The sequence below is a fragment of the Rattus rattus genome, chromosome 1 (genome assembly GCF_011064425.1).
Source record: "Rattus rattus isolate New Zealand chromosome 1, Rrattus_CSIRO_v1, whole genome shotgun sequence".
Classification (NCBI taxonomy): Eukaryota; Metazoa; Chordata; class Mammalia; order Rodentia; family Muridae; genus Rattus; species Rattus rattus.
The window spans coordinates 241,879,759-241,951,847 of NC_046154.1; positions in this window are offsets into that span (position 1 = coordinate 241,879,759).

The window sequence follows — 72,089 nt, forward strand, 5'->3', positions numbered from 1 at the left end:
ATGTGTACAAAGAATCTTGGGATTTAATAGGTTTGCATATGAATTCTCAAATGACCCTTAGTTCTAGCTATTCATATTCTCTCTCTCTCTCTCTCTCTCTCTCTCTCTCTCTCTCTCTCTCTCTCTCTCTCTCTCTCTCTCCCCCCACACACACCTCCTCTCCTCCTTTCCTCCTCTGCCTGCTGCTGGAGGATCAAAAGGTAAAGCTCTTAGATACTTCTCCAGCACCATGACTGTCTGTATCCCACCATGATGATAATGAACAAATCCTCTGAAACTACAAGTAACCCCTAATTAAGTACTTTCTTATATAAGAGCTGCATGGGTCATGGTGTCTCTTCACAACAGTGGAACATTAACACTCTATACCTAACATCTATGGGTATATGAATTGAATCCTCCTTATTGAAGACTTAAAAGTTAACACTGACATATTAGTGAGTACATATTATTTTTGTCTTTTGAAGTCTGGGTTACTTCACTTGGAATGATGTTTTTCTAGCTCCATTCATTTACTTGCCAATACTCCACCATATAAATGTACCACATTTTCTTTATCCAGTCCTCTGTTGACTATTGTCTAGGGTGTTTCCAATGTCTGGCTCTGGATAGAGTGGCAGTGAACATGGTTGATCAAATGTCTCAGTAGAAGAATGTAGCTTCCCTTGGATATATGCTCAAGAGTGGTATAGCTAGATCTTGAAGTAGATCAACTCCCAGCCTCTCCAGGAACTGCCACAATGATTATCATAGTGGCTATCCAAGTTTTCATTCCCACCAACAATGAATGTTTCCCTTATTCCACATCCTTGCCAGCATGAGCTGTCATGTGTTTTATTGATCTTGGCCATTATGAAAGATATTAGAAGAAATCTCAAAGTATTTTTGATTTACATTTCTAAGAATGTTGAACAGTTCTTTAAGTGTTTCTTAGTCATTTGAGTTTCCTCTTTTGAGAATTCTCTATTTAGATCTGTACTCCATTTAAAAATTTTCACAATGTACAGGGTTTTTTTTAGTAAGTTACATATTTTATGTATTAGCACATTATGGGGATGTGTAGTTACCAAAAATCATTTTTCATTCTGAAGGCTGCCAATTTGTCTAATGGTGATTTATTTTGTCATACAGAAGTTTTCAGTTTCATGAGGTCCTATGAATTGTTCTTTATGTCTATACTATGTTCTTTGTTCAGAAAGTCTTTTCATATACCAATAAATCTATCAGAGTCAGTGAATGTGGCCTTGTGTGTTGAGACCTTTGATATATTTGGAATTGAGCTTTGGACACAGTGACAAGTATGAATCTATTTGCATTCTTCTACATGTAGTCATCCAGTTTGACCAGTCTCATTTTTTGAAAATGCCATTTTTTATCCCGTGTGCATTTCTTGCTTCTATATAAAAAACTCAGGTGTCTATATATGTGAACTTAAGTCCACTTGGGCAGATGATAACCAAGAAAGAGGTATGATAGGGGAAATAAGCCGCGTCTTTCTTTCTTCAACAGAATGTGCTGACCATTTTTACTATATTTACTGATCCATGACCTTTCAATTTTCTAATATCTTCTTCAATTTTATTCGTCAAAATCCTAAAGTATTTACAGTGCAAGTCTATTCCCTGCTTAATTAAAGTTACCCCAAGACATTGTTGAAAGTTTTAGTGAACTCATATATATATATATATATATATATATATATATATGTGTGTGTGTGTGTGTGTGTGTGTGTGTGTGTGTTCTGCAAATAAAGATACTTTGACTTCTTTCCTTCCTATTTGTATACCCTTGATCTCTAGTTCTCTCATTGCTCTAGCTAACAGTTCAAGAACTATATTGAATGGGTATAGAGAATGTGGGTAACCTCAACTTGTACCTAATTTTAGTGGAATTGCTTTGAGTTTCTCGCCACTTAATTTGGTTTTGGATATAGAACTGGAGTAAACTGCCTTTATTATATTGAGGACAGAACCTTGCACCCGTAATCTCTAGAGGGCTTTTGTCATTAAAAGATGTTAAGAGTTTGTCAAAGGTCTTTTTGATATCTAATGAGGTGATCATGTGGTTTTGTCTTTCAGTTTGTGCATATGTTAGATTAAGTTTATTGATTTTATGTACATTGACCCATCCTTGAATCTCCTTGGATTCAGTTTGCAAGTATTTTACTGAGAAGTATTTTATTTATAGTTTTGCATCTATGATCATAAAGGAAATTGTTCTGCAATTTTTTCCTTGTTGAGTCTTTATGTGGCATATATATATATATATATATATATATATATATATATATATGGGAAAATTTGGCAGCATAAAAATAATTGAACAAAGTTCCTTCTGTTTCTATTTTCTGTAATAATTTGTGAAGTATTGGCATTAATTCCTTCATATAAATAATCTGGAAGGCTTCTCCACTGAAACCATCTGTCCCTGGACTGTTTTTTTTTGGGGGGGGGACTTATTTACTGCTTCTGTTTCACTAGGGATTATAGGTTTGTTTAAATTACTTATCTGATCTTGATTTAACTTTGGTAGGCAGAATATAATAAAGAAAATTATGCATTTCTTTTAGATTTTTCCAATGTGGTGAAGGACATGTTTTTAAATAAAGTATGTCTTATAATTCTCTGGATTACCTTCATATCTGTTATTATGTCCCCCTTTTGATTTCTAATTTTGATAATTTGAATCTTCTCTTTGAGCCTTTTAGATAATTTGGCAATGGGTTGGCCAATTTTACCACTTTTTTTTAAATCTTTCTTTTCATTGAGTCTTTGTATTTCCTTTCTCTGGTTATTTCTATTCTATTGTTTTTAGCAGAGTTTGATTATTTCTTGTTTCCTCTCCTTTTGGGTATGATTTCTTTTGTTTTGTTCTTGATTTAACAGGTATTTTAAGATACTAATATATCTCATATACATTATATATTACATTATATATGATACATTTGACCTATAAAATATATGCATTTAGTGCTATGAAGTTGCCTTTTAGACTATCTTCATTGTTTTTTAAAAGTTTGGGCATTTTGTTACCATTTTAATTCAATTCTAAAAGTTTTTTAAGTTGTGTCATGACTCATATTTCATTCAATAGTGAGTTGTTGACTTTCCATGAGTTTTTAAGATTTCTTTATCTCTATTAATATAGAGATTTAATTTGTGGTGATTAGATAGGATTCAGGATGTTATTTTAATTTTTCTGTATCTGTTGAGAACTGCTTTGTATCCATGTATGTGGTCACTTTTGGAAAAAGTCCTATAAGGTGCCAAGAAGAAGGTATATTCTTCTGTGAAGTGGTAAAATGTTTTCTAAATATGTTAGGTCCATTTGGTTTATAGTATCAGTTAGCTCCAGCATTTTTCTGTTTAGTTTTTATTTGGATTGTCTATTGACAAGAGTGGAATGTTGAAGTCACTAAAGAGCGTTTGAGAGAGTCAATGTGTGATTTAAGTATTTCTCTTATGAACTTGGGTGCCATTGTGTTTTGTGCATAGATGTTACAGTTTGCAATGTTCTCTTGGGTATGGTGGGATTCCTTTGATAAGTGTGTTTTATCCTTTCCAATCTCTTCTGATTAGTTTGGTTTGAAGTTTATTTTATCAAATATTAAAATGGATATATGGGTTTACTTCTTATGTCCATTTTCTTGGAATATCGTTTTCCATCTTTGTAGCTTGAATTGATGTCCATCCTTGATATTAAGATGTTTCTCTTGGATAGAGTAGAAGACTGAATCCTGTTTTCAATTCCAATTATTAGTCTGTGTATTTTATTAAGGAACTGAGACCATTTATATTGAATTTTTTTCACTGAGCAACATTTGCTGACTCCCAAATTTGCTGTGTTGGTATAGATATATTGCCCTTCATTTGATTTACTGGCTAGGGATAAGGCTAGGGAGTTGGAATTAAGGACAGGATAGACAGTGGAAATAGCCTATCTGACTCCCAAGCAGGGATGACCAGTAGATTTCCTGGTGGAGAAGGCTCTTAGCTGTTGGCACCTGATACAAAGGGATGGGTAAAGAAGAAAGATTGCTTCCTGGAAGGGTTTGCGGAGTCCCCAGAAAATGGAGACAAAGAAGAAAGTCAGAATCCTCAGGTGGCATCCTATAGGACTGACAATGAGACTGGGGAACTGGAAATAGAGACCAGGAAGGAAAGTGAAGATCACCTGATTCCCAGGTGATTCCTAGGCCAGTGTGCTGGGTTGGTTTCCCTGGTTGACTTTTTAAAGATTACATATAAACAAACCCATGTAGAATTTTCCTTTATGTCTTTGACTTATTTTTACCAATATGATGTTCCCCAGTTCATGTTTATACATATCTATTATTATACAAAGATAACGGTAGACCACATATTATATAGTTTAATAAAACCCTGTTTGTATTTACTCACTTATTTCTTGTTGGGTTTATTCAATATCTTAGATATCAGAACACTGCAAAAATGAATATGAGAATTGCATATTTTTTGGCATATGGTCATTTCCTGTGGATAAGTTGGAAGTAGAACATTGTGTGTGTGTGTGTGTGTGTTGTGTTGTGTGTTATGTGTGTGTGTTGTGTGTGTGTTGTGTGTGTGTGTGTGTCATGTGTGTATTGTGTGTGGTGTGTGTGTGTGTGTGTGTGTGTGTGTGTGTGCTTGCACATGCTTGCATGATGCTCTATTAACAACCACTATAGCTCTACATCTAGCAATGGGATTCTGTAAGATTTCTCATCTATATCGGGATGCAAACTGGTGTTGGAATTGTTGAGTTTAGACAACCATACTATCGAGCTTTCATAGGTATAACTTACCTGTCATAGACAGAAGACACTATCTCAGGACAAACTTCCTTGGTCCAATGGCTCCACAATCTCTCTGCCTTTGGCCTCCATAAGATTCCCTGAGCCTTGGGTATAGGGCTTGTGTTGTGAATATGCCAACCGGGGCTGGGCTCTTTATAGTCCATTTTTCTATGACTTTTAAGCTGGAAAGATATATGGAGTCCCTAGGGAACAGAGACCATTACAGAAGGACAGGCCCCTTGAGGTGGTCTGCTACACAGTTTTCTGTAATGGTCTCTGTTGTGAAAGAAACTTCTCTTGTGAGGAGTGAGAACTACACTTGCTCTGTCTATAAACTGGAAATTTTGCTGTTGATGCTTTTAAGTTCCTTATCCACTCTAGATCAATATTCTCTTCTCAACAGTTTGCACTTTCCCCTTATTTGGTAGAGGTTGTCTCTTTCCCATTGATTCTTTCATTTCTGGGCCAATACTTTCTCAGTCCATAGGACTTCATTTCTCTGGTTTTGATTTGTTTTCTGTCCATGCCTCTGTCCTCCCCTGCCACTGTTCTCCTGTGATCTCTTCTACTGTTTCAAAGTTCAGATCTTAAACTTCTCATTTTAAACACACACACACACACACACACACACACACATACACACACACACACACACACACACACACGTAAGCATGCATGCATGTACACCAAATAGATCCTGAGAGTTCTATAAGACACTTAAGAAATGAGATTGAAATGATTACCCGATGTTCTGTGAGATGGTAGAAAGTCTTTTCTGTGATCACCTGCCCACACTGGTCTGTTTGAAAACAGATCTTATCTGCTATCCACAGCACTCAAACCTTCTGGGTTAGGAACCAGGTTGAGCTCTCCTAGAGCTCCTGTGAGGTCACAGAAATAGTTCCAGTCCCTACATCTACCATCTAATATATACTTACTAAAAGAGTTTGTTAAAATATTCGCAAGCCCCTATGTTTACACACACCCACACCATGGAGCCCTCTCTTCATTGAAATGCTCCCCTAAACACACCTGGGAAAAGTCATCTCTGTACCTGGATGTCATCCCCAAACAGGGTTTTCTCTGATATCATTCCTCTTGCTGTCCTACACAGAAAAGAGAGGTGGTATTCCCCAGTGAACCCTTGCATTACCTGTCTTTTCCCCCATAATCTCTTCCATAATTTCTGAGGAATCCAGAAGACACATCATCCAGAGACACATCAGTTACTCAGTTACTTCAGTGTCTTTCTTCCTCTAGAACTGTGACTCTTCCTGCTCCTGGGGTTTGTTGGCAGATATCAATCCATGAAGGCAAAGGGAGCACAAATGAGAGAAGGGAGGGCATTTGGGGGCCAGAAGCCCTGTGAATAAATACAGTGAATGGCTACACCATGACCAGCTAAAGGAGGGCAGATCAACTTCACTCAGGATGGTTCAAGGCTTATATAGCTCTGGGAACATGGAGTGTGGGTAGAAGTATTCAAGATGGGTAAAGGTCATTAGTGGAAGGCTAAAAGTACCAAAATGCCTCATTAACACAGGGAAGCACTTCAGGAGAAGTCTCAGTGTTAGCTGAATGAACAGGTTCTTACTGGGAGAAGAAAGTTGAACCTGTAATCTTATATGATATTAGGCAGGTTCAACTCCCCAGACAAGGTCAGAGAAGGAGAAGCTCAGCCAATGAAAGGAGTCCTCCATATGATAAGGCTATCAGGTCAATAGTAGACTTCAACCTTAATTAACAAGGCATCCCTTCCTTCCCTTCAGTCATAGACAACCAAGGGCTCCAGATAGGAAAGAGAATGTTTCTCCAAGTAGCAAAGACTAAGGAAGAGAAACGCCTTACTTAACATACTAAAATAACCCAGTACAAAGAAAGATGGTTCCCATAGGACCATCACACTATTGTTTCTAGCCATAAGGCCATAGAGCTATTGCTTCTAGCCACAAAACCATAGGGCTATTGTTTCTACCCATAGGACCATAGGGCTATTGTTTCTACCTGCAATGTATTCATCATGTTACTACTTCCTACACTGGCATTACTGTTACAGTGTTGAGACAAAGACACTGCTACTGCTTTAGGCTTGAACCAGAACTTGGCTTTCCATTAGTTCCATGTGGTCCCCAGGATGGACACTGGGGCACTGTGAAGGTCTCAGGAAGTTTGGAATAAGGAATAAGAGGAATAAAAAACACATGCAGTGGTACCTAAAGTGAGTTGTTAATGAGAGCCTGCAGCTGCGCTTAAATCCAACACAAAGAGAAACACAGTTAAGCAGTGAGGTTCAGCTGCTTCTAGTTCTCTAGACAGAGTTGTTCCTGGATTCTTTGCAAGACTTGGCAATCAACATTCTCCCATTCCACTGTCTTAGCTCTTTAAGCCAGGTAATAAACAATAGAGGAAGAACCTCAACAAGACAGACTGGATTGTGAACACTGCAGCCTGGTTTGGGCCTTAACTCCAGAGCCATCCTTACTGCATCTGCCACGGAACAATTATGTGGCTTTGGGTGGCTTTCCTTGCCTCTTCTTCCCTCAGTTGAGAGTTCTAGAAATGTCTTTCTCTTTGCCTTTCATGTTCAGGAAATAGAATGGTGCTGAAATTTCCTGATCCCCTTGTCCCATCCTTTCACCACACTGGAACTACAGTGGGCTACTTGGATGGTAATAATGACAACATAAAAATTTGCATCATCTATTTTCGCTTTCTACCTTACCTGGATGAATAAGAAGCCATTATCCAGAGTGGTTATGCCAGCTTGCAATACCACCACAATGGAGGAGTTTTCATCTTTCCCCACATCCTCACCAGCATCTGCTGTCACCAACGTTTTTGATCTTAGCCATTCTGACTGGTGTGAGGTAGAATCTCAGGGTTGTTTTGATTTGCATTTCCCTGATGAGTAAGGATGTTGATTGCAAGCTGGTACAATCACTCTGGAAATCAGTCTGGGGGTTCCTCAGAAAACTGGACATAGTACTACCTGAGGACCCAACTATACTACTCCTGGGCATATACACAAAAGATGCTCCAACACAGAACAATGACCCATGCTCCACTACGTTCACAGCAGCCTTATTTATAATACCCAGAAGCAAGACAGAACCAATATTTATGTAGAGTACTACTCACCTATTAAAAGCAATGAATCCATTTTATAGGCAAAGGGATAGAACTAGAAAATATCATCCACAAGTGAACACACCTGGTATACAATCACTGATAAGTGGATATTAGCCCAAAAGCTCAGAATACCCAAAATACAATTCACAGACTACATGAAACTCAAGGAAAAGGAAGGCCAAATTGTGAATACTTCAGTCTTTCTTAGAAGGAGAAACAAAATACTTATGGGAGTAACAAGGTGACTAAATGTGGAGCAAAGACTGAAGAAAAGCCCATCCAGAGACTGCCGCACATGGTGATCCATCCCATATACGGTCGCCAAATCTAGACAATATTGCAGATGCCAAGAAGTACATGCTGACAGGAGCCTGATATAGCTGTCTTCTTAGAGGCTTTGCCAGACCCTGACACAAACAGAGGCAGATGTTCACAGCCAAACACTGGACTGAGCATGAGGACTCCAATCAAGTAGTTAGAGAAAGGACTGAAGGAGCTGAAAGGGTTTGCAACCCAATAGGAAAAAACAACAATATCAACCAACCAGACCCCCCAGAGCTCCTAGGGACTAAACCACCAACCAAAGAGCAAACCCATGGCTCCAGCCACATATGTAGCAGAAGATGGATTTGTCAGGCATCAATGAGAGGAGAGGCCCTTGGTCCTGTGAAAGCTAGATGCTCCAGTATAGGGGAATGCCAGGGTGGGGAGGTGGGAGGGAGAGGGTAGGTGGGCAGTCATCCTCATAGAAGCAGAGGAGGAGGGATGGGATAGGGAGTTTCTGGAGGAGAAACTAGGAAAGAGGCTATCATTTGAAATGTAAATGAAAAAATATCCAATAAAAGAAAAGAAAAATCCATTATCCTGTACACATCAGTTCTGTAGACCTGAATATCCCTTGAGGGTGCTTTTCCTGGGTCTAAGTTGTGTGTAAGAGCACTAGAAAGCTTAGCACATCCACACACCTAAACCCTGCACACCACTTCCATTTTCAATGATATCTTAGCTGATCTTTTGACTTACATCTGCCTTGTTGCTTTCTATGCTCATTATCCCCCACACTCCAATAATAATGGGCATTCCCTTCTGTACTCCTGACGACGAATGTTGAGGTCATAAAGATGTAAAGTGTCTGGAACATATTACATGCTCACTAACTGTTTTCTATAGCAATTGTTAATGGATGTTTCAGTTCTACAAATCACATAAGTACCTCTTCTTAAGTTTCCTAACCTTTATCATGCCATTAACAACTGAGAATATTTAAAAAAATGTATGGATTTCATTTGGTTCAAGGTTGGCACTTGGTATACAATATACCACTTCATCTAGCATGACTTAGTTAAGGATAAATGAATTTTGATTCTGTCCCTTGGTATAACATGAAATAACAGAGTTTTATAAATACTCAGCAGCAAATGGGTTTCCCAAATTTCTTGAAGCAAGTGTCTTGACTAAGATAATTAATATATTGTGTGCTCTTCTCCAAGGCCTTAGCAAATGTCCACTCTCCCACGTACACTTTGCAAATGACATTCTGTTCCATAGAACCATGTCCTAGCTCTTAGAGCCTATTCTTTATTATCATATCATATTTAATGATGATTGTGTGTATGTGTTTAGAAAATACAAACTCAAGTTCTCAAGTTGGCCCTATAACTGACAGGCCTCGTGATCAAAACCTCTAATTCTCTTCTAGGATAAAAGTATAAACCTTGTAACAGAACAACAACAAAAAGGCAGTCTTAAGTATGTATAATCAACTCTTGATACAAAGCCAGGATTTCTTCCTACCTACACCATCCCTCTTGGGTCAAGGTTCTTTTTTTGGGGGGGGATATTTTTATTTATATTTTATTGGATGTTTTTATTTATATTTCAAATGTTGTCCCTTTTCTTCCACCCAACCACCCACCCCTTCCCGCCTCCGTGCCCTGATATTCCCCTACATTGGAGGGGGAGGAGGAGGTCCAGGCTTGGTAGGACCAAGAGCTTCTCCTCCCTTGGTACCCAACAAGGCCATCTTCTGCTACAGATTTCTGCATATATCTGTTCCTTCTTCTTGGCACCAGGCTTTGCACTTGACAAAGTCACCTCTGCATGTGTGTTAAAGTCTACTGTGCTCAGCTGATTAAGAAGGTACTGGAGAGATAAGACCACTACTTCTGCTCCAAGGGACCTGCCTAGAGTCCTTAGGACACAAGAACCCTGGAGTAGTCTGGGACAGGAAACTTCCAGTTTCCACCTGCGACCTGAGCTAAACTTGTCCCACAGTTCTCTATATTCAGATCCCCTGGGGAGAGAGTAGGACTCTCAGAAGTGCTGACAATCCTGAGAGCACAGGGGAGACCACCACTTTGCTCACAATCCTGGTACAAGAGGAACCTGCCTGGAGCCCTCTGAACACAGGAACCGAGGAACAGATTGGAACAGGATACTTCCAGTTTCCATCTGTGCCCGGAGCTGATCCTGTGACACTGTTCCCTGTACTCAGATTCCATTGGAAGAAAGCCAGTCTCCAGAAGTGCTGACACACAAGCCACTGTCAGAGACAGCAAGACCAGCTAACACCAGAGACAACAAGATGGCAAGAGGCAAGCCCAGGAAGCTAAGCAACAGAAACCAAGACTACTCCCAAGACTACTTGGCATCAAAGTCTCCCACCAAAGCAAATATTCCAACACACCAGAAAAAGAAAGATTTGGATTTAAAATCACATCTCATGATGATGATAGTGGACATTAAGAAGGACATAAACAACTCCAGTAAAGAAATACAGGACAACACAGATAAACAGGTAGAAGCCCTTGAAGAAGTAACACAAAGATTCCTTAAAGAATTACAGGAAAACACAACCAAAGAGATGAAGGAATTGAATACAATCATCCAGGATTAAAAACTGAAAATAGAAACAATAAAGAAATCAAACCTGTAGATAGAAAACCTAGAAAAGAGATCAGGAGTCATAGATGCAAGCATCACCAAAAGAATTTAGAGATAAAAGAGAGAATCTCAGAGGCAGAAAGCTACCATTGAAAACATTGACACAACCATCAAAGATAATGTAAAACACTAAGAGTTTTTTTAAGAAAAAGTAGGTACCGATGTGGAAAAAGGTAATTTACTTCACAAATCTGTCTGCTGGCCTCCATACCTGTGCTCTGACACAAGGCAGAAGCCACATACAAACATCATAAACATATACACTGATATATATTCACATGCCCACACACAATATTGATGTATAAATTTAACAAAACATATATAGTGCTTCAAAGAGTGAATCTAAGTTAATGAGAAGTTTATAGCTGCCTTTCTCATGGTTACATACGTTCAAAAGTACACAACTCTCAAAACATGGTGTCACATCTATCCCTGTTTTGAATAAACAATGTGTTCTGCTGGAGTCAACTTATAGAAGGTCGGATTATTAAATGCTTCACTGTGTGTATCTCAAAGCAACAGAATAGTATGGCCATCATTATCATCATCACTATCATCATTATCATCACTATCATCACTATCATCATTATCATCACTATCATCATCACTATCATCACTATCATCACCACCATCATCTTCATCATCATCTTCATCATGATCTCCCTCTCAGCTTCAAGCACTAGTAGGCAAGGAGACTTGGTGGATTCAGAGGAGTAAAACTCAAATTTTAAAAGAGGAATAGTAGAGAAAAAGAGTTTAGAGCCTAGAGAATTAAGACACGCAAGAATGTGAAAGTGGTTTAAGAGAGGTGGAAGAGGAGAAAGGGGCAGAGAGATGTGGAGTGCGACAGTATTAGAGACCTAAACTGGGCTGGAAGGCCATGGTTCCTGTGTATCCCAGGCCAGCAAGAAGACACGACAGTGGTTCCAATCCCCCGGAACACACCAGCCCATGGTTCTCAGAAATCTGGGGAAGGGAAAAATCACATGGACTTAAGATCTTAAATCTTAAAGAGAAGGATGGCCCCAGAAAGTGATAGGCATCTATCTCTGAAAGTGTCTACGTCTGGAAGGTAGACATCTGGGCTCAATACTGAATTGGTTTCATTCTTATTAAGTTACAATCATGTAGGAAGTGTGGGGATCACCACACAGAAACATTTAAGAATGAAGAGATCAAGTCCTAGATATACTGCATGATTCGACTTGTCTACTAGTTCACCAACCGGTGTGTATATTTGATAAGGTAGAGTAATGAAGTTCATTTTGTTTATTATTTATATTACATTAGCATTGCCCTAAGAACAGCTCCATTTTCAAGTGTCAGAAAACCTAATCCGACTGAATAAGCCCTTAATGCCAGCATCATTTCCTGTCTCCTCTGCAGCTGAGGAACCAAGGGTACGACAGGGACTAATATACAGACTGCCTCTTATTTCTTTTTCTCTCCCAACTCTACCTGTTCCCATGCAATGTTCCAGCTTTCAGAAATAATGGAAGATCTTCATTTTAGAGCTTCCCTTTCACTCTTAAATGCCCTGTGAAGGCAAACTTACCAATGCTGGCATTCTAGTTAGAGAACTTGGTAGGGTTCTGAGCATCCTTGCCTCACATCACGGAAGATGCTCCATGTTTTTCATGCATAAATCCAGCTTCTTATAGTCCCTTATGACTGGCTTGTGGGGCATTGTGCCTCCCTCCTCTCTTTGAGAGAGGAAGCAATTGACAAGCCTTTTATTTCTCAGAAGTGCCTTCAAAGCTGTCCTTCAAAGGTTCTCCTTTTTCTGCCAGCCTGGGTTGCCCGACAAGATGAAGCTTACTGTTTGAAAGCACCTATCATCCATGGTTATCAGGACCAATTTTCTTTGCCTCTCTGTCTCTTGGTTTCTTTGTTGATAAATAAAACAGACATGGTGATAATAGTCTCTGCCTCGGGGAGTATTGTATAGAATGGGTGAGTAAATAAAGATGTGAAATACTCCAACAGAGGTTTCTCATACGTAATTATAAATGTTCACTATTTTTCATTATTGCCCACAGCTGTAGGTCCTTAGCCAGCACCGAAAAGCAGCAGGAAACAATGCAGTTAATAGCATGTATCACCCAGATGTCTCCTAGTTCAATCATTGCATCTTCTAATGAGTAAACACTGACAGAGAAATCAGTACCAGGAGCCAAACCCGAGCCTCCCCCCATGTGTTTGCTCCTCAGCGTCCGCAACACTCATTACCTGAATTATATATTTCGAAAGAAGATTGCATTTAGTTTAGCATGTGATTACAGGGTGTCTAATCCTGCTTTCTGTAATGGCTTGCTGAATATGAGTTTTCTTGTTTCCTAAAAACTAAGACTCAGAGTGGAGAACAAGAAAGCCCTAATTATCCCCATATTCTAAAGAGTACTGGAAACAATTAGGCCTGGCCTCTCCAAGGGCTTACTAGGAGGTATATGTAACTGACCTATAATAGCCTTAGACATCCCAGTTTCTATCTCATGTTATAAAAAGGGAAGATGAACAAAGAAAAAGAAAAGAGTAAATCTCCTTTTATTTGAGACAAATATAAACGTAAGTGTGTTTAATATATTACATGGGGTAGACTTATGCTAAAAAGTGTTATTTAAATGAATTCCCCCCCTGCCTAGTTTCTGTGTATTTTTCTTTGCTAACTGTGGAATCCCTATTTCTGATAGAGAGGCTTTTTTAAAAAATAGTGGACTCTGTCCCTTCTGATTTAGCTAACTGAAGCCGAGTGTCACATACCCAATACGCCTCACATATTCCTCAGAGGTTGACGTTTCAGGTTCATGGCAAAAAGATCAACAATACTAATACAGAAATGACTAGGATTGTTTCCCCACTGCTAATGTATGGTCAGTGACAAAATGGAGCCTCTGCTTCCTCCCCCCAGAGAGGATCAAGCAGGGTGAAGAGGAAGCTAAGTGCTTGAATCATTTCAAGACAGGCAAATTCTGATCTCCTACCTTGAATTCACACACACCTACATTCCCCACATGACTGTGATGAAGGAATGAGAGTGTGAATCACAAGCCACAGTCTTGCTTTGTTCAGCTCACTCAACGCAAAAGTCTAACCTTTCAGATTGAAATTTTAATATGGAACCATTTCAAATACCCAAAAAAGAGCACAAATTCTTCCTCCAGGAAGAATGGACTATGTGGACTTCATTCTAGACTTTTCTGAATGTAACCAACCTCTCTGGATATGTCGGGGAGGGGTGGAGGAGAGGGATGATTCTGAAAGACGGAGGGAAAAGCAGACAAGCCATGACACTGGAATGTAACCACAGCACCATGATGTGTTTCCTATTTTTGTTTGTTTGGTAACTAGTAGCTTTTATTTTTCTTTCTTTCATATTATATTTCAAATAGTATGCAGTAAAAAAACACCCAAGAAAATGATCCAAATGATCCAAATAATCAAATGATGCAAAAAAAAAAATAATCCCACTAACAAAGATTAAGTAGGGAACAAAATTCATACTTGTCAGGCAAAAATGAGGCATACCTAAACCCCTTTTTTTTTGTTTTTTTTTTTTAATTTTTTATATGGGTGTTCCCCTCCCAATCCTCCCTCCCATTACCGCCCTCCCCCAACAATCACGTTCACTGGGGTTCAGTCTTGCAGGACCCAGGGCTTCCCCCTTCCACTGGTGCCCTTACTAGGCTATTCATTGCTACCTATGAGGTCAGAGCCCAGGGTCAGTCCATGTATAGTCTTTGGGTAGTGGCTTAGTCCCTGGAAGCTCTGGTTGGTTGGCATTGTTGTTCATATGGGGTCTCAAGCCCCTTCAAGCTCTTCCGGTCCTTTCTTTGATTCCTTCAACGGGGATCCCGTTCTCAGTTCAGTCTAAACCCCTTTGTTAAGCCATAGTCAGAAATGGCTTAGTGGAGAGCCAGCGTTCACCACAGTGCAGCAACAAAGAGGCTCGGTTCTTTTCTTCTCTGCTCACGTCTGATTTTCAGGGACAATATAAGAAAGCTGGCCTTCTACTACCGCCATGTAAAGGCAAGACAACCCCACTACACCCTACTGTGGTAGTATCAGGGAAGATCCTGAGAACGACATTGTTCATGACTAAGCTCTGTACTCGCAGAGTCGGGTGAAGACAAATAGAAACAGAAATAAAGCTGGACCCAGAATTCCATCATCTGCCCTGCATTAGCAAAGAGCTTTCCTCCTCAGGGCCAGCAGAAAGAATAGAAACAGGTGACCTCACGAGGAAGGAGGGTGGGAAGACCCTCTAGAATGTACCAGAGACCTGGGAAGCGAGAATCGCTCAGGACTCAAAGGAATGGGGGACCCTAGATGAAAGGCTCTACAGTGGGGAGAGTAAACTTATTGAATCCACCTCCAGCAGAAAGACAGGATATCAAGTGAGGGATGGGGTTGCTATCCCACAGCCAAAGCTCTGACCCACAATTCTTCCTGTCTGAACAAAATGCAGGGATAGAAATGGAGAAGAGCCTGAGGAAAAGAAGGTCCAGTGACAGGCCCAAGGTGGGTTCTAGCTCAAGGAGAGGCCCCAAGTCCTGACACCATTACTGAAGCTATGGGGCATTCACAAAAAGGGACCTACCATGACTGCTCTCCAAAAGACCTAACAAGCAGTTGAGTCAAATGCAGATATGTGCACCCAACCAATGAACAGAAGCTGCTGACCCCTGTGGTTGAATTAGGGAAAAGCTGGGGGAAACTAAGGAGGAGGGCAACCCTGTAAGAGGACCAGCAGTCTCAATTAACCTGGACCCCTGAGATCTCTCAGACACTGGATCACCAACCAGGTAGCATATACCAGCTGAGATGAGGCCTCCAACACATATACAGCAGAGGACTCCCAGGTCTGGGTTCAGTCTTCTTCCCCTACCCCATACCAGATCATGTTCCCCTCTCCCTCCACTCCCATCCCTCCCCTCTTTCTCCATCCCTCCCCCATTATGGTTGCTTTCTTCTCTCTCCCAAGTGGAACTGAAGCATCCTCAGTTGGACCCTTCAGCTTTTTGATATTTTTGAGTTCTGTGGACTATGTCTTGGGTATTCTGTACTTTTTGGGGGGAGGCTAATATCCACTTATTAGGAGAATATGCCATGCATGTCCTTTTGGGTCTGAGTTACATATTATGCATCTTTATCTTCAGTTTTTAACAAATTGAGAAATAGGCATCAACTGCATTAACTATGAGGAATTTGGACACCTTGGGCATCTAAAATGGCATCCTGGAGGAGAAATGCCAGCTCTTTTCACACTCCAACTGATAAATTCACCAGGCACCCCCTCACCATGGATTCTCTATGCCCAGATCAAGAAATAGACTTGGGATAGTGGATTTTGAACTGAGTAGATGTTTTTCTGCAGAGATAATCACCACAAATATTCTCTGTGAAAGTCATTTTCCACTTTATTTCCTGCGCCTTGCTTGGCCAAAAAACAAATCCCACCAAAGAACCCTCTGTAGTGGCATCTGTGTGCAATCTGCTGCTGAGTCCTTTTTCGTGTCAGCAGCCCACTCAGAATTCATGGGCTCCTCACAGAGTCACAGGGGAATTCTGCAAGAGCTGGCATCTCAGGCACATTCCTTTCCAGATCAACTGCAAACTCAACCCTTTTTTAAGCAAGCAACTTGCCAAGCTCTTTAATTTTTTTTCTAGCAGGACCTGAACTTAAGTCTCAGCTCTGAGGATTAGTGTAGTCATAGGCAAGCTTCCTCAGTTCACTGAACACCATTTTTTTTATATATCAGAAGAACATAAGATTGCCTCAGAGGATGTGCAAATTTCAAAGACAGAGCATTGTAAAACAGCAAACAGCAGTGGGTGCTCAACAAATGTCTTCAAGAGAATGAACCAAGGCTCTCAATTCCACATAATGAACCATCTCGAAGTTCAAATACAGCAATCACCACCCCTGTGTGTCCACAGCTTTGTATATCAGGATTTCCCATAGACTTAGAGAGTGTTCACTTTTTTCTCTGTCTCAATGGAGCCTGGGCTGGAGGGACTCAAATGTGTAGGTGGCTAAAGAGATTCTGATGGGTCTTGAGTCTAGGTCCTCAATTGTCTCCTTCAGCTTGGCTTTTTGATTCTTTTCTTCATTGTTTTTGGAAGATCTTATCTTTATTATTTGCTTACAGGTCTGGAGCCATGAGTAGGATGAGTGGGATATCTCAGAGAAGCCAGGATACCTGTCTTTCTTCATCCTGGTTTCTGGACTACTTCACAGTATGTTCTCCATAGTTGGACTTCTGATATTATGCTTCTTGTTCAGTGGAGTAGATGTTTCCACAAGGCCTGGCTGTAAGTGGCCAGGCTTCTTTTCTTTTGGCCTCAGAATCCCAGAAATCTCCCTTGGCCATTCAAGTTACTCAGATCAGCAATATAGTAGTAAAGAAAGTTGATATCATTCATCTTTCCATACCATCTTTCCAGTATCAGTATGCCTAACTATCTTTTAGCCTTTGAACTAAGTTCTTAAGTTAATTGCAAATTTTACATGACATGTTACTCTAAGGTTTTTGCTATGTAATATTATATTTGTTCCAGATTATGTTTGGTTTGATTTGGTTCAGTTAAGTCCAGTTTGGATTGAGATAGCTTCTCCCTCTATAGTTTAGACTGACCTGAAACTCATGAAGTTGCCCAGATTCAACAGAAGAAGAAGAAAAAGAAGAAGAAGAAGAAGAAGAAGAAGAAGAAGAAGAAGAAGAAGAAGAAGAAGAAGAAGAAGAAGAAGAAGAAGAAGAAGAAGAAGAAGAAGAAGGAGAAGAAGAAAGGAAAGAAATCTTGTCTCAGCCATCCAAGTACTAAGATTATAAACATGAACCACTGTACATAATTCTGGCCCTTCCTTTACCATTGGCATAAAAAGCATAATCATAAAGCTCAATTTGTAGGGATAATCTTTTGTGTACCATGTGAAAACATCACCTGTCAATAAGAAATAGATGGCCTATTAGCAAAAGGCAAAAAGTAGAAAGTGGGAATTCTAGTAGAGATAGGATCCTGGAAAGGAATCAGGGACGGGAAGATTTACTGGGCTTGGAGGAAGCTGGACATATGAAACTGAGGAGAGGTAACCAGCCATGTAGCAGACATAGAGTAGTATAAAGAGGTTAATTGAATTACAAGCTAATGAGGTAGTCAGGGAACAAGCCTAGCTTAAAGCCTAAAGCCACAATTAATAAATAATAAGTCCCAAGTCATTATTTGGTATCTGTGGTGCAGGTAGGAAAGCATATCAACTGGCAATAAAAAGAAGTACAGCAGAAACACTGATTCAGCAAAGGCAGTTTGCTCCCCAGGAAAGCTAAGACCCTAGATAAGTGTAAAGGCGACAAAGAGGTTATGTCTCCCAACACAGCCCAAACAGCCAACTACCATCAGAGCTGGGATAAGGGCACCAATAGCCTAATCCCCACAGGTTCCTAATCTCCACCATCTGTGCCTCTTCCTTCACTCCTGGACCCTTGAATACCACAGTAAAACCTGGCGTCCTTCATGAACAGGTCTCTTCAGGAAACACTTGCCTAGATTTATTATGTTTCTTCCAACCTCATTTTATTTTTCCAGTCATTAATTAGTTAAATGATAATTACTGAGTCCCAATTGTAACAAAAACTCAGTTTTAGGCACTGAGGTGACAATCAATGATATATGAAATCTTTGCCCTTGTGAAATGCTAATTCTAATGAAATGATACCAGGCAGCATAATAATGAGATTCTTGGGGAAATAATGGAAGGTCACTCGAGATTAATTATAATGTAGGTATACCAATCCAAAATCTGAGAAAAGTTTTTTTTAAATATATGAGAACTGAAGGACTGGGGGATGCATCAGCACTAAAAGCTCTTGACACCCAAGCATGAGGACTGGAATTCTGACCTCCAGAACCTACTGTTGTTGCCTCTAATCACTTGGAGATAGAGGCTCCCCACAGCAAACTGGAGAACCTACACTGGCTGAAATCATAACCTCTGAGTTCAGCTAAAAGCAAACAACCAACCAGCCAAGCAAGCAAACAAAACAAGGTTAACTATTCCACTAACATTAAATAAATAATCCAATTCTTCACCTATGGGTTTAGTCAACAATTATCTTAGCACTACTATGCATCAGACATGGATTTAGATGCTGCCATAAAACAACACAGAAAAGACTGCTTACCATTTGGGGTTTAGCTTATATTGGACCCCAAATCTCTGAATGCGTTCAAATCGATTTCTACAGGTTTTAGTTCATTCTTCAGAACTGTATGTGAATTTACAGAATGACATCATAACAGTGGAAATCTTTTAATTGACATGTTTACTCTCTGATAAAGGAAATTGATCCTTCATGTTCTTTTTTCCAATTTTCCTTGTTGGCCATTCTTAAATATTTTTCTGCATGTGACCCAGACCCATGTCTTTCATTTCATTTTATTTTGAGGTGTTGGTGATTGATTCAGAACCCCAGGCATGCCATGCAAGCCCCAAACCATTAGAATCAGCAAATATGAAACAACAGGAAATAGCATGCTATCTGATAACATTAAATAAATCGTTGTTTCAAAGGAGGGTGTGTGTGTGTGTGTGTGTGTGTGTGTGTGTGTGTGTGTGTGTGCATGCGTGTGAGCATGCATGTGTATCTGGGTGTTTGTCATGAGAGAGAGAGAGAGAGAGAGAGAGAGAGAGAGAGAGAGAGAGAGAGAGAGAGAGAGAGAGAGAAATTGAATCTTCCTACTCAAGACTCAAGACTACACAGGTCTTATGCATCTACAGTCCTATTACTCTGCAACAACTTTAAGCTTTATTTATACCGACATCTCAAATTAGGTCTGTGATTCCTCCACTTATCTTCTACATTCCAGGAGTGAATGTCATTTTCTCTTACATTCAGGCAGCTAACTGGACATTTTGTATGCCTGAAAAATATCGATTTTTCTATATTAGTTCATTCTTAATTAAAATGTATCAGTTTGTATTGTTTTCCATAGATTTTCTTGTGCTTGCCGTGTAATCATGAAAACCACAAATAATGATAACTTACAAAAATCACCTGTAAAACAGCCCAAATGTTCTAACATCCTTACTCTCAGCTATCCAATCCAGTTTCTTTATTACAACTGCAGTGAATATAATAAACCACAAATGTAATCTTGTCTCACATGCTATGTCCTCCATTCTAAATGCTTCTCATTTCTCTTAAGATAAAAATCAAGATCTTTAGAAAGATGAACAGCAATCATCCCTTATCTATGTCTGTAAGTCCATTCCATCCCAAATATTCTGTTTCTTTTCTCAAACTTTTTGATGGAGGTGTCTTCCAACGCAAGGACCTTACCTGTATCTTTATCACTGTCTCAAGAATTTTGATGCCTGTTCTTTATCTGGTTATTAAACATTCTCTTCTTGTTGTTTCCATTACCAGTTCTTCAGTTCTTACTTCCTGTGTCCTCGAAATTCCACTGCAAGTATCTAATCTACCCTCAGAGGTGTATCGAATGAGTATCCATAGCCCCATGACAGGAAATCCGTATTTACTTTTTCCAGTTATCTTCCAGACTTTCCGTAGTGGCTATCTGACGTATGGGATCCCAGCAGGTCTTTGTATGCCTATGCTTGCCCTCCACATGAACATTCTGAATGTTTAGAAGGAAGAATCTATATCTTGCTTTAAATCCATCACTGCTTACTACAATCTAAGAGAAAAAGATTAGTTGATATAAACATCAGTTTTCATTAATTCATGAAATTAGCTCTTTTACTCAGACATTGCCTAAACAAGTAAAGTTTTGTATATGTAAGAAATAAAATAGAAGTGGGTGAGGAAAGTAGAAAATGCTCAGTGTCGGATGCTTGCAGAATCCCAGGGAGGAACCACAGGTAGCTTGTGTAACAGAGTTCCCATGTTGATGATCAATATATGGCTTTTCATTCAACTTATCATCACCACTCAGACTCCATCCTGGCCTTCATTTGACTTCAGCATTTGGACCTAAGTTTCTATCCCTAACACCTGCACAGAAAGGTGTACGAGGCCACACATGCCTGAAACCCAAGAGCTTCTAGACAGCTAGCCTGTCTGAAACAGCAAACTTCCAGTTTAATAAGGACCCTCACCTGAATCAGTAAGGTAAAGACAATAGACGAACTCATTGAGCAGTCTTCCTTGGTCTCCAAATGTACAAACATGGGGAAATGACATGTATCACATATAAAATTCTCTGCTTGGCAAGGGAAAATAACTGTGAGTCATTCAGGACATTTTGGCTCAAACTATCACCAACTACTCTTCCCTCCTGGTCTCTGCATAAAAACTTATCTATATACCTCTCCTTATAGAATACCAGTACCCATAGTAACCACTTGACAATGATGGAGGATGATCTTATTCTTCAAATATGTTGGGGTAGGAAACAATGACTGAGTACCTTTGAGTTGTATTATAGTTATGGAAATGTGAAAGATTCTCCAGGCACAGTTGAAATGACACTAACTAGGATTCTATCATCTCTTAAGACCTGTTTTCTAGTATTCATCGCTCATAGACTATAAGACAAATTTGTTCCTCTGTGAATTCAGACTTGATCATGGCAGAAAAATCTAAAAATGGGAAAAGCAGAAGTGAGATAGTAAAAGTAAAATAGTTGGTATTTGGAGATAGTGGACATGAGCACATTTATTTTAACCGAACTGGGGGTATACAGCACTGAAAATTTTCTCAGCATAAATGTATCTTATTCTCAACCTTCCTCACTTGACCATTAAATTAGTATGTTCCAGTAAGTGGAGATAACAGTATTTTGCAGCAATTTCCTACAAGGTTAAAAACCTTCCATCCTAGAGAGAAACTCAATGAAATACAGAATGTTAACAGGGAAGATAAAACCACATGATATTCTAAGATGGAGACAAACCATTCCCTCCAGCAAGGAAATTCACTAAGCTCGGGAAGTTCAATGGCCTCTGGAAATCCCTGAAACTGAACAGAGCATACATAAGATCTCATCTCCAAGCATGCATGAGCTGTAGAGACTGTCGGGAGACACTCTCAGACAAACTGAGGTACCTAAAAAGAGATACACTACAATCTGCAGACCTTCCTACAAGTCATGAAGTGAACGAAAAGCTTCCAGCTTTTGTTAGCTATCACCCATGCTGGGGTGAGCTTTTGGTGATATGACTCTCCTGGAGTTGTACTTTCTTCTATAAATAATGCCTCACCCACATGTCTATAAATAACGTCATTAAAATTCTCTAGTTCGTTGAATTAGAATCTGATGGTGTTTTTACTCAGTTTTGTTGGAGGTGTCTTTCCACATCTCCTCAGGAATGCTGTTATATAATACACAGGGACTGCTAGTTTTATATCCTATGGTCTCAAACCCCTCTAAATTAGTGTTGAAGTGCAATACCCACTGTGGTAATATTAAGAGCTTGAGTCCTATAGGAAAAAATTTAGTCAGAACGACTCTACCTCATGAATGTATTAGGGCCTTCGGTCCTCTTTTTTTCCCGATCATTCATTTTGTGAGGGCATTAAATTAATTCCCCATTCGTTCTTCTGTCTCTTAATCCAATCAACAACACCTAGTGTCATCTATTGGTAACAGACGTCCACCAGACACCTCACTTGCCAGTACCTCGATCATGTATAACGCAATCCCCAGTGATGTGAGCAGCACTGGTAAAACTGAGACAATAAATATATTTACACTAATCAACCATAGAAAAAGTATACCCTGATCGTTTTCTAGTACTTCTCCAAAAGGTAAGCACATACAGGTGTTCCTGAAAAGTGATAATTATTGAGAGTTTATCACATGTCATTTCTTGCATGAATTGTTACAAAGCCATTATTATATCATACATACATAACAACATTGTAAAAGTTTGCTTATTACCTCTGCGCAATGGACAGAAAACTGAGGTTCACAGTCAAAAAAACTTTTTCCTCTACTGTACAGAGAGTACACAGAATAGCCATGGTCCTATCCTAATTCTTAATTTTAGTTTGGTAGATTAGAATATAATACCTTGGTTCGAATCAGACAACATATGCTCAGAGGGTGTCAGATGGACAGAAATAATAATAGAACCATCGACAGGAGAAATTAAGCAGAATACCATTGCACACCCAAGCTAGGCTTCCTGACCAGAGTGCAGCTGGAGTATTATTTGTATATATTAACAAAGTCCAGATTATAATGATTTCTGTTTATAGGCGAGTCCCAAATTGAGAAGAGGCCAAAGTCCTTCAAATTAAAGCTACTAGGAATAAAGGCATTATAACCCTACTGAACTAGGACATCTTCTAAAGCAAAGAGATGAAGGAAAAACCAAATGCACCTTAGTCCCCTCTCTGGATGTTTCTGTTAATACACTGGATGTTTCTGTTAATACATTGGATGTTTCTGTTAGTACACTGTTAATACACTTGATGTTTCTGTTAATACACTGGATGTTTCTGTTAATACACTGGATGTTTCTGTTAATACATTGGATGTTTCTGTTAATACACTGTTAATACACTGTTAATACACTTGATGTTTCTGTTAATACACTTGATGTTTCTGTTAATACACTGTTAATACACTTGATGTTTCTGTTAATACACTGTTAATACACTTGATGTTTCTGTTAATACACTGGATGTTTCTGTTAATACACTGTTAATACACTGGATGTTTCTGTTAATACACTTGAGATTTGGCTTTGCTTTAATCTACCTCCAACCAGACTGGGTCTATGTACTAAAATAATATTAGCAATAACTTTATTATATGACTCCAAAAACCTATATTCATGTTGAAAATATACTTCTAAATATTTCCCACCTCCAGTTGTGTTTAGGTGAATTATGTAATAAAACTCATTAGAAATTTTGTGGTAAGATTTAAGAACAACAGAGAGATATTTTGACAACTTAAAATCCATTGTGTATAAATTTCCTAAAGGTGAACTTTTAAAACAGCCCCAATTTAATGGTTTCAGAAAGCAATTGAACTCCAAAGATAAAGTCCGAAGAATGTGTTGACCAATGAGCATTGGTGAGGGGTTGAAGTCTTGCCAGTGAAATGGGGGTAAAAGTGATATGCCCCAAACCCCATCTAAATCAGGCTTGCAAAATCCAGGACATGATTTTCCATTTTCTTCTGCTTTCTACCGATTCCCTCTGCCTCCTCAATATTAGCGCCAGGGATGTCACTAAAAACCATAAATCCATGGTTCCCAGGTCGCCATCATTCTCTTATCCCAAATGACAGCACAGAAATGGAATTTCATATGAAAGACATGGGGTATTAGCAATTAGTACAATCAAAAGAAATTAAAAAGGATCCACAAGTAAAATTTAACCTTCCAGTTCTTGCTTAATCACTGGGGTTCTTTCATGGATCTCATCTGCACTTGCCTGGCATTTAATTACTTAGAACCACAGCAAACAATCTCCTCTGAGCTTCGTTTGTTTAAGAGTCTAAACTGCTGGAACACATGTGATTCACTGTTCTGGTCCTAAGCACGTGAAATTTAATATACAACTGAATCAACTCTTCAAAGGGGCCTTTCTCCAACAAAATGGATACCCATGGAACTGAATAATAAACGTCACCGAAGGAAAAGCTGAAAGAAAAACAGAGGAGAGGAAATTTAATAGAGTGGAATATCTCCCCTAAATCTAACCTGTCTAAGGTATTGTTTTACCTGAATACAACCTTATTCATGAGCCATGAGCCAAACACAAGTGGCCAACCATGTCAAGCATTCATGGGCTAGGAAACCAAACATCACGGGGATTGACCTCCAGAAAAAGGGATGTTAACTCATAATAATCTTCATTCACTTATGAAGAACAGAGAGTCATCAATGCCTAGTTGTCCTTGTGCTAGAGGATTGTATTTGGGAGACTTGCCTATTTTGTAAATTTATAATGTAATTTACAAACTACATTATAAATGAAAATGTAATGTAAAATTATAAATTACAATGCTGACATCTCTAGTCACTAGATATTACATGGGTCCCTTTCCTTTTTAAGTGTGCACCCCTACTGTAGAAACTAGTAGCAAGAAAGATACTGGTGTAGCATCCCCTCCACATATCCCAGAAGTATCCCTCCACTCGACAGCCATCTCTGTGTTCTGCTTCGTACTGAAATGGCTTAGAAGTGTGACATCAACTTCCAGGGGTGTTTTCCCTCTGGCCTTCATTTTTCCTTAACTCAAAGTATTGTCGATGTCCCGAGGCCCATGGCCTCAGGGAAACAGAGAGGACAAATGTCCCTACCATGTACCTATGATAGAATCTTTGTTTTTTCATGTCTTTTTCTTGGAAAGATGAGCTATATTAAAAAAATGAACAAGGATGAAAACTACTGTTAGCTTTCAGTGAAACACAATAAAAATCAGTGAATCATATTTTCTGAGATTTAAGGTGAAGAAAAAGTATGATGCTATAATAATACATAGACTTAGAGAGCATTTCTAAGGCAGTACTAGTCCTGACTTTACTTAGAGCTCTTATCTCTACAGGCAGCAGTAGAAGGAAGACCTGCCAGTGACAGATGAGTTTACTGTGGACTCCAGCCTTGGCATCACTTCTGGGAGGGGCTGCGGCACATACCCCAGTAACAACAGCTTGGAGGCAGCACAGTGTTCTCACTCTCACTGGAATCTTTGCCAGCTCGCAGGAAGTACTGAGCATCACCAGCAGATGCTTTTGTGACTTGGAGATGTGTAAGATGGATTCGTTAACTTTCTTATCAGCTAAAAAGTGACTTTGACAAATTCCCTTGTTTTACTTTTTTCTCTCTCTCCTTTGGGGAGAGGTTTGAGTTTCTATGGCATAGACTTGTTTATATCCCAATTAAAAGAGGAAGCAATTATCATCAATTATCATGTAAGACTAGCTACTATCTTGTAATTACCATGTTAATTGACATTAAGTTTAGATAGGAATTATTGCTGCTTCCTTTCAACTAAAAACTAAAGAATCACATGTCAGGATAAAAAAAAAAAGGACTGTATTCTGTATTCCCTTCTAAGAAAGTCTGTCTAGACTATTGCTGATGACAAAATGTACTTGCAGACAGGACCTGGCATGGCTGTCTTCTGCAAGGCTCTGCCAACACCTGACTAAAACAGATGCAAATATAGCCAACCATTGGACTGAGCCCAGGGACCCCAATGGAAGAGTTAGGGGAAGGATTGAAGAAGCTGAAGGGGATTACAACCCTATAAGAAGAACAACAATATTAACTAAGAGGATCCCTCAGAATTCTCAGGGACTATACCACCAATCAAAGAGTATATAAAGATGGGTCCATGACTCCTGCTACTTATGTAGCAGAGGATTTCCTTATCTGGCTTTAGTGGGAGGGAATGTGCTTGGTCTTGTAGAGGCTTAATGCCCCAGGAAAAGGGGGATGTTAGAGGGAAGAGGTGGGAGTAGGTGGGTGGGTGGGGAAGTACCCTCTTAGAGGCAAAGAGGAGGGAGTTGGGGTAGGGGTTTGTGGAGGAGTGACTAGGAAGGGGGACAACATTTGAAATGAAAATAAATAAAGTAATTAATAAAAATGGAAAAAGACGAAGTGGGTATGTAAATCAAAGCCTGAAAAGAATAAAGCAATTAATGCATCCAATAAGAAATGTATACATTGAGATAGTGCTTAAAGAGGCTGAACAATAAAGAAAATGAATTTAAATATATTCTGAATGCATAAAATGCACTTTCAATATCTGGTCAAGGGAAGTCAATATTAAAGAGTCAGATGCATTAAACAAAAGAATAATATAGAGCATACATTAATGTTGAGTAGAACTAAAATAAAACCATTTCATTGAAATAGAAAAGAAAAGAAAAGAAAGTCTTTCTAGGGAGCACTTTGCCTGGATGTTTGTATATTTCTCATGGCTGAAGTCACTCATCCACTCAAAAGTGGATGGTGGTGGTGTGACACACAGTCTCCAAGACAGCCACACCTGTAAGCCACACCTGGTTTCCACACCCTGGGGTAGACTCCTTTACATCCAGCAGGACAAATTCACATAACCAAGAAGATATAATGAAAATGATGGTATGTGACTTCCAAGGAAAGGTATTGCAGCTCCCTCCTTGTTCAGAGGACAAGCTAGCAGGAACACTCTTGAGAAGACAGTAAGGCAGGCAAATGAGGGTTCCTGTTACAGTCTATACCAACTTGTAGCTATTGCATAGTCTCTGTAGAAATGGGTCCTCTAGCCTCACCAAGTCTTAAAGGACTGTAGCTGCAAACTACACTGTAATTCCACTTTCAAAAGGTTCATGAAGCCAAGAGTCCCCTTCTAAGTTATTTTCCAAAGTGATGTCTCATAGAAACGGTAAGATATACATTCTGTTGCTTTAAGCCACAAAATGTGTAGGTGATCCGATAAGTAGCTACAGATAATGGATACAGATGGTGATGATTATCACTGATGGCAGAGATGTGATGCTAGCTCACAGCCCCTAGGCAGAGAAAAGATACAATCAGACAGGAGACTTGCCGTGTAAAATGCAACAACCTTAATTAAAAATAAAAGCAAGCTCCTTGGAGCTAAAATGGCATTGCTTATTTAAAGTCTGTCTATGGCTCCTTTTCTTTGTGAGAAATGCAGAGAGAATGCCTAGATATTTTGACCCTGGGACCTAAAACACAAACAAAGAAGCAAGCCCCTAAGTTATTTGTTCATTAAGAACGTAGGCCCCTTACAGATTCGGAGCAGATGTCCTGTTTGGTATTAAAGTGGGTCTTCTAACAACTGGAGCAGAACCTGTCTCTGACTCTGTTGCCTGCCACTGGATCCCATTCTCCTAACTGGATTGTCTGGTTGGGCCTAATAGGAGAGGGTGTGCTTAGTCCTGCTGTGACTGAATGTCCCAGGGTGGGGTGGTACCTAAGGGAGGCCATCTTCTCTGAGAAGGGTAATGGGTGGAGGGATTTGTAAAGGTGGGACTGGGAGGGGAGGTGGGAGGGGGACTGTGTTCAGGATGTAATAAATAAATTAATGGGAAACAAAGAATGTGGAAGCAAAGTTCTTAGAAAACAAAATCCTGACGGACTGTTTTATCAGCCATCTAGATTATCTGCATTGCTCTGTACAGAGAGATAAGTTCTCTCTGACCACCAAATTGCAGAGCTCTTCTTGCCCTTATGAAACAGGAACCATCATGTTTGTGTGGGCAACATTTTAGGTAGAAACATAAAGTGATAAAGTAGACATTGGGAAAGAATTTGTACCAATCCTTATCAATAACTTCATCTATCACTCACCTTAACTGAAAATGAACATATTTTCTTCTGCTTTTCTACCAGATACTGACGTTGACTCTTCTCATGCACTTCAGAAACAAATAGAAATAAAATGCACCTGGGCTTTTGACTTGACTAGTAAAATTTATATACTGCTTCTCTAGCACTAAGTCAAAAGAGGCTTAGTTTAAATAACAATAGTTTTAATTATTCCCAAATCAGAAGCATGATATGAAGTTCTTCCTCCACATATGGAGTCTGTGGTAGGCTTTCCTAAAACTAGCTCAAATCATCTCAGTTGTATCTGCATAAAAGTAGCATAAAGAGCAAATTTCTAAGGAAAGTACCAATAAATTAAAAACTCCATAAAACAACATCAATTCACAGGGTAGGTATTTTGGAGTTCATGATGTAGATAAGTTACAATGTAAAAAAAGAAGGACATGAATGTCCTAGGTATGTTGGACGAAAATGTTTATTGTAGATAAAAGGGAGAGCACAGAAAAAGGCAGAGACATCTGAGAAAGTTCAGAGTGAACATGACCCTGAGCCAGGATCTAAGAAGAGAAGGGAAACAGAAAGGGAATAGATGTCACTTACCAAGAGAAGTGGCCTGGACTAAGATATGTGCCAAGAGAATAGAGGCTAGAAGTTCACATAGCCAAAATAGCTGGACTGTATAGAGAAGGGCAGATGGGGCAAGGGCAGCTCAGCTAATGGATGAAGATGTTTAGGATAGGGGTGTGTATGCCAGCCATTCCCTGTAACAGATAAAGACAGGAATGCTGGGAGAACCTGGTGGCCAGGTCCACTTTGATATGGTAAATAGGCACCACAGCCATCTGTCCTGGGTTTATGACTACAAGTACTCTGTAGCCTAAGTAACATAGCAGCGTAGAGTAAAGGGGGCATTCATCGTGAAGTCCCCATGCTAAATGCCAGAGCCTGTAAGTCGTGCCTGCACCACTCCAGTCTACCGCTACAAGTTGAAATGAGAGGTGCTATGAAATAGTTATTTCTAGAGTTTCAAGAATTTGCAATATTGTCACTGTATCCTTCAAGGTTTACCCAATAAGGTGCCCAAGGAAGGCATATACATAAAATCCACTTGGCAAAGCACAGCACATTTCTATTAGCTGTGATTTCATCCCAAGCCTCCAATGCAAAAGCACTAATAAAGTAGGCTGGATCATATGACCTGGTTTTCCTAAACCTAACAGATTTTTCCTTCCTACAAAGCTTCAAGAGTTGAGCCTTTATCTCCAGTCTCATGTCTCTCGCAACAGCATCTATCTGACTAGTATCCATATTCTGCCAGTTCCCAAGCTTGAAACCAGTGACTTTCACAGGTTTTTAGCTGATGCTTTTGGAGGGAAGGGGGGCCAGAGAATGATGATAAACTATTGATTCATCAGAATAAATGGGATCCATTCAAAATCACATGGGTGGTATGCAGAATAAAAATAGTATATCTTGATTTTTTTTTCTAAACCAGAGAGAAGGAAGAAGAAAAGGAGAAAAGGGCGAAGCAGGAAGAGAGAAGGGAAGAGTGAGGAGAGAACAGGGAAGTAGAGGGGGAAGAAGAATTGTTATCCATAATTTGAGGCTTCTTTTCTTATTCTTCACCATACATGGACATAAAGAGGGGTAGCATCTGTAATTAGAGGGAGCTCATGAAAACACATAGGAAGCTAAATAAAGACTAAAAAGCAAGAGTCACAAGTTGATATTTCAGACAAGAAGAAATATGACCATTTAAACACCCTTCCATGCTTATTAAGACTGTACAGAGTAAGACCAGAATGAGGTGAGAAACTACACAACTGATGGGCAAAAATTAGGACTACTTAAGATAAGTGTTATTAAGGATGTAATTCATCAAAATTCTTATAAACAGCAGGTGAGAGTATAACTAATACAACAATTTGGCATTATCATATTTGTTAGGCCATGCTAACGACATGTACATTAACCTGTACATTTCAGTGGTTTAAGTCAAGATCTTCTGGAAGAACCTACAGTCTTGGTGTATATGCCCTTAATTCTGTCTTCCAACTGGTAACTGAATGATCCAGGTATTATCCACTATTGACTCTGACACTTTAAACATTAAAGCTTCAGTTTGAGAGATTGGGTGGAATATTATATAGCCAGGTATGTAATGGGCTATATTGCACCCACCAGCATAACCCTGTGCTCATAAAGAAGCCTGGGAATGTGGTCTTCTGCTGTTACCAAAGGAAATGAGATCTGTGAGCAGAGAGAAGTCCCTGGAACACCTTGCAAATTTGATCACAGACACCTGACATATACAAAAAGGAATTCATTGACAGATAGCCTCAAAGCCTATCAATAGACCTAGATGATTTCTATGTATGCTCACTAGGGCATCCACATAAGAATGTTCATGGGAGAACTGTTTCTAACAGCAGGCCTTGGAAACAATCCAAGTGTCTGGTACCAACAACTGGAAAATATCCAAATATTTAACATGGAGGCCTGGAAGCAATCCAAATGGGATCAACAGATAAAGAAATAAATAATGTCATTTTCTACCAAATGAATGGTTTTTACATAAAATAAATGAAGTATAAACACAGTTTTTAAAAGCATATCTTGTAAACATCCAGATGTTGAGTCCTAGCCCAGCAAAGTACCAGGGTACACTGCAGCATGGTCTGCTTTTGTGTTCTCCAGTCTGCTTTGACTGTTGTTTCTGTCTGTTTGTCTTTTAGTTTGGTTATATTACATTTTTACTTGTAGAGAGGATAAACACTTGTGCATAATGTGTGTGCCTGGTGCCTGTGGAAGTCAGAAGATGGCCCCTGATCCTCTGAGGCTGGGGTTACAGAAGGTTGTGAGCAATTATGTAGGTTCTGGGAACTTTACTGGGTCCTCTGGAAAAGCAGCCAGTGCTCCTAACCACTGAGCTATCTCTCCAGGCCCTGGTTTGGATATTTGAGATGATGGTCTAACACTGTCATCCAAGCTGATCTGGAATTCACTGTATAGCCCCAAGTGGTCCTCCAACTCATAACAATCATCTATGTTAGCCTCCCAAATGCTGGGATTATAGACTTGAGACACCATGCCCAGTTTTTCGTTTGTCTTTGTGAAAGAGGGTCTTACTACCTATCCCTGACTAGCTGCCTGGAAATTTATGTTTAGATACAATGGTCTTGAATATGAAGTGAACCTCTTGCCCTCTGCCGCCTGATTACAGTCATGTAAGTATATATATATTTTTTTAACGTATAAACTAAGTTTTAAGTAGTTTAATTTCAAAATTCAGTTGCAGAGTTGAAAATTTATCTTAAAATAATTAAAAGGATGTTCAGGAAAATAAGAGGAGTGCATGGCCTGAACTAGTTTATTACCTATTATATAGGCTCATGCATATTTATTTGCCTTTTTCATATCATTTTTAACCCATACCCATATTAACACCAGGGAAAGTCTTATCTATTTATAAGGCATGGTTATTGATAACTTTTGATTTTGCTACAGAAGAATAAGAGGAAATAGAAAGAAGCCTATTAGGGAAGAGGGAAGGAACCAGAATAAGAGAAGAAAATGTGGGGATGGGGCAAAATATGATCAAAGTATTTGGTATACATATAAATAAATACCATGATGAAATCTTTATTTTGGACAACTGATATGCATCGAAAAAAAACAAGCAAACAAACAAACAAAAAAAAACAGAAGAAAACATGAGAAGGAAGATAGTAGAAGCAAGATGGGGCAATACACAGAGATTCTTGTTTCTGCCCTGAAGGTAAGAACATCCCTAGACTGACTCCCTTTGCTTGGCAGTCTTGATACCCTGTACAGATTTGATTCTGGGAGGCTCACTGAAGACATAATGGCGATATCTAAGACATGGAACCTCGAGAGATTCTCTGAAAAGTCTTAGACCAGCAAGAGAGCAAGTACTGACTGCACTGAGATTTGCCGATTTACTTCAAATAAAGGGCATACTAGAGCTCATTGCTCTCTGATCTTTGAGTATGAGATTGTGTTATACTGACTTTGTTTTCGGTACTGGGCATCAAACCTAGAACTTCACATGTGTTAAGTATCTTCTGTCCAACATTGTTTTTAAATGAACCAAAATATGGCAGAGGGAGAGAATGGAATCCAATCCAGCAAAACCAAAGACAAATACATGTAAAGCAACACTTGGAGTGGTATGGGTATCACGATAAGTTTGTTGCTGTGATATTATTACTATGACTATTATGTATATACTATATAAGCAAATTAATACATTTGTGTATATATGTACATATGTATTTTTCATGTATTTTATTACCTGCAGACAATAGGCCCTATCCTAAGATGTTGAATATGCATAAAGGCTGATGTTCCCTACTGAAGCTCCGTGCATAATTTCTCTCCTGTCCCTCACACTGTCTTCCCCTGTATCTTCATCATCATCTTCTCTGGATTCACATCATTCCTTTTCTGATCCCATGATAAAATATTCCTTCTCCTAGCTTTCCTTTGAAGATATATTAGTTTCTACCCTAAGAAGAAACACGAGATAGTTCTATGACTCCAGAAGTCAGTAAGTTCTTTTCTATCCCTTCATCTTTTTTATACATAGAGTTGAAGGACTGAAAGCAGAACCTTGAGGGTTACACGAATGTATTTGGGAAGTGAATTCTTAGATACTCATAAGAGTGCCAAGCCCCAATAGTTGAGTAGGATATATGGGGTCCATTTGACAGCTCTGGGCTGTCCAGATTCTTAAGAGTCATGATTATGGCATAAATCTTCTAGTTCATGGCTCCCAACTTTCCAGACAACAAATATTAAATATATTAGCAAACGAATGAATATTTTGAAAATTTCTTCCCTGAAGTTTGGCGGAATGTACAGACTACCTCAGATATGGAAAGGGAAATTTTCATTGTTCTCAAAGGTTTAAGGAAGAAGAGCTGATGGACCCACCCAGGCTAAGTGAAAAATGCCATGTTTGTGGGTAATTACAGTTGTTAGGAGGCTCTATCTGTCAAGTATAAGTTTAAGTGACAATCTGATGTGATGGACAGAATCTTAAGAGTCATCACCCTGCCATGATTCTAACCTCAATTCTTCAGGGTTTGGGTGCCTTCTTTTAGTTAAACCATTCCCACTCTCAGAAGCTGTGAGTATTCATTGATAAACTAAGGCAGGCACGTCTACTACAATTTAAAGATTTAAGGAGATGATTAGAACATTTCCAGCTTAAGGAAGATGCTCAATAAATGTCAGTCCCATTTAATGCATACCCAATTGCTATATACTTGGATCAAGTATATAGTCCTACAAAAATAGTTATCTTCCACTCTCAAATGTCAGATACTGAGGCTACTATGCAGAACTATAGTGTCATTATTAATGGTCTAATTCCAAGTGGACCAGGTTCAACATAAATAATATTTGAAAGTTAAGACACTTTAATGATATCGCAACATTGGTTGAATATGATTCTAACAGCACATCAGATGTAGTATGTGTCTATACCCCATTATGAGGAAGTAGAATCGAAGATGAAGCTGTCTGTCTGACATCATCCAATCAATGACAAGGAGAGCTTGAACTCAAACCTGACCTCTACTCTAGGGACCTTGCATTCTTCCTACCTGTTTCTCCCCTACACTTCTGCTTGCCTATGGCAAGAACTTCCGGCTTTTAAGTTGCAGTCACTTTTCAGCCTCAAAATGAGAAGTTGTTTTCACAGTCTTGCTATAATTAAGTCATCAGCACTACTTACAAAAACAAAACTGTGCCTTTTTAATTAGTGTCTTGAATGCAAATTAATGGTTCATTATTCTTTCTCCTTTCCAGCTGAGATAGTTATTAAAGTTGGGAGAAATAATGAATAGTCAGACAGGGAAACCCAATGGTTTGAAGAGGGTCAATTTCCCGCCTTAGATCCTCAGTATACCAGAGTGAACTAAGAGGCCGCCCCAGCCCCTCACAAAGCACCATATAATCCATAGGAAGCTAAAGGTAACATGTAACATTCGAGCTTGTATCACTTCCAATCAATGATAGTCTACATATAGACTAAGGAGATATTCTGAAAGGGTACCGAGAGAGTACCCTGTGTTTCCATGAGGTTTACTGAATTTTGATAGCAATGCCATATGATTCTAATTTCTTGATTCTAGAGAAGTTAGATACATCTTTTATTCATCCACTCTGCTATAATTGTTGAGGACTTACCGTGAGCCAGTTCTGGTGCTCGATGCTGGAGACTCAAGATTAATCACTGAGATGTGATTCTGCTTCAAATATGAGACGTGTGAATACATGAAAAATTGCTGCTAACCGTGGGGCCAAGTTTATTTGGCAAAATTGACTGGCTCTTTTCCCAATGTTCGGGACTAAGTCTTGCATAAAATCTAATATTAAAAATAACTAGACCTAAAAAGTTGAGATATTGAGTTCCTTCTCTATTCGATGCTATAATGCACATTTTTTCTATATTTCTCCAAATATTTTATGACACTACCTGAAGGATGCTACAATATACCTAAATGAAGAACTTATTTTCATTTCAGCAATATTTACTGGATCCTCCCCACTTTGATGAAGCCCAATGGAACTTAGAAGAGTCTCGGTGACATAATGACTGTCCAATTGGTATAAATTGCCATCCCTTGAGCAAGAACCAACTCTGACACTATTAATGACACTCTGCTATGCTTGCAGACAGGAGCCTGGCATAACTGTCCTCTGAGAGGCTTTACTCAGAAGCTGACTGAAACAGATGCAGATACCACAACCAAATACTAGACTTAGATTGGGGACTCTTACTCTTATGAACGAGTTAGGGGAAGTACTAAAGGGCCTGTAGGTGATAGGAACTCCACAAAAAGACCAACAGAGTCAACTCTCCTGGACCTCTTGGAGTTCTCAGAGACTAAGCCATCAAACAAAGATCATATATGGGCTGGACTGAGGCCCCTGGCACATATGTAACAGACATACAGCTCAGTGTCCATTTGGGTCCCCTAATGACTGGAGCTCAGGCTGCCCCTGAAGCTGTAGCTTGACTGTAGAATACACTCCCCAACATGGTTCCCTTGTCTGGCCTGAGGAGAAGAGGATGGGTCTAATCCTGCAGAGACTTGATATGCCAAAGAGAGGATGATACCCAGAGAGCCCTACTCTCTTAGAGGAGAAGAGGAGTGGAAATGGGAGAGGGACTTTTGGATGGGGGACTGGAAGGAGACAGGGTTTGGGCTATAAATAAATAAATATTTTAAAAGAGGTCAAATTATGATGATTCAGGACTGGACTATCTAGTCTCAGTGGCACATGTGACTTTCCTTCCTAGAGCCTAGTTAATAAAACAAAGAGGTCAAACACAAAGGCACTAAGCTCTCTACCATGCAATTGCTTGATTCTACAGTTTTACAAAATACATTTTCATCTTGAATGATTCCACCCATCAGGACAGCTCCAAAGCTCAACTGATTCTAGAGTATCTGAAGATCAAGAAAAAATTCTGTTATCCCAGGACATTCAAGGAGAATTGTAAAATACCATCAGAGAGTAGCCAGCATCCATGCTTGTAATTGTAAGGTGGAGAGGGTAAGAGCACGCAAGCCCAGGCAGCAGGGTTGTAAACGAGGACACATTAACTGAATAAAATGCTTGCCAGGAGTAGGGACCCATAAATATTCCATGACACCCAATTGATTTCTCAAAATGAGTTCCATTTCTGATTTGTAAATCTAGCAGGCAATGTTTGGGATTGTTCTTCAGCCTCGGCATCCAGTGTGCTGTGTCTACCTCAGAATTTTTCGGCTGCCATCAAACAATCACACTAATCTACTCTATCTGAACACTCCCCAGCTCACTGAAGCTTTCAGGCATGAGACTTATAAAATAGGTCCATTAACCAGAAGCCAGGATGCTTGAGAAAATTGGTGCAAAGAAAGGTAATGAAGGTGGATGGAGGTGAGATCCTAAACCACATCACCCAGAATGGGATGCAGGAGTTTCCTAAGACTTGAGTTCAGACAGGGTTCCTCTTAGTGTTTTTCAATTGTTTCCAAGTGATAGGTGCCAAAAAATGTAAATATTTTTCTAAAGCTATCAAATTAATGGTGCTTAAAAATGGTAAATTCATAACAATAAGTTCTGTTTCTAAACATCATACCCCAAGGACTAAGGAAACAGCTTAGCATAGCGCTGTAGCAATCAGGGAGTGGGGCCATCTGTTTTAACAGCCAACAAACCTCAGCAGTTTAAAACAGATAGGGTTGACTTCCTATGTGGCCGTTGACCAATTAGGTATCCCAAGCAATAAGTTATATTCTAAGGGAAGATGGTCCCTAAGGAAAGGGCCTGTCAGGCAGTCTAGGGAGAAAGTACAGGGCACCTAGTCTATTGGTAGGCTTATGGTTCAAGTAGGACTCCTCAATAGAGATCCTTTCCTTGGTATAAACCATGATTAGCATCCCTGATAACATCTGGGACCTGAGTTCATAGCCCCCTCAAATAAGTGAATAAAGACCATAGTGGCACACTCCTATAATCCCAGTGCTGGGGAGGCAGAGACAGGAAGATGCTTGGAACTCACAGGCGAGCCCATAGCACAATAACAAAGGCTCAGATTCAGGGACAGACAGTCTAGAAATAGTGTGGAGAACAATTTAGAAACATACATAACATTGACTTTTGGCCTCCGTACATATGCATACACATATGAATGTGTATCTACACACGTGCACACACACTAACATGTAAATGTGCGCTCGCACATATTCATACAAAAGAAGGGCACCTTGGGACTGGTAACATGGCCAACTGTTAAGAGCACTAGCTACTCTTCAAGAAGACCCAAATTCAATTCTCAGCACCTACATGGCAGCCCACAACCATCCCAGTTTCAGAGAATCTGACTGTCTCTTGAAGCCTTTGTAATCAGACATGTAAGAAAAACACTCATACACATAATAAAATAATAATTTAATTTTTTAAAGAACTGGATCAATATTTTAAAGAGAATTCAGATTCATCAACTACAGACCATGTGCTAGGTACAGAACCACATGCTTGCACATTATGTTATATAACAATTGCCCCAACACTGAGGAAAAAGTCAATATCTCTGTATGTAAAGAAATCCATCCCAAACTATACTCAGTTCTAAATGGGATGTCTTCATCAAATTTCTCCCCTTCATGCTCAAATATATATACAGACAAGGAGATGGGAAGCTTGTAAGGGCCAGAGGTGGTGGGAGACTCCAATGAAACTGCCTTCCAGTCACAACAGGACTGATGCACATATGAGCTCACAGCAACTGTGGCAGAAAGCACAGGACCTGCACAGGTACAAGCAGGGAGTCTTAGCTCTGAGAAAGGGAGCTGAGGACAGGGTCACTCCCCTAACCAAGACACTATTTTAGATTGTTACCTACTGCCAAAGGGAAAATCAGTTGTTTTCAATGGAGTGTCACTGGGTATATCAAAAACACTCCAGGGCAGGCCCTATGCCCAGAAACAGTCGGCCAACACAGAATGAAATGGACTCTGTAATTTTGTTTCTTGCTCTCTCTCTCTCTCTCTCTCTCTCTCTCTCTCTCTCTCTCTCTCTCTCTCTCTCTCTCTCTGCAAGGGAGGGTGTTTAAGAAAGAACATAAAGTTGAGTAGGTAAGAACGTGGGGAGGATCTGGGTGGGGATGGAAAAAAAACACAGTCAAAATATATAGTATGAAAAAATACTTTTAAAACAATTTAAAAAAAGAAAAGAAAGAAATTTATCACAAACTTGCTAGTTATCAAGTGCATCAGACCAAGTACATTCCATCTCCCTCCATGCATTACTGTAACTATAGTTGAAGGTTCTTTAGAAAGTGGGCCACTAGATAGAAACTCAAAAGGGCTGCTGTATAGTTATGTATTGGAGAAGAAAATGCAATGCTCACTCAAGGCTGAAGACATATAAATTTTAAATGATTCAGTGGGAAAACAAAGTTTTCCTACCATTAGATTTAAAAAGAGGCCTTACAGACTGTTCCATTTGGTCATAACTCAGCAAGAAATGTAGCGTTCCCCATAGATGATAGAGTATCAAGCAGAGTCAGGCCACCCTGCCCCATGGTTTATCCCCACAGGAATTATAAAGCTTATGGAAATAATTATAAAGCTAAATCTCATCACACTGTGACAACTATAATAAAAGGCACTCATAGTATTCTTTTACTGCAAGGACAAAGCAGAAGAAGAAACAGGGCAGGCTTGAAGTGGCCCTTTGTCTGCATTCCTCTCCTATTTAGTCATAGTTGTTAAATCCTGTGGCAAGATTCTCTACCTCACTTCACTCTTATGATTATCAAATATGCAGAGTACCTGCGTGGTGGAGGCTAGAAATTCTAAGTAAATGAGTGGTAAGACATTGGGAAGGACTATTGAAAATGTCTCTTTCTTGGGGCTGGAAAGATGGCTCAGTACTTAGCACATGCTGCTCTTCTAGAGGAGCCAAGTTAGTTCCCAGACTCCATATGAGGTGCTCAGAAGCTCCTGTAACTCCCACTTCTGAGGAAATTTGACTTCTGGCCTTCTTGGGCACTTGCATAAAAGTTCACATACCCATGCATGGACATCTGTATACACACATAATTTAAAAAATAAAATATGGTTCTGTAGACACTAGAACTGCAAGATGGTATCATTTGAGAGGCTCATAGAAGTTAAACTTGGAGAGCTGCCAAGCTGGATATTGATGGCGGCCTTGTGGGAACCTTTCAGAGAGTTTACTACTGGTGTTACAATATGTACATTAGCATTTGATAAGGCAGCTTAGTAGGGCTCAATGTGGTGCTGGCAGCCTACCTGCTTTTCATATGTTGTATTTCTGACAAGGATCTCAAACATGATTGGTAGTGCTAGTACCAATGACAAGAGCTCACTACACAGGGCACTGTACCTCAAAACAAAACTAGTTGCTCAGCTCTTGTGATGGTTTGTATATGCTTGGCCCAGGGAGTGGCACTATTAGGGGGTGTGGCACTATTAGGGGGTGTGGCCTTGTTGGAGTACGTGTGGCCTTGTTGGTTAGATGTGGCCTTGTTAGAGTGGGCGAGTCACTGCGGGCATGGGCCTGAGATCCTTACCCTAGCTACCTGGAAGTCAGTCTTCCACTAGTAGCCTTCAGATGAAGATGTAGAACTCTCAGCTCTGCCTGCACCATGCCTGTCTGGATGCTGTCATGTTCCTGCCTTGACGATAATGGACTGAACCTCTCAATCCATAAGCCAGCCCCAATTAAATGTTGTCCTTTATAAGATTTGCCTTGGTCATGGTATCTGTTCACAGCAGTAGAACCTTAAGACAGCTCTCATCCATGACAAAGTTAACTGTGACTGAGTCTTCATATTGACTGAGAACTGATTTCTAATAAAAGGTGACTGGTTCAAAATGATGATAATGATGATGATGTGATGATGATGATGATTGATGGTGGTGGTGGTGGTGGTGGTGGTGGAGGTGGTGGTGGAGGTGGTAGAAGTGGTGGTGATGGAGGTGGTGGATGGTGATGGAGGTTGAGCCTGTCTTGATGGAGGTTGTGAAGTTCATACAGTAATAAGACAATTAGTAAGTAAGACACCAAAACGATGCTTAGTATAATTAAAAGATTGTCTGAGAAGATGAATAACATAAGTTTTCAAACAGAGAAAATAAGAAATGCAATTGATTGGGGAATAGAAAGATGGATATTAATGGATTTTACATTTTTGTATTTTCTTTTTTTTTTTTTTTTCGGAGCTGGAGATGAACCCAGGCCTATTTCAAAATCATTTAAAATATGAAATGCAATGGTTGGGCATAAAAGATGTTGATAAATTAATGAGCTAAATTTACAATTTTGTATTTTCTAAAAAAACAAAATTTGAGAAGTGGATGTAGCAAGACTCATAGGGAACAGATAATCATATAGGCTATATTTAAGTGTGCTCACCTGCTCTAAGATCAAGAATCAAGAAATGGGATCTCATAAAGCCACAAAGCTTCTGTAAGGGAAAGGACACTGTCGTTAGGACAAAATGGCAACCAATAGATTAGGAAAAGGTCTTGACCAATCCTACAACTGATAGAGGGCTTATATCCAAAATATACAAAGAACTCACAAAGTTAGACTGCAGGGAGATAAATAACCCTATTAAAAATGGGATTCACAGCTGAGGAATGCCGAATGGCTGAGAAGTACCTAAAGAAATGTTCAACATCTTTAGTCATCAGGGAAATGCAAATCAAAACAACCATGAGATTCCGCCTCACACCAGTCAGAATGGCTAAGATCAAAAACTCTAACAACAGCAGATGCTGGTGAGGATATGAAGAAAGGGGAAAACTCCTCCATTGTTGGTGGGATTGTAGCCTTGTACAACCATTCTGGAAATCAGTCTGGAGGTTTCTCAGAAAATTGGACTTTGCACTACCTGAGGACCCAGCTATACCTCTCTTGGACATATACCCAAAAGATGCCCCAACATATAACAAAGACACATGCTCCACTATGTTCATAGCAGCCTTATTTATAATAGTCAGAAGCTGGAAAGAACCCAGATGCCCTTCAGCAGAGGAATGGATACAGAAAATGTGGCCCATTTACACAATGGAATACTGCTCAGCTATCAAAAAACAATGCCTTTATGAAATTCATAGGCAAATGGATGGAACTGGAAAATATCATCCTGAGTGAGGTAACCCAATAACAGAAAAAAACACATGGTACGCACTCATTGATAAGTGGATATTAGCCCAAATGCTCGAATTACCCAAGATGCACAGAACACAAGAACATCAAGAAGGATGATGAATATGCAGATGCTTCACTCCTTCTTTAAAAGGGGAACAAGAATACCTTTAGGAGGGAATAGGGAGACAAAGTTTAGAACAGAGGCTGAAGGAACATCCATTCAGAGCCTGCCCCACATGTGGCCCATACATATACAGCCACCAAACTAGATAAGATGGATGAAGCAAAGAGATGTAGGCTGACAGGAACCAGATGTAGATCTCTCCTGAGAGACACAGCCAGAATACGGCAAATACATAGGCGAATGCCAGCAGCAAACCACTGAACTGAGAATGGGACCCCTGTTGAAGGAATCAGAGAAAGGACTGGGAGAGCTTGAAGGGGCTTGAGACCCCATATGAACAAGAATGCCAAGCAACCAGAGCTTCCGGGGACTAAGCCACTACCCAAAGACTATACATGGACTGACCCTACCCTCCAACTGCATAGGTAGCAATGAATAGCCTAGTAGGGGCACCAGTGGAAGGGGAAGTACTTGGTCCTGCCAAGGCTGGACCCCCAGTGAAAGGGATTGTTAGGGGAGGGCGATAATGGGGGGAGGATGGGGAGGGGAACACCCACATAGAAGGGGAGGGGTAGGGACTAGGGGGATGTTGGCCTGGAAACGGGGAAAGGGAATAACATTTGAAATGTAAATAAGAAATACTCAAGTTAATAAAGATGGAGAAAAAAAGTGTGCTCACCTGGATAAGCCAGAAGGAAAAGCATCACAGAAGATAATTCATATTTTGGGATGTTCTTTCATGGAACAGTAGAAAGTTATTACAACATGGACATTGAATGTGAAAATGTCCTCTGCATGCTCACATATTTGAGTACTTGATCTCCAGATGTTGGCATTGGTTCTAGAGCTCATAGAACCTTTACAGGATAAAGCCTAGCCATCAGAAGCAAGTAGCTGAGGGTGGGCTTGGGGTTTATAGGCCAGACCTACTCTCAGTCTGCTCTCTGCTTCCTGTTTGTACATCCAGTGTGACCAGCTGCTTACACTCCTGAGGCCATGCCTTCCTTACAATTATGAAGTATATCTTTTCTTAAACTGCTAGGCAAAATAAGCCCTTCCTTCTTTGAGTCATTCCTTTCTGGTATCTTACCACATTTATGAGAGAATGGCAATTAAAGAAGGCAGTATGGTTCTGGAGAGATACAGAATGTATGGCAAGCCAATAGGCTTTTCCAGTCAGGAGTCAGTGGAGTTGGAACCAAAATGGTGTAACTTAGGTCAAACTCCAACTCGGTAAAAGATAAGTTCAAGTTCTAATCTAAAGTGCATATGTTCTTCAGCCTTACTTAGAAACAATGTCTTTATAGATATAATCAAGTTAATAGCCAATCATAAGAAGGTACAGTGGTCTCTAGAACAGTGTCTTAGAGGAAGAGAGAAAGTTGGTTGTAGGAACACAGGGGAAGACAGCATGTGATAAGGTGTGCCAGCACTCTAAGAAACTGTGGAACTGGAGTCTTCAGAGGGAACAAGGCTTGGGGACATAAAAAGGCAGATATTGATGGCTTCCGACAACAACCTCCAGAACTGAAGAAATAATTTCTGTGGTTTTAAGCTGTAGTTAATGGTATTCTGTTACAGCAGTCCTAGAAAGTTAACCAGAAAGGACATAACGAGCAGGTAGGTTGAGAAATAGAATGCCCTGTAATTAGTTAACAGAAGCCATAAGACTTAGAAAGAGTAGAAACTGGGTTTGGAGAAAGAATAGAGAAGATGCCCCCAAAGCTTTGAATGTTCTCCAGTGTTTGAAACAATGACTGTGGGTATTTAAGGGCTATAGTCTGGCTGGAATGTATTCACCTGCCCTGGAGACAGGCAGCAGGAATGGGATGATGGCTCTACAGCATCCTAGAGAGGCAAGCATCATAGGCCAGCTACCATTGGAACTTCTTGTTGCATGACTTTAGAGGAAGAGAAACCCATACTCTTTGGTCTCATTTGCTGTGTGATTCAAGAAACAGATGCTCCCCTTTAATCTGAGGACTGATGGGCATCAACTAAACCATGGCAACTGTTCTTTGATTCACTTTGTAGCCCTTACCATTTGTGTCATGTGAACTATGCCAATTCTATTCACTGATTATACATACATCCTTCATCAGGCTGTGTATGGCTTATCCCTGATTCACTTTCAGTGACTCCCTTACTCCCACTCCTCAGCAGCCTGATAACCTTCTCCATGAACTTTCTACATGAAGCCCTCCCCCTCATTCTAGTTTCTAAATCCATCTCCATGTTAAATCATACACAAACCGATCTCCCCCAACCTGTAAGAGATCTCTCGCTATTACCCCAACCCTTTGAGTGCACTTTTGCCTCCCTTAGCCTGTTTGTAATTCTGCTACTCCAAGTTCTCCAAATTTCACTCTACTGCTCATGCTCTCTGCCTGCCTAGACTGACATTAATTTTTGTTAAATATCATCTTCCTTATTGAGCCTATCATAATACATAATTCCTTACCCAGTAGTAACATTTGGACCTACTACTATTGTGGGCATTCCTAGAAAGTGTGTCTACAATGCTTTGATATGATTTTGCACCTCTGAATAGACTACATTCAAACTGCATTGCATCTCTTGCCTCAGCAAGGTGACATGTGGTAGGCCCTCAAGCTATGATAAATGAAAACAAAGCTTCTTAAATATTTCTGGAAAGCCACCTTCCAAGACAGCAGCTTCCAGTATAAGCACCCTGGGATTTTTTTTCTATCACGGTCATGTGATTTATGAGTTGTATGATTCATCAGGCTCCGTGTACTAGGTGTCACCTCTGTATTCAGCTTCGCTGATCAAGAAAATGAATTTGATCCTAGATCTCTGTCCTCCAGACAGCAGCTTGCCAAGAGAAGTCATTAATGCAGTAAATTATCTTCCCAGCTGTTAATACCACACACTGTCCTGTTTGCTGTCTTTTAGTTCAGCTGAGCATCAATTTGTGTTGTGATATTTACATGAATATCTTCATTTCATCAGTACCATTGTCCATCTGTTTGGCTGGGTTAAGATAACCAAGCTGTGGCCAGAAATGGAGGCATAAGCCAGACCAAATCATAACTTCCCACACTGGATGAAAGGCAGCCCGTTTCCACTTCTCCCATTCGAGCTTACACTAAATACTGTCTGGCAGGCAAGAAGGGGATGGAGATGCCACCCTTAAGTAGAAGGGTAGGTATGAGAAGCTACTTGTCTTCACTAAGACAGAGGCTCTGCCACAAATGCTGACTGGAGAATTCAGAAGGATTGTGAACTCCTTAACTGATTCTCTAGTTGGCAATGCCATGTCTCATACATTATTCTTGGATTTCTTTTTTTTTTGTTTTGTTTTGTTTTGTTTTTTGGATTCACAATGAATTTTTTTTCTCCGTCTTTATTAAATTGGGTGTTTCTTATTTACATTTCAATTGTTATTCCCTTTCCCAATTTCCAGGCCAACATCCCCCTAACCCCTCCCCCTCCCCATCTATATGGGTGTTCCCCTTCCCATCCTCCCCCCATTACCGCCCTCCCCCTAACAATCCTTTTCACTGGGGGTTCAGTCTTGGCAGGACCAAGGTCTTCCCCTTCCACTGGTGCTCTTACTAGGCTATTCATTGCTACCTATGCAGTTGGAGCCCAGAGTCAGTCCATGTATAGTCTTTGGGTAGTGGCTTAGTCCCTGGAAGCTCTGGTTGGTTGACATTGTTGTTCATATGGGGTCTCAAGCCCCTTCAAGCTCTTCAGTCCTTTCTCTGAATCCTTCAATGGGGGTCCCGTTCTCAGTTCAGTGGTTTGCTGCTGGCATTTGCCTATGTATTTGCTGTATTCTGGCTGTGTCTCTCAGGAGAGATCTACATCTGGTTCCTGTCAGCTTTATTCCTGGATTTCAAAACTCACTAACATGAGTTTACTATGAGCCAGGCACAGTGCATTAAGAATTAAAAATGCATTAGTCCCTGAATATTCTATTCTATTCTTTCTATTCTATTCTGTTCTGTTCTATTCGTACAAATGTATTATTTTGTTTTGTGTCACTTCAGCACAAGGTAAAGTCTTCTGAGAAGAGGAAACCTCAATTGAGAAAATGCCTCTATCATTTAACTTATAGGCAAGACTGTAGGATATTTTCCTGATTGATGATTGATCTGGGTGGATCTAGCACACTGTAAGAAGTGTCACCTCTGGCAAGGTAGTCTTGAGTTGTATTAGGCTGAGAAAGCCTGAAAGCATCAGTACCCTATGCCCTCTGCTTAAGTTCGAGCCTTGAATTTCTGCCCTGACTTCCCTTCATGATGGACTGTAAGTTGTAAGATGAAATATGCCCTTTTCTCCAAGTCAGCTTTGATCACTGTTTTTATCACATCAATAGGAAGCAAACTGGAATAAAAACCAATACTTCTTACATTCTGGTCATAAGGATGTCCCAGGGACAAGGCATTGAGATGGAAATTATAACATATGTGTCTCAGACCAGTATGCCTCTGATGGCCAGATCTGGAGAAAGAACTATCTAAGCACAAAAAATAGTAGTCACATGGGCTCTAAGACAAATATGACACTTTCATACTCAGGGAAAGGCAAGAGGTGGTGTGGGGAGAAAATGGTGGTGATTGGACAGTTCTAGGAACTGACAGCAGTTACAGCATCATTTTATCATATATATGACAGGAAGATGTTAAGAGAAAACTAGTTGTATGAATGTCAGAAAACCACAGAGAAGACTATCTGGTCATCCTCCAGCTACTCAGGATCCAGGCTTAGAGCAAGGACTCCAGTTACGAACGATTGCTGTGGTCAGTGAGAAGTAGAGAAGTCCAAGCAGGAATGCTGTGAGGGATATAGTGAGAAGTGACTGAGTCAGGAAAGTGGACAGGACATCTTAGATGAAAATTGGATTTGTAAGACAAATAAAGATAACTTCAAGGCCTGTAGCATGAGTAATTTGGTGAATGGCAATGCTGTTTATTAAGGAAAAGAAAATGTGGGAATGTTAAACTGACTTGCAGACCAAAGTCAATAGGCTGGATGCGGTTGTGTTGTATGTCAGGTGGTTTCTCTGTGTAACAGCATTAGCTGTCCTGAAACTCACTTTGTAGACCTGTCTGGCCTAGAACTCACAGAGGTTCACCTGCCTCTACTTCTTGAGTGCTAGGACTAAAGGTTTGTGCCATCTCACACCACACTATTTTTAATATTTTTATATTTGTTTGGGGTTTTTTTTTGTTTTTGTTATTGGGTTTTTTGTTTTGTTTTTGTTTTGTTTTGTTTTGTTTTGTTTTGTTTTTCATGTGAATGAATGATTTCCCCTGCATGCATGTGGACCATTTTTGTGCTTGGTGGCCCTGATGATCAGAAGAGGGTGTGAGATATGAGCAGCTGTGGGCACGTTGGGACTTGAACCTGGGTACTCACGGAGAAAAACCAGTGTTCTTAATCCCAGAGTCAATACTCCATTCCTGAGGATCATACTTTCAATTTTATTTGCAATATCTCATTTTTCACACAGTTCCAGGAAGATAGGACTTTCTGAATGATATAAGCCTAAAGAATAAGGTATTTTGTCAGCCCGAACATTTGTAGCCAGCTTGCACCTCCACTCCCTGTCTATGGGACTTTTAACAAGTACCCGAAGCTACCTAGGTCTTTGTTTCCTCATCTGCAAGTAAAACAATGGTACAACATTTATAAAATGGGACAAAAGAAATGCAAAAAATATGCAAATGATTATTAAGCAATAGGTCTCATAATTATTATTCTTTATTCACTGTTAGGGAAATGTGCTGTTTCATGAAATGATGTATCCCTTTTCTAGTTCCTGGTACCCAAACTTACTTGGGATTGGTGTCTTTGCACAGCTTAGAAAGTGAAGAAGAGATCATGATGGTTGTGAATGGGCCCCAATCCTATGACTAATTTTTTTTTTACTCTTTTATCAGATTATTTTTTTATTTACATTTGAAATGTTATCCCATTTCCTGATATCCCTTCCAGAAACCCACTATCTCCCCCTGTTTCTACAAGGGTGCTCCCCCACCCACCTACAGCTCCATCCCATCTCCCCACCCTGGCATTCCCCTATACTGGGGCATCTAGCCCTGATCAGACCAAGGGCTTCCCCTCCCACTGATGCCCAACAAGGCCATCCTCTGCTACATGTGCCACTGGCGCCATAGGTATATCCCGGTGTACTCTTGGGATGGTGGTTTAGTCCCTGGGAGCTCTGGGGGGTCTGGTTGGTTGATATTGTTGTTCTTATGAGGTTGCAAACCCCTTCAGTTCCTTCAGTCCTTTCTCTAACTCCTCCATTGGGAACCCTATTCTCAGTTCAATGGTTGACTGTGAGCATCCACCTCTGTATTTGTCAGGCTCTGGCAGAGCCTCTCAGGAGACATCATGTCATCATGTACTTCTTGGCATCCACTATATTGTCTGGGTTTGGTGACTGCATATGGGATGGATCCTCAGGTGGGGCAGTTTCTGGGTAGCCTTTCCTTCAGTCTCTGCTCCACACTGTCTTTATATTTTCTCCCATGAGTATTTTTGTCCCATCTTCTAAGAAGGACTGAAGCATTCACTCTTTGGTCTTCTTTCCTCTTGAGCTTCATGTGGTCTGTGAACTGTATCTTGGGTATTCTGAGCTTGTAGACTAATATCCACTTATCAGTGAGTGCATATCATGCATGTCCTTTTGTGATTGGGTTACCTCACTCAGGATGATATTTTGTAGTTCCATCCATTTGCCTAAGAATTTCATAAAGTCATTGTTTTTAATAGCTGAATAGTACTCCATTGTGTAAATGTACCACATTTTCTGTATCCATTCCTCTGTTGAAGAACATCTGTGTCCTTTACAGCTTCTCACTATTATAAATAAGACTGCTATGAACACAATGGAGCATGTGTCCTTGTTATTTGTTGGAGCATCTTTTGGATACATACCCAGGAGTATATAGCTGGGTCCTCAGGTAGTACTATGTCTAATTTTCTGAGGAACAACCAGACTAATTTCCAGAGTAGTTGTAGCAGCTTACAATCCCACCAACAGTGAAGGAGTGTTCCTCTTTCTCCACATTCTCACCAGCATCTGCTGTCACCTGCATTTTTGATCTTAGCCATTCTGACTGGTGTGAGTTGGAATCTCAGGGTTGTTTTGATTTGCACTTCCCTGATGACTAAGGATGTTGAACATTTCTTTAGTTACTTCTCAGTCAATTGATATTCCACAATTGAGAATTCTTTGTTTAGCTCTGTACCCCATTTTTAATAGGGTTACTTGATTCTCTGGACTTTAACTTCTTGAGTTCTTTGTACACTTTGGATATTAGCCCTCTATTGGATGTAGGATTGGTAAAGATCTTTTCCCAACCTGTTGGTTGCCAATTTGTCTTAATGACAGTGTCCTTTGACTTACAGAAGCTTTGCAGTTTTATGAGGTCCCATTTGTCGATTCTTGATCTTAGAGCATAAGCCACTGGTGTTCTGTTCAAGAAATTTCCCCCAGTGCCCATGTGTTTGAGGCTCTCCCCATTTTCTCTTCTATTTGTTTCAATGTGTCTGGTTTTATGTGGAGGTCCTTGATCTACTTGGACTTGATATTTATACAAGGCAATAAGAATGGATCAATTTGCATTCTTCTATATGCTGACTGCCAGTTGAAGCACAATTTGTTGAAAATGTCCTTTTTTCCATTGGATGGTTTTAGCTCCTTTATCAAATATCAAGTGACAATAGATGTGTGGGTTCATTTCTGGGTCTTCAACTCTATTCCATTGATGTACCTGCCTGACTCTGTACCAATACCATGCAGTTTTTATCCCTATTGCTCTGTAATACAGGTGGAGGTTAGGGATGGTGATTGGCCCAGAAGTTCTTTTATTGTTGAAAATAGTTTTCACTATCCTGGGTTTTTTCTTAGAACATGGAAAGATCTCCCGTGCTCTTGGATTGGCAGGATTAACATAGCAAAAATGGCCATCTTGCCAAAAGCAATGTACAGATTCAAAGCAATCCCCATCAAAATTCCAACTCAAGTCTTCACAGAGTTAGAAAGAGCAATTTGCAGATTTGGAATGACTGATTCCTTAGCATAAGAGGAAAGTTTGGATGAGAGGCAGATCACAGGGACTGCCATGTGGTAGGTGCTGCCGCAAGATGAGAAATGTTGAGAATCACCAGGAAACAACAGAAATGAGTACAGAGACATAGAACAGAATGTTTCATCAAGCCCCAAGGATGCAGTTCAGACAAGACACCTGTCCTCTGTAAGTCAGAGAGAATAGCTTTGCCATAGTAGGCAACTTAATTTGTGATATTTGTTATGCAGGCTATAGGGAGCTAATGCAAGTTCTGTTTTAAAATTGAGAAAGTAAAAGATACAAGGTGATGATGCCATTACTCTCCAAAGATCATGTAGGAGGATGTAAGTATCCTTGAACCCACATCAGATCAACAGCGTTCTTTCCACCCAGCCTGTCAAATATTGACTGAACTGTTAGCATCCCAGCTTACTAATAACCTAGCCAGTGCCTGAGAGGGACCCATGATATATGGATGAGACAGATAGGAAATTGAGTAAAGTAAATGTCATTTTACCATCAAGGTGATAGAAAAGGGATTGTGAGGAATAAAGATGGAGCTATTCTGACTTAGGCAGAGGTCAGGATATTTTCAGGGCATAGGACTGTATGAATGATGTGAACATGCCTGAGGAATGGCAGAAACAAGGGAAAGCCAGTGAGTATGCAGCCTGGGAAGGGGTGGGTCATAATGTTGCTATACTCAGTTGCTGGGCACTGCACAAAATCATGCCTCATGAGATGGCATGAATTGTCTCATGAAGTCTTCATGCCAGCACTCCAAAGAAGGTGTCCTTCAAAGTGAATTTAACATATAGAACAACAAAATTGAGGGGCAGAGTCCTGGGATGCCCCACTTGTCTGTTGGTGCCTCCTCACAGGATACACACGGGTGGTACTTGCTCCTCTTATAACCTTTGTGTTTTTCTGGTCCTCAGCTCAGTTACTAGCTCTTAACCTTACGAAGGCACTTGCTTTCCATCATACCTGACATTTGGTCTCCCTTATACGCAATGTAGGAATGCAGATGGATTTCCAGTCTGCAGGTTACCTTTCCTACTACACGTATCAGGTGGCTTCTGTAATATAAGCAAGGTCACAGAGACATCAGCCAAGAATAAAGCTATCAGAATTCTCCCCAGTTCCTTATAGAAACTGATAGCAGAAGGGCAGAGAACTTGCCTGTGATATTATAGCATCTTCAAGTGAATGAGAGGCAGACAAGGTCAATTAGGGGGTAGAAAGGGGGAGAATTATAGCCTGGGAGTTGGTCAGAAACTCAAAAGATGATGACAGAAAAATTGGTGGATAAGTGCTCTTCACAAAGAAGAACAGATGAGGCAAAGCACGTCCATAGGAACACAGCAATTTTATCTCAATTGAAGGCCAGACATCATGGGCCTGATTACCAAGTCATCTGACTGCCTGGGGAGATCACTGACTCCACTGGGAAGTAGAGTCAAGAATGGGTCCATAGATCTAACCTTTGTCAGGGACATTTGTAAAGAGCTGGCTGAACTGTAAAGTTAGAGCATGCATGCAGATGGCTCTGCAGAAGCAAAAGGGGTCCATATGAGGGACAGGTCCCTCTGCACTCTCTTGGCACAGGAGCAATGGCATATATTGACTGGTTGCTTATCATTTAACTAGATGGTTTCTTAATACACATGTATGTTTATGTGTATATATGTGGATGTATATGTGCACACGTGGAGGCCATAGAACAACTCTGTGTGGCATTCCTCAGGAAGGTCATTCACACATTTGAGTTGAGGTCCATTACTAGCCTGATGCTCCCTGATTAGGCTAGAGTGGTTGGTCCACCAGTAACAGGTATCCTCCTGTCTCCAACTTTTCAGTTCTGGGATTACAAGGTACTCCACTATGCCTTTTATTTGTTTCAGGTATCTGGGAAACAAACTCAGAGGATTTTACTGACTAAGCAGTCCCTCAACCCATGCATGGCATTTCCTATTCCATTTCTATTCTATCCACTATGAAATTAAGACATTTGTACCTAAAGCAACTTCCTTGCATATGTCTGGTCTTAATTGCCATCCTATATAACCAGGCCCCTAGAAGAAACAGACTTAGAATGAAATACTGGAGGTGGGTCCCAAGAAGAAGGGAGTAGGCTGGAATCTAGCAAATTTACAGAGGCCCCAGAAATACATTGTTACCAAGTTTTGTTTCAAAAGAGCCATAAGACCAGCTTCCATTTGCCCTACTTTAGTGTTTGACAAGTAACCATCTGTGTCCAGTTAGTTAAGAAATTCAAGAGTACTGGGGCCTAGAAAGATTGATGTTCCATTGTGTCATGATCCGATAAAGATGAAAAAGTAAATAGAACCCAGTTACAAGGAAGCCCTTGGAGAATGGGAGTATCCCAGGAAACCCGGAGAAAGCAAAGAAATATAAGGCATCCATTTTACAAGAGACGATGTGACCTGGAGCAGAGAATAATGCAAGAAAATCCCTTGTCAAGCTTCCTGCACACGGCCAAGCAGGTGCTGCAACTCCTATTTTAGCAACTTTGCATTTGATCTTTTCTCCAGCCAGTGAGACCTCAGCCCTAGCTACCTCCACAGTAGCCACTTGGTTAAACAACCTGAAGTAAAAGGGTCTCCCATGAAGCTTCTCTCAATACCTAGTCCACACACACTGAGGCAACCGAAATAGTTTCTGTGAAGCCAATCAAGCAGGACACTTAGCCTGTACAATTTCAGCCTTGACCCTTCATCTTGTTCAGGCTGCCTTGACTCACTGGAAACACCATGTAACAACGTGCGTCCAAAGGTCGACTCCTCATCTTCCCTAAGTCACAAACATCTGTGCAGAGCTACCTCTCACTGGACCAAAGGGGGTGGGGTGTGAATCCGTTTCTACCCTGAAACTTCCTATAAACAGAACTCACTTTCAGTGCAACTCTGACAATCAGGGAAATAAATTAGATCCTAGAATCTTCTCTTGATAATAGCTCGTTGCAGGAAGTCATTAATGCAGCAAATCAAACCCACAACTGTTGACACCATGAAAGCGTGTTGTTTACCTTCCTTTGATTCGGCTGAGTATCAATTAGTTCAGTGATATTTACATAAATATCTCGATTTGGAAAGTAAAATTGTCCATCTGCTTCTGGAAGATTTAATTAGGTCTGTGTTGCTACGGAAGAAGAGATTAATCCTTTTCGACATTAACCTTTTCAATTAATATATGTTTTGCAAAGCATTGTATAACATGCCTTGTTATGTAAATTGGACAAACTGGAACATTTCAGCCTGGGGAAATGATGTCTTTCAAACGGAAAGCATATCCCTCTTCCCAAATCTAGACTATGACTGCATACTTACAGGCTTTTATGTTTTGCTTCTTTTTTTTTTTTTTTCTTTCTAGGGGTTTTTCTCCACTTCTCAAATGCTTCTCTAATAATGCATCTCCTTGAGTCCATTCAGAATCTCCAGGCTTCTTCGCCCTACTTACTACCTCTTGCTGGGACTCTGAGCCTTCCTTAACATCTTCTTTGTCAAGGTCTCTGACCTTCTTTGGATTCTGGGGTAAGATCCATATCTCTTGACATACATATTCATAGCCCACTTGAAATTCTCTTTTATCTGTGCCCCATCTGTAATAAAAATGATCATTCATTTCTCATTGCTATTTGTTTTGTCGCTGCTCACAAAGTGTCTGGCCCATGGAAAACATTTCATGTACATTGAATGAATGAATATAAAAAACCAGACCCATTAGGTAACAGTTTTGTTGCAGTTTAATGGCTCAGCCGGCTCCAGCCGACAAAAGCAAACTCCTCATGAAAGCAATAGGACCCACAAAAGTGCCTCCCTTTCTTCTTGTCTACACTTGACCTGAATGGAATCTATTACTCCCAGACTTTCTCTGCTCGCAGCCCATACAGACTAGTGAACTCACTGAAGACTCTCACAATGTTCAATTCAATCTTCCCAAGGTGCCACACTTAAAGGAGAAAAAAAAAAGTCCTTTCTACTTCACTCCCTGAAATCTGTTCTCCAGCTCCTTTCTCCCCTCCAGTCATGTGGTTCTCACTGCCTAAAGTCTTTCCTAAGAGCCAAATGTTTTCATGGAATCTCCCATAATATCCATCCTATACAGGGAAGGAGAATATGCAGTGACGACAGTCACCAGTCAAATGTCTCTAAAGCCCATAGCAACACCATAGGTTTTATTTCTTCTGCTTCAAAGTTAAGAAAAAAGAAAAAAGGAAAAAGAAAGAAAACTTCAAGGTGGTGAGCAGCTACAAGTCACTTTACAGGTGTACTGGACCTGATTCGGTCTTCATCTGCCCTAAGCACACTTATTTTTCAATTAGACCTCAGAGCCAATGCTACAATGAAGTCAGGTGTTCGGGCTTCTGTTACAGATCTCTTGAACAAATTGACCAGAGTCCAATTAAGTCAGAACAACAATCCTCAAAAGATGTAGTTCTGTTCTTGTTATTGCCTGTAGAAAACTTCAGCCTTCTGGAAACTGGTTGATGACATTTGAATTTATACCACTAAGACTAGCCAAGATTTTGTAAAGAACCAAATAGTAAATACTTGGGATTCATAGATCCATCCCATCTCTGCTACAATTTCTCAATTCAGTGATTATATAGAGAAAATAGCCATAGGCAATAAATAATGAATAGGAATTTCTATAGCTATGTTACAGTGAAATTATATTTATCATGCAGCTTGCTGATCTCTGAAACAGAGCAAAGTTGACTTCATGGTTTTTATTATTCTTCTTAAATGTATAACCCAATCTTTGCATTAATATATAAAAGCTGGCCTGCTATTCCTTCTATTTGAAAGACAAGAACATTAAGGCTTTTGAGTACAGACACATGGCACCCAACTATTAACTGTGACTATGTACTCCAGGGCACAAGATAGTCTTCATTTTCCCAAACTAGGTTTTTATCATCTGTCTGTCTGTCTGTCTATCTACAACAGAATTGGATATAGTAGTACATACTTTTAGTTCAAGTTCTTAGGAAGCTGAGATAGAAGGATTGCAGTTCTCAAGCCATTCAGGCAACACAGTAATACTTTGCCTCACTCCCCAACTCCCCAAAAGAAGAAATTGTGTCAGAATCCCTAGCTTTGCAGAAACCTTCAAATTTCCAACACTCAGAGTATCACTCTTTTTTTCCCCATAGTCCCCGTGCACATGATACATATAGGAAATAGTAAATGCTAGCCCCAGGTTTTAGTCCTAACAAATGACAAGAAATATAGCTCTGAACAGAAGGGGTCTTTTTGTCTTTTTGTAGGTTGATGTCATTATGCAGGTGAAGGCAGACAAAGTAAAATGAAGCCTATCATTGGACAAGAAGGAAGAGAGTCAGGAACAGAAGTTTTAGAAGAGAGGGAGAAGACAAGAGAGGAAGCTGGAGTGAGGAAGAAGGAACTGGAAAAGCATGGCGGTGGATGTTAAGATTCTTCTCTGCTCATAGTTACAGGTTGCTATGACTATTTTTAAGAAATGGGTGTATACAGGATTTTGTGTTGTCTAGATGGGCAAATTATATCTTATCAATTGGATCAGAGGTGATTGTGTGGTGTGTTCTTACCTATGGCAACTTAATTGAGTTCAAGAGAGTGTACAGTGGCATGATGTGTATGCCTGGTGTGGTAACAACCACCCTGGGAACTAGATGGGTAGAGAGATTGCTGATGGGCTCAGAAAGTAGCTGTCAGCTGTGTGAGATGGGATGGAGCGAGTGGGTGAGACACTTTGCTGACTGAGATAAAAATATCCCGCAGATGCCATGTGGCCCTACAGTGCCAGCACTAGCATGGAATAAAAGAAACCCCTTTTTATTTTGTATTCCAACAAAGATGACCTGCAAAGGCCAGTGATCAATCATTCGACACTCAACACTGTGAGTGGATGGGTGACTACAGTGTAAACATGGCAGCTATGCTGACTACAGCTAAAGCAGATTGTTAGATAAGAACTAGGCCTTTGGTCTGTCTGGCCTCTTCTGACTCCTAATCTTGCCATACACTAAACAATAGCCAGGGTACCATTGATGAAGCCATATCCCTCATCTCCATTAACACCAGTAATGCAAGTTCCACTCGAATAAGCCATTGTGATAATTAACTGAAACAATGCATGGGAGATGTTCTGGTTAGCTTTAACTGTCACCTTGCCTAAGAAGGGAGTCTCAGTTTGGGGATGGTCTAGATCATATTGGTCTGAGGATAGTCAGTGAGTATCTTGGTTATTAATTAATGTATGAGGCCCTCCCATGATGAGTAGCACCATTCCCTGCTCAGGTTGTTCTGAGCTGTATTATTTTTTAAAAAGTACCTAAGCCTGGGCCTATGAACAAGTTAACAATCAAAGTTCCTCTGAGGTTTCTGCTTCAAGTTCCTGCTTGAGTCCCCCACCCTGACTTCCCTCTATAATGAACTGTAACCAGTAAAGTGAAATAAATCCTTTCCTCCCCGTGTTCCTTTTGGTTGGGGTATTTTAATAGCAACAAAGAAGTTAGGAGTGAAGGTGTAGAGCGCACACTGCACTTCAACAAGTGGCAGCAATTTACCGGCCTGTGTTTGCCACTCACGTTAGCTCCTCTACTCAGCCTTCTCCATCCTAAAGAGAAGAGCCATGCCTCTTTCTTTGTTCCAAAGTCCTGCCATATACTATAATGTTTAACTTAATATATTGCCATGCAGGAATTTTTCGTCAAACCTACTCTGAAAATGCTAAGTTCTAAAGGGCTCTGGCATAGAATTATAACAATATTGAAATAATCAGAGTGGAAGAAAGGTGGATATATTCTAATGTGAATACTAATGGATAGAATTGGCTAATAAAGACAGATCCACTAAGGTTTATATAATGTGCTTTTCTCTTTATTTATAATGCATTATAGTAATGCAGACACTAGGCTACTTTATGGAGATAAAAATAGAACAAATACATTTTTAAATAAAATGACACAAAAATCAGTGAGGTTTAACATAGGAAGAAGGGCCTCTCTGTGCTCTACAACAATGAAGCTACTTTAAGTTAAACATTCATGAGATTGCTACTTTCTTAAATTGATTAAAGAGTCTTATTAACACATGGTTGGAAAGACTCATGAATCACTGCCCTGTTCTTATGGACCACACAGCAGGCTGACTTGCTGAAGAGCCTTTTCCTTCCCCTCATCCCTGTTTATTACTTGTTTCCACTCAACAGAGGAACTGTGGAATAATTGGACCATTCAGAGGAAATACTGATGGCCATTTATGAGTAGTGTCTGCTTCATCAGCCCCTCCAGATGGTACAGATGTGGGGTTCTTGGGAATGATGTCATACACCACTTATTTCAAATAAGCATTGACCAGCCAAGCACTGGGCCTTGAGTTTTCTGAGAGTTCCTTTGTCCTTTTTTAAATTTCCTTCTAACTTTGACCAAAAAGATCTAGAGAACTCCTGTCTATCATTTACCCCCAAAATCCCAATAATGACCCCCAAGGGTCTCTAAATGGAACAAGAGTTCAGGGTCAGCACTTGTGATGTGGATTGGCCACACAGCTGTGAGATAAATTCTAATTTCTCTGTATTTTACTTTTAACTTCCATGCAAATATCATTTATGCTTTACAAAGAAAATAGTTTTCACCATAATTTTTCTTTACAGAACCACAAACTAAAGCAGTTGTTAGGTGTAATTTATTCAGAATGACAACTGAGCAGAAAAGAGACATAGACTCTGTTCTAGTAAAAAGGAGACATATATATGGACAAGGAAAACAGGACCCTGCAGGGCCATAGTTCATGTTTGATAAAGGATAGACAGTCTGCTATCCAGGGGGAAATAAAGGATTCACAAAATAATGGTACAGTTGATTCCTGGGGGAAAGAAAGAGAGAATGTAGTAAGTAAGATGGGCATTGGTGAAGCTTCTGCTCGACTCAAGACCCCCTGGCATGTTAGGAGTACATCATGAAATTAATTGGGCTTGGAGCTTCAGGGACCATGAATGGAGCAGGCCAGATAAGAAATAATACAAAATGTTGAGTTTGATATGTAGAATTACTAAGAAATCATTCCTAACTTCTTTGGGCTCTTCTTCAAGATTTGGTATTATACAAATTCTCTTCAATCAAAATCCTATCCTTAGCCAAACCAATTATACCTTTGAGAGACCATGATATAGAGGGTCTCTGGCTGATCTGTGTCCAGATGTCAAGCCCACATAAATGTGAGGCAACAAATATGTGTTGGCTTAAGGTACTGAGTTTATTGTCATTGATATTAATGCATGATCATTTGTTTATGCATATGAAAGCTCAAAAGTAGATATGCATTTTTAAAGTCACTTTTCTAACAGGGAGGAGAGCTGATTAGAGGACAATAAGGAAGAGAGATGGAATAAGGAGGTTCTTTCAAGGTGACCCCAATGGAGTGAGGGAGGGATCTAGGGAAGAGTAGAGGAAACTGCACAAGAGACATCAGAGGTAGATCAGACTCATCAGACTCATCATGACATTGTTCTAACAGGATGTATAAAGCGAGAGGAAAACATGATGAGACCTCTGCATGAGCGTTACCGTGAGTTTTGGGCTTTATTACCTAAGCAGTCACTCAAAGCATCAGTCTGACCTAATAAACCCACTGAATGGCTGAAAAAGCACAAGGGAATTTTTTAGACCTTTGGAGTATCAAGCCTAAAAGTCTTATGTGTTGAGGTTTTGTCTTTTATTGTCTATTGCAATGCTAAGTGCAGGCCCCCAAGACCTGGAGTCTGCTTGTAGTCCAAAGGACAGTGCCCCCAAGTTGATTCCGATTGGTGAATATAGATGCCAACAACCAATAGCTGAGCAGAAGAGAAATAGGTGGGGTTGAGTTTTCTTAGGCTTGAAGGACGAGAGGAGACCACGAGGAAAGGGAGGAGAGCCACCATGGGCTAAGGGCCAAGAAAAATTGGTCCCGAGGGCTGCTCGATTGGAGCTAAGTGCAGCCCAGATGGAACATAGTAAATAGTAAGTGATGACTGGGGGTTATCGATAGGAAGGCAGATTCTAATAACATCACGGGTAGGCAGCTGCCCAGCTACTGTGCTGCTTAAGGCACATTTTAAAATATAAGGTTGTGTGTGTCTTTCATCCAGGAACATAAATGGTCTAATATAGGAAAATGGTTCTATACAGGAAAAAAGCAATTTGATACACTTTTTAGTCATGATAAGATTATCCCTGAGAATGTACCTGCATGTGGATACTATTACAAGTGCCATAGAGAACCTCTCTCATGTGACATGACCTTTACAGTACCCAAGACAGTGCTCACACAGGAAGAGAACACATCATCAGTGTGTGGGTGAATAAGGAGCTAGTGTCAGAGCTTTAAATGTCTTCAGGTATGTTTCAAGTCACATACATATAATTTTCCTTAAAATTCTTACCGTTCGAAATGGTTATGTTGAAAATTCATGCTTTCATTCACTTTTAATGAGATTTTTTTCAAGAATTATTTGTGGCTGCCTTACAAGCCTTTCCTCAGCCATCTGGAACACAGGCTTCCACTCAGAAGTGCTAACAGGGATATATATGGAGGCTGGCTCTTGACAAAATTAGAGATGGAGAGAAGCACGTTTTAGCAGCCCTCGTCTTCCCTTTCCTTCCTCCTACCTTTCTCTCATGAGTCTCAGAACTGGGCCTCAGTGTTGTACACCACTAATTTATGCAAATGCTTTTAACAAGATTCTACTCTTCCCATAAACCTGTTCTATTTTGTCAGAGACATTGAGGGCTACACAGGGAAGCTAGAGGGGGATCAGATGAGCATTTACTGGCACCTTGAAGAACCCCCTCAATAATGGAAGCAGTTCAGATCTAATGATGGAATGATCTAAGTATGAAACAGCAGGTGAAGGTAGAATAATTTGTCCGTGGTTCTAGAAATGATCGGACAGTGTTAGTTACAGACATCCTTAAGAACAACTTGGGGTGAGCAATTGCATTTAGTGCTCATCTTTGGAGCATTTTAATTATGTGTAAAACACTATCCTTGACAGAAAGAAAACCTATAACCATAAACAGAAGGTGCACATTTATTAGGGATACCCAGGGCTCATGTCCCAAGTTTGTGAAAGAGAACATGCAGTTCGTGTGTGTTATGAAGGAACTTATTCACCTTATTAGGAACAAGAAACAGAAGGGAGAAATACCAAGGACAAGAGGATATAGTCCTGAAGACCAAGTCCTCGTGACCACTTCTCCTACCTTTCATGACCACCCATTGCTCTATCAGAAATGCATGCATGCTGTGTGTTACTTTCTGTTTGGTTGTGTGCTTGCTTCTTTGTTTCCCTGCACTCTCCTGCTGGCATAAATGTGAGAGAAAGAAATGTGAACAGAAGATGGAATGCTGACCCAAAGCACCATCCTCTGTCTGCTGTGTACCCTGTGAAGCTGTAAATGCAACCCCCTTCTGAAGGCTACACAGGAAAGCTGGAGGGGAATCAGTGAGCACCTACTAGGCACCTGACACATGCACAGTGTGTTCCTATGTCTATGGTTCTTGATGCCTCCATGGGATTATTTCAGTGTGCAAAATGAAGAAAGTAAGACTCAGAGAATAAACCACTTGCTGAAGACCCCCAACTACCAGTTCGAACTGTGGTTCAAACCTCCTGCTCTGCCTACCTCCAAAGCTATACTCTCCAGGACAGTAGCCACATCAATATTCTGACCATTGAAAAACTGACGGACTCCCACTAAGATTTGCTGTAAGTATAAAACAAACACAGATTTCAAAGTGCAATACAGAAGCAAGACCATAAAATAACTCAGTAATTTTTATTCTGACTACAAGCTGATTTGATGATATTTTTGCATACTAGGTTTAATAAAATGGGTTAGTAAATTTAATTTTACTGTTGCCTCTCGCTTGTTTTTTTTTTTCTTAAAAAAATACCATGTATATCAGAAATAAAAGATTGCAAGTGCAGATGACATTGTGCCTCCCCTTGGGCAGATGATAACCAAGAAAGAGGTATATGATAGGGGAAATAAGCCTTGTCTTTCTTCCTTCAACAGAATGTGCTGCCTTCCTTGGCTCAGTCCTAACACCTGGGTCAGGAGGAAATGTCAGTGTGAGAAGTTGGGACCATAAACAGAACCTGATCACGATGGCCTGAAGAACTGTGCTCTCTCTGGCCCAGAGGCAGCAGATTCCACAGCAACCTGTTCCTCCCTAGGAAACCCTTTAGAATGGGTATTTGATGATATTTTTGCAAACTGAACACAACATGACAACCTGGCCACTCTGAGATACTTCATTAATACTCCTCCCTTCCCTCCTTATAATAAGAAATGCCACGTGCTTGTAATCTAGGCCTGTAATCTAGCTGAAGAAAACTAGGTCAGGTCACACCTTCATGTATCCTCCTCCTACAGAACCCATTTGTTTGTAATAATGGCAGTAATGAATACTATAAATGAGACAAATGCATAAATGAGAAATGCCAATTATGCTTATTGTATACGTGAATGAAAGGAAATCAAATGCTGAGGACCCTGTTAAGGTGATTTTACATACGTAAATTCATAGATGCCACAGCTTTCCATGAGATCAATACTTTTATCAGTCCCTTGGTACAAGGTCGCTGACTTGTAGACAATAGCCTTCCCTGTTGTATGAGATGAGATGGAATTGAACACAGGCACTCAGCCCTATGACCTTCACAGAGAGAAAAGCTGGACAGAAAAGGATAATAAAGTTAAACTAGCTTTTATGAGGTTTTACTATTTATGCATAGTCACATATTAGGTGTTATATGTGAAGACTGGTATTCAAATCACTATCAGGAACAATGTGCATTTATCTGCTAGATATGTGATTTGACTGCTAGAGAAGGTATATAAGAATGAATAATTCATCTAAGGTCATCCAGCTTTGAACTTAGTCCCTGTGACTGGGGCTGGGGATAAGGTTAGATCTGGGCCTAGGGCTGGGACTGGGGCTGGGGCTAGGGCTGGAGTTGGGCTGAGCTGGGGGCTGGGGCTGTGGCTGTGGCTGGGCCTGGGGCTGGGGCTGGGGCTGGGGCTGGGGCTGGGGCTGAGCTAGGCTGGGGTTGGAACTGAACTGGGCTGGAGTTGGGGCTGGAGTTGGGGTTGGGGTTGGGGCTGGGGTTGGGGCTGAGCTGGGCTGGAGTTGGGCTGAGCTGGGGTCTGTGGTTGGGGCTGGGCCTGGGATTAGTGTTGGAGCTGGGGCTGAGGCTGGGGCTGGGGCTAGAGTTGGGGTTGGGCTGGACTTGGGGCTGGGGTTGGGGCTGAGCTGGGCTGGGGTTGGAGCTGGGGTTGGAGATGGAGTTGGAGTTGGGGCTGAGCTGGGCTGGGGTTGGAGCTGGGGTTGTGGCTGAGCTGGGCTGGAGTTGGGGCTGGGGCTGGGGCTGGGGCTGGGGCTGGGGCGGGGGCTGGGACGGGGGTTGGTGCTGAGCTGGGGACTGTGGCTGGGGCTGGTGCTGGGACTAGGGTTGGGGCTGAGGCTGAGACTGGGGCTGGGCTGGGGTGGGGCTGGGGTTGGGGTTGGGGCTGGGCTGGGCTGAGGTTGGGGCTGGGGCTGGGGTTGGGGTTGGGGCTGAGGTTGGGGCTGGGGTTGCGGCTGAGCTGGGCTGGAGTTGGGGCTGGGATTGGGGCTGAGCTTGGGATAGGGCTGGGACTTGGGCTGGGGTTGGGACTGGGGCTGGGGCTGGAAGGTGAACATCTGAGATAGGAAAGCAGGGGTAAAAGAAGAATGCAAAGAAGTACCCCATGTAGGGCTGTGTCTTGTATCTTCATGCACATGAATTATTCATTGAAGCCAAAAGAAAGCAACTTTTATCACTTTTTTTTAATTAAGATCTATCTGCTCTATGTGTATGCATGTGCCCCATGTACATGTTTGGTACTTGGACAGGGAAAATGGGAGCATTGGATCTCCTGGAACTGGAGTTTTAGATTACTGTGAATCTCCATGTGGGTGCTGGAAATTGAATCCTAGCCCTAAGAGCAGCAAGTGCTCTTAACCAGTGAGCCATCTTTCCAGCCCCACACCTTCCAATTTAAATCACCCCTCCCAGCTCTTCTCACAAAGCCAAGTACATAGTAGGTCCTCAAATCTGCGTACTGAACATAAGCTATACCTCTGCAGAAGCCTGATGTTTTGCATGTGAGCCGCATGAGAGGAAGCCGATATTTATCTGCTCCAGATAATACACAAGTTCCTCTTCCAACCGATGAATATTTTCCCCTTGAGATTCTTTAGTGATTCAAGCCCACCAGCTATTTTAAAACGCGGATTTATTATTGTAGCACACGTCCCTAAAAGATCTAGAGAGACTTATCCTCTTCTATTTCCTTCATACGTCCTCCCAGCTAATTTACAAAGAAGAAGCATAATTTGAGGTCACTTTCATGTGCTAGCCCTGTCAAAAGATAGCCAGATACACATTATGAAGACAATTTATTCAGACCTGGGAGGCCAGCTTCTTAATCCATGGTTAGCAGATACAGTGGGGGCAGAAGGGGGACCAGCAGCTGGTTAACTGTGTTTATGATAGTTGCCCTTCAAAAGGGCCATTTTAAAGGAACCTCCCTCAGTTGGGAAAAGGACATACATTAGATGTGAAAACATGAAGGGGGTGTGATCAGAGAAAAGGGAAAGGCGCTTCTAGGATCTCTGGAATTTCCTGATGGGATCTACAACTGGTACTGAGCAAAATGAAGGACAAAGTGCCATTTCGTCATAAGAAGCTGACACCGACACCGTAGCCCCTAGACTATTAGTTAGAAATTAATAAGAAATGGATTCTCTCTCCCTGTAGCCCTTTGGGGAAATAGTATGATAAGAAGTAATTCAAAAACGATTTTGAGGATTTGGCAGTAAGAGGGATATTGCTAGCTGGTAAGAGTAACCTGTAATGTCCGTGTAATGGATGAAGATGGATTGAATTAAAAGATGGCCCTTTAGCAGGAACTGACAGAATAATTGATTCTAGCAAAAATCGCCAATTGATTTTATTCCACTTAGTATTGCTCCTAGTCATTTTTCCAGATCACTGGGGTTTTAAATTTCATCAGAATTTTGTGATCATAAATTCAAGATGTGCTTATTCAGGCTGTGCTTGCAAACATTCATATAGTTGCAGTCTGGTGTCAACATCCTTAAGGGACTTGGGCTGCACTGTCCACAGAGGATCTCTTAGGTGACAACATTCTGTTTGCCAGTGGCTGGTAGCTAAGATCCTCTTGTGAATAGTATAGTGGTCTGGATGTAAAATATCCCTTTACAGACACCTATCTGTATTTAAACCCTTGGTTCCTATCTGGTAGTATTGATTAGAGAGATTGTAGACCTTTAAAAGGTGAGACCTGGCTGGCAGAAGTAGGTTACTCTGGGTAAATTTATCAGTTAGAGTCTAGCCCCGGATGCAACAGCTCCTTCTCTAACTTTCTGACTCATCCAGATGTGAGCAAGCTGCCTTGACACATTTGAGAATCACACCTAACAAAGTGCCTTTCCCACCACGGTGGACTCTACTCCCCAGTCTAACAACAGAATGAATCCTTTTTCTCCCTTAAGTTGATTCTTCCCTTTAGGTGTTTGGTCCCAATAATAGGACAGTAACTACTATGGTCAGTCACTCAAGGCCCATACAGCATAGCAATCTTAAGGACTCAGCCCTCTCACAGAGGAGCCCCTCAGTTTCCTAATACTGACAGACAGCCTCAGATGACCAAGCAGAAGCCTTACGGCCTTTTTATAGCAAGGTAGTATCAAAGTGAACAGGACAGATTCACTTTGAACTTTAATGGGTAAAAGCATCCCAGCCTCATGAAGATGTGAGGGAGGAGCTGGGATCAGAGATTAAGTTGACCACGGTATTCAATTCCTAGCATACACACAGCAGCTCATAACTATCTGGAACTCCAATCCCAGGGTATACTATGCATTTTTTGAGCCTCCATGGGATCCATGCACATGGTACACAAATATGCATGTAGTCAAAATGCCAATGCATACAAAATAAGTTTTAAAAAATATTTTTAGAAATACAAGAGAGACAAAGTAGACTATGCTCCCAATGGGAGAAGTCTCCAGGACTTTCTAGGTCATACTGTTACAAATTGTCCCCTCTGTTAACATGACTGGCTAGGAATTTAATGGGGAAAGTATAATTATTTAGTCTCAATGTACTTCTTTTTATATTATCTTATTGCTTTTATTTATTCTGTCATATATTACATCCTGATTCTAGTTTCCCCTTCCTCCTTTCTGCCCAGCTCCTCCCTGACCCCTCCCCAACCATTCCTCCTCTGTTTACCTTCAGAAAAGAATAGGCATCGGAGGGATATCAACCAAATATGGCATAGCAAGTTGTAATAAGACTAGGCACCTCCAATTAAAGCTGGAAGATGCAACTCAGTAGGAGGAAAAGGGTCCAAAAAACAGGCAAAAGAGTCAGAGACAACTCCTGCTCCCACTGTTAAGATCTCCACAAGAACATCAAGTTTAGGACCTAGGTCAAACCCCTACAGGCTTTTTGATTGTCAGTCCAGTTTCTCTGAGTCCCAATGAGTTCAGGTTAGTTGATTCTATGGGTTTTCTTGGGGTGTCCTGAGCCCCTCTGATTCCTAAAATCATTCTTGCCCCTCTTCTGCAAGATTCGCCAAGTCTACCTAACATTTGGCTGTGAACCTCTGCATCTGTTTCCATCAGCTACTGGATGAAGCCTTCCTGAATGGAACTATGCTTGGCCTCTGTCTGCAAGTATAGCAGGATATCTCAATATACTTCTCTCAGATTATTTATTAGGAGAAAATTAACATGATTAAAAATGAAATGACCTAGTAGACCACACCTTAGCATAATCATCGTCACCATTTAGGCTGTACTGTGCCCCTCCTGATATGATATGCTAAGAGTTCTTTCCAATCTAGATGGGAGAAAACATTGACATTGATTGTAATTGTAATTGAAGGAATCTTTCACACCCTCAGTCTAGACTCTTCCAAAGATCCCAAAGAAGCTATAGCAGTTACTCATCCCTCTTGCTCTCAGCATTTATCCTTCCAGCACTAATATCTACCAGGAGCACAGGTCTCCATCCAACAGCAAAGCACTCTACTTCTTGGCCACAGGATAGCAGCAAGTCTGAAGCATTTCTACTTTGTCTCCCAGAGTTTCTAGACTGTGCACTGTTGTTAGCCCTTGAATCTTGCTGTACTAGCTAATTGCTTGATAACATGCTTATATGTTCTCTTTCCTGCTCCATTTGCCCACTCCTAATCATGTTCCCTTGAATCATATTTCGAATATCTATTTGCATTCAGATTCCTGGCTTTGTACTTGCTCTGGAAGAATCTACTCTAACACTGTCCACGGCAGCAAACAAGGAGCCTGATGGACACGCTAAAGAGGACTGAGGAGGCTCAGCCTTAGTTACAAACAAGCTCAGGGACTGGAACGAAGACTGACAGAGCACACTTTGCATGCCATTATTGTAATAATTAGCAAAGCATGGATATAAATCTCAGAGGAGACGGCATTTTATTTTTCCTACAGTTCTAGAAATTTGCAATAAAATTCTGTCAATATAAAATCGTATTCTTAGTCTTAGGAGCCAAGTCCAGAGCTGGTAGAGATAAAGGGTAAGTTTATTCAGAAATAATTTAATAACAAGGCAGAAGAAGATGGAGGTTTATTTTTGTTTTATGTGTATATGTGTTTTGAGTTTGGTGTGTCTGAGCACTACCTGAATGGTGGGTTCACACAAATGCCAGAAGAGGTCATTCCCTGAAACTGAAGTTATAGACATTTGTCACTATGTGAGTGCTGGAAATTGAGCCTGGGTCCTCCAGAAGAGCAGCCAGTCTGCTAACCACTGTATGCAGCAAACATACAATAGCAGAAGACTTGGAACTTGCTTAAAAGATATCACTTTTCAATTTAAGTTTATAGTTAGTTATTGAGGAAAATTAGAAAACAACTAAGATTTCCTGCTGATGTCAAGAGGCATAAATTCTCTCATATTCTCTCTCCCTCCCTCCATCCCCACAATGCTACTGGCCAATGCGTAGGACAGTTTTTATACTGAAGTGAGCTGTAACGAACCTCAAAGCATTATCACTTTGCTCAGTCCGAGAAGATGGTTTTATTTTCCCTAGTCCAGAAATGCTAATTGGCTTATCCAAGATTTCACACTTGAGAAGTAGCACATCCACCATTAAGACCCTGGTCAGCCTGCTTCAAAATATTTGTATATGGGAGGTGGGGAGACTAGAGATAAAGACCAATAGTTAAGGGCACTTACTACTCTTCCTGAGGACATGGGTTTAATTCCCAGCACCATATTTCAGATTCCAATGAGCTGTCACTTCAGTTCCAGATCTGTTGCCCTTCTGACTTCAAAGAGCATCAGACAGGCACATATAGTCATACATGTAGACAAAATCTCCATGCACATAAAATGAAAACAAGCTTTTATATGTCTCTCTTACACACACACACACACACACACACACACACACACACACACACACACACATAACTATAATAACTGTAAAGAGCTCATGAGTTTGGGAGGGAGTGTTAGGACACGGAAGGAGTTGGGAGATAATGTAGGAGCAGTGCTCATGTAAGAAGTTCTCCAAAGAAATTTTTATTTTTTCCCTCCCCTATCACAACCATGATTGTTTTCAGTAAAGGAATATGAGGCAAGCCTATAACTACTCTTACAAGCCCTAACTTTTGACCTTAATGCAGGTAATCATAGATCACCAGAAGCTTGATAGAACTCAGAGAACCATTAGCAATTGAACCTGATCAATTTTGTAGATAAAGAACTCAAGGCCTGGAAGAGGATACACTGATACACTGGTTGGGCCAGGAAGCTGATCAGTAAAGGATGCAAACCTGGAGTCGTTAGAACAGACAGCACTGTTTCCCCTGAGAAGATGGGTTGGCACACCCAGATTCAATTTTTCCTTATTTTTAAAACCATGCTCTTCTCCCTTTATTGAGCTAGAAATGCTCTGACAAGCTTGGAAATGTTAATAGACCATCTGAGGGCTGGCATCAAATGCAGCTGAAAATATAAAACAGGCAGCTGAGTGTACTGACTTCTCTCTCCCTCCAGGGCAGCAGATATGCTTAGGAATGGGATCGTGCAAGTTACTGATGGAGAAAAGACGCATAGCCAGTTCAGACCTGCTGAAGGGTGCAATAAACTGATAGTGAAAATCAGGAGGCCAAAAGACCCTGGGAGAGAAATAAATTCCCCCAACCAGCTGGAAAAAATAGAAACTCATTGAGAACAGAATCTCCCCTGAGCAGCCTTACCATGAAAAAAGCAGTTATCTGGGTAAACTGCTGTGCATGGGGAGAAGAGGATAAATATCACAGGAAAGAAAATCATGTCCAGACTTTCCCGTGTGGAGGACAGAGTGATGTATGTATAGTGTGTGTGTGTGTGTGTGTGTGTGTGTGTGTGTGTGTATACATGTGCTCACAAGTACTCACTGGTGTGTGTGAGAAATATTGTATGTATGTATATGCATATGTGTGTAGCTGGGTGGGTGAGCATATGTGTATGTAAGAAAAGACATGTGTGTTATGTGCATAATAGGTATGATTTTGTGATATGTATTACTCATATATGTGTATAATGTCTATAAGTGTGCATATATGTATGTTTGTTTATGTACACATGTACACTGTAAATGTACAAATATATGCTTACTGTGCACATGTGTATCATGTATATACTGTGTGAAGGCATATATACATGTGTGTTTGTACTGTATGTATTAATGAGTAGATTATGTAAATGTACTGAGTATATTTGTATAATTATGTGTACATATGTATATTCTGTGTTTATATCTGTGTATTTATATATGTGTGTATGAGTATATGCATGCACACAGGGGTACAGATATAGAAAGAATAAAAATACATGTATGTCAACAGAAATAACCCTATCTCTAAAACCAAATACATGCAACAATATTTAAGAATAAGCATACAACATATGCATCTACATAGACATTCACACATACTTGTATTACACACACATACACATATGCACACATCATACCAAAATCCCTTTCTTTCCCAGCAATAGATTCTAAAATAAAGCCTTGTACATTGGAATCCAACTTTCTTTGTCTTTCTACTTTAGCTAAATGATGCAAAATCCATCACAGTGGATTGGCCACTGTTTGGCCAGGACTCACACATGCAAGTATCCAAACATCACTGGCAGAACCCCCTGGAGACAATGGTCAATGCCATTAAGTTCAGAGTAGGGACACTGGTTGGGGTGCAGGTGCTAGAATTCGTGACTGTTCTTGGAGGGATGATAAATTTTTCAAAGCAACCATCAAATTGACAGGTGATTTGGCTCCATCAGATATGCCAGCATGATTGATGTTCACTCATCAATGGAGTCAAGATTTGATCTACTAACCCAGCAGTGTAATCAGAACATTATCTACCCCGAGTCCTACAACCTGATGAAAAACTTGGTAGGGGGCTGTCTATATTAGTGTTATTGTTATTATTCTCTCAAGGGGTGCCTGTATCTAGTGAATTATAACTAATTTCTCTTGTGGTCTACTGCAATTTGCCACTTTGCTCCTCTTGTCAAAAAAACCAATATAATCTTCAGCCAAAAAAAAAAAAAAAACAGCACTACATTATGATAATAACACCAGCATTTCATCCATCAGCAGGAAGGGGATGATTGCTTAACATGTTTCAGAAAACTTCCAGGTGAATATGAAAGTTGCCCTTCTGGAAATCTTTAGATTAAATCTTTAGATTATCCCTTCAGGTTTGGGAAAAGCCTCTGGTGACTGAGGAAGCCTTTATCAAGTATCACACCCTGAATAGGCCAAGGCAAGGATAATCAGAATCAATTACAAGGAAGTTGAAACTCTAGGCAATGGTTGCTGAAAATGCCTGTGATAGGCTTCGAACATCCATCTGTCTCCAATTCACTAACTTAGGGAGCTGGCATGCACAGATAATGAATCCAAGGTCACAGGATCAAATCCATGTACATCCAAGCCAACAAGCTTCGGGAGAGGGGTGGGTAAAGCAGAGGCCATGGCAGTTGGAGCTCCTCCAGTCTCTTTGGCTCTGTGTGCATGCAGAACTGATTGCCAAAAAAGAAAGCTGGCAGGAGTGGGTGGATTGCAACATCATCTGATTTAAAGAGCATTGGTGAGAATGTTATGCTTCTCAACTTAGTGGAGCTAGCAGAGAGAGCGAGGCCTAGGCTCGGTCATCAGATGAACCCAGGCTGGTAAATGAAAGAAGTCAGAGCTTTATGTCCTGAAGGCTAGAAAAGAGGAAGGAACAAAACAGGAGGAGAAGACAGTGGCTTAAAGAATAGGAAAGGCCCATGGAGGTGCAAGGATCATGACATTTTAACAGGGCTTGTTCAAAGATTAAACAGGAAGTAGATGAGGCAGTAAGTACACTGTTAGGAGTCTCCCTCAGCAGTGACTAGAGATCTCAGCTCTTCCTCCAAAGTCAGTTCTCTCTATAAAAACTCTCCCGTTTCGAGGTTTTTCAACCATTCACCTTCACCATTGCATTGTGAACTAGCAATGGTGGTGATTTCATCTGCATCCCATCCATGTGTGGCCATAGTCACCGTCTGACATCATCCCTGCAAACTCCTGTGTTTAGACATCAGGACCTGTTTCCAGCTGGTGCTGCTCCTTTGGGAGAGTGTAGGGTCTGGCCAGCAGAAGTGGAACCCTAGGGGTTGGCCTTAAAGGGTTATGGCCAGGTCCTGCTTTAGATCCAGATCCCATGCGTTCTGCTTCCCAGTCAGCCACGATGTGAGGAGATGCCTTCTCACCTTGCAGCTGCTGCACATGAGGCATGGTCCACCTGTTCAGTGTAATGCACTGTGACCGCTAAACAGGAAATCAAAATCCTTCCTCTCTTACGTCGCTTCTGTCCAGTCACTACACAAGTAACTGAAGCAACTAAATTACAACCACGCCTTATTCAAATCAAGCAGCAGACTGGATTCGGTCCATTCAAGACAGTGCGGTATGAGTTGCTTTACATAGTGAATTGAAGAATGTGATGGTTGTATATGCTTAGCCCAGGGAGTGGCACTATTAGGAGGTGTGGCCTTGTTGAGTAGGTGTGTCACTGCGGGCTTAAGACCTTCATCCTAGTGGCCTGGAAATCAGTCTTCCACTAGCAACCTTCAGATGAAGATTTTGAACTCTCAGCTCTGCCTGCACCATGCCTACATAGATGCTGGCCCTGTTCCCACCTTGATGATGATGTACTGAACCTCTGAACCTTTAAACCATCCCAATTAAATTTTGCCTTTATAAGACTTGCCTTGGTCATGGTGTCTGTTCACAGCAGTAAAACCCTAACAAAGACAAAGAATAAACTATTATTAATATAAGGGACATTGATAGGACATAAGGGCTATGATCCCGGAAGAGATCAGGAGTCAGAAAGAATTGTTCTTAAGGCAGTTGCTAAAGTGAACCACTAGAGCTTAGACCCATTGGGGGGAAAAAAACTGAGGAGGACATCTCATCCCAACCCTAGGCAGAAGAGCGGTGACGTCTTTATATGCCCTCTCAAAGCTTAAGAGCTGCTCCTAAGAAGAAATATTCCCAGGAAATTCCAGCCCATTCAAATCTTAGGAAGATTGGGTGTTTGGTTTTGTTTGCATATGACAATGCTGGCCCCAGGGGTCAGGCTAGTGATATAGAAGCAGCATGAAGATCTTTGGTGCTGGGGAAAGTACAACACTGTCTGAAGTCAGCTCTGTCCTTTGCACCAAGCCTGCTTACAGCTGACTCACTCTTCAAACTGACTGAATAAAGAAACTGAAATATCTTAAGAAAGAGTCCAGCTATAGAGATAGCTGAATCCAAGGCCACAGTTGCTATCATCATAACTGACAGTGATTCTTTGAACTCCAGCCAAGGATTTGCTTATTTAGGTCAGGGTAACCTAACACTGAATGTAACTGAATGTAATCTATAACTGAATGTGTATTCATCGAAGTGAATGGGACTGTGTAGGCACACAGTAGGTCTTCAGTATAGCTAACCTTCATATCATTCTCCATGTGAAATAAATAGAACATACTCATTTCACAGAAAAGTAAAATTCTTGCCTTTCATTATTTTGGAGCTCTTCTTCGGCCCAATTCCACATGCTAATGTGTTCTTGCCAAATGCAGCTATGGACTCTTCAGAAAGACTTCACTTGTGCCAATCCTTCTAGCACTCTCCTAGTGGATGGCACAGTATGCTGCTTGAGAAAAGCTGTGGTGCTGCTGTCTCATGGAACCTGAAGCCACAGAGAAGCTCCTGAGTCCAGAAGCAATTTCATTCTCGTTGCATGATCTGTTCTTCTCACTGGCTATCCCACAGAGCCTGACTCCATGGGAGAGAACAGTTCTTGCCCAGCCATCATTGCTGTTCCAGAACCCTGGGGCTCTTCCAAACAGCATATTTTCAGCCTCATTTCATCTCCTGCCTTTGATTCAACCATCTGGAAAAGAAGTTAGGAGAATGACACCCCATCTCTTGTCCCCCAGGACTTGGAGAGGACACACCAGCCAAGTTCATGTCAATCTGTTTGTAGATTGGCAGAGGAAGCAGGGCCCCCTGGGTCCCCTGGTGCTGATTGGGCCCATGTGCAGCTGCTGGTGGAGTCAGCTCTTTGTGGCTCCCCACCCTATATGAATAGCAGGAATTAGCTTGGCCAAAGTGAGCATAGAAGAAGAGTAAACGCCTGTCTGACGCTCCTCCTCCCGGCCCCAAAGGCGAGCCATGGAAGAAACTCACAGAGAGGGAATCAACAAGCATATCTGGGCCTAGGTCAGGAGAGAGCAGTGACATTGCAAAAATGGTGATTGAATAAGGTATTTGGCATAGAAGCAGTCCCATGGAGCACAGGATAGATCCCTGCGCTGTCTCCTGGCTCTGCCTTTACTAGGTCTGTAAAATATGGTGCTTATAACATCCTGTGTCCTCAGTATCCTCATGTGTGAAGAAGGACATGCTC